The sequence below is a fragment of the Amblyomma mixtum genome, chromosome 6 (genome assembly GCF_055824585.1).
Source record: "Amblyomma mixtum isolate Tamu chromosome 6, ASM5582458v1, whole genome shotgun sequence".
Taxonomy (NCBI): domain Eukaryota; kingdom Metazoa; phylum Arthropoda; class Arachnida; order Ixodida; family Ixodidae; genus Amblyomma; species Amblyomma mixtum.
This window is the reverse complement of record NC_143017.1, coordinates 82,674,001-82,746,089: the sequence shown is the minus strand read 5'-3', so window position 1 is coordinate 82,746,089 and position 72,089 is coordinate 82,674,001.

The window sequence follows — 72,089 nt, the reverse complement described above, 5'->3', positions numbered from 1 at the left end:
TTCAGTGTGTGCGGAGGGTGGCCTCTTAATCTTAAGTGTCGTAATTTGAACGTGGATGAGGAATGTGCCTGCAAGTTGTTGAAGACAATTACTTTGCCTTTTTCTTACAAGTTAAGTAGGTAGCCTCTCATGATTTCAGATGTGTGGAAGGGTGCATGTAGGAAGCTTGCACTGCGAAGCGCCGGTTTCAGTACTAAAGTACTTTTCTTTTGCTGCGACAATTTCTAGCACCCCCTCACGCATGCATGTCTTTGTCGCTGGTACGCGGAGCAAATCAGCGTAAACTTACTAAAGCTAGCGTGCCTATTCTCTCCAGCATTTGTATGTACAGTAAAGCTGAGCACAATTTTCGGCAACGGGAGCGTCTGCGTCTCGCAGACGACGCGATATAGTTGAGTTCTGAGCAATCTACGAAGTATTCGCGGTTGTCTCGGGCTCTTATTAGTGACAGATGAGTGGCCGTCGGTTACTCCGAATTTCCGCATTAGCGTTTTATAAGTGGATTTCTGTTGACTTAAACATCTAAAGGGCAGCGGTAAGCTTAAAAGTTAGTATAAGAAACCTAAAGCAGTTCTGAACAGTGTGGAGAGTTAGGAACAGTCTCGGATAAGTACCGAAATGTTGGAAGCAGTGTATTATGGAGTACGTATGTATATAAGCCATGTTGCATCCGCCGGTACACGCAATATGCACTCTAACTTTGTAAATAGCAGCTCGTCAATATAAAGAAAACCACAATAGTATTTTATCTTGACGGCACCCACCACAGAAGCTGAAACATTAAGGCTAAACAAAATTTTTTCAATTAAACTGAGGACAGCACAGCTATGCATGGAAACGAATATGCTAGAGGTAGCATTGCGGCTGCAAGGAATAGTCGATTAGTAAACAAATCCACTTTAAAGATGTCTCAGCAGATATCAAGAGCGGTAAATTGACTTGTACACGGCACTTAACGTGGAGAACCGATAAAAGCGAACTGCCCATTAAAAGGGAACCCGAAGGATACAGGCAACGCAGTTTGCTTGAACGCTACCTGTCGCTTCTTAAGGCATTCGCTTTCTAAATGAGAGCTGGGGAAGAGAAAAGTTGTTTCTGCAGTTAGAGTGCATGGCGTGTTTCGGAAGCTATGGAATGGTCAGAGAAATGGCTGCGAATGTAGATCGTGTAGAAGCGGACGAAACTGCTGCAGCGAAAAAAAAAAAAAAAGAGGACGGGGACGTGGATTTTGAAGGGGTATTCCTTTCAAGTACTGAAAACGTCCCTGCAATTTAGATTTTTCTACTTGTACGCATGCCGACAGCATTTATAGCTCGCCACAAAACGACCGATTCTCTACGCTCCACAAAAAATAATCCGGAAAACCTATTATGTCGTACAACTTCAACAAAGCCAAATTTCGACTTGGTTTCCGACAAGGAAGGTCAACAATTTTCGCTCTCCTGATTTCGCAGTACGACGAAACCCCCCAAAAACCAAAGGATCTCAGATTAAGCGGTACAGCGCTGTCTTTCTCAGATAATCACAACTTCACGCTGTATTAATGCCGGGTCGGGAGCGCCTTTTAATGTTTTATTGGTTTGAACCATATTAACTTGCACTATTAACGGTGAAAGTATTTTCGGCTCGGTACCCAGTAATCAAAAAACTGATAAGCGATCAGAAGGCCGATCCGACGGACTTTCATTCGCCTTTGCATGATATGACAGATCACACACATATCGCAACATCCACCTTTATTGCAGGCTTAGTCTTCTCTGTACGTATTCATATTTGGCTCTCTTGCACGACTGGTCTTATATTCCATGTCTGATCTCCAGTAACTATCGACACTCGGTTCTGGGGGTGTCTCGCACAGAATTACTGCAACGTAAAAGCCGTATCAAGCGAGCGCGTTGTGCTCTGCTAGCTGCGCTCCTCTTCTCAACTCCTCACCCTTCACTTTTCACGGTAGCCAGCCGCCGGGTTGTTCCCGTGCCAACCATCCTCAGGTCCCGCATTCTCCCACCCGCGTCAGAACCCTCTCCGTACATCGTAGCCACCCCCTGGGCTCTTCCCGTTTCTCTCTCTCTCTCTCTCTCTCCCGTGGCAACTACTTTCCGGCCTCTTCCTCTTCTCCCCCTACACGAGACAGGAGGATTCTTCTCTCTTCACTTTTGTCTTTGCCAATCTTGGCCGGTGGTTCTCAGAGAACAGAGAGGCTTCAGAGAACAACGGACAGCGCACAGTTCTTTCCGACATGGCGTTCTAATGCTATCTCATTAAGATGTCACCGGCACTGTCATTTTGTTGCAAGTAACAAGAGCTTCACACGCACGAAACATTGCAAATCTGAAACAGATAGAGGGATAATTACTTGCTTGTCTTCCGCTTTCTTTTCCTCTTGTTCAGGGATAAATTTACGCCTAAGTAAAACAAGAACAGTATTCGCTCGCTGCTAAGGTATATTCATTTATCGAGCTGCCTTTATGCTTACGTTTTAAAGAGAAAATGAGGACATTTTTCTTCACATATGAGTAAATTCATTTGACACTGCTTTGTCTACACGGAACCTTCTGTTGCGGGCAGCGGACAGCGCAACTGGCGTTGCAGGTAATGGATGTGGCATTGTCTAGTTCCGCCGCAGCACTTCGTTTAATGAACGTGGTGTTAAGGAAGGTAAAAAAAAGTGCGCGCTGTCGTGAGAACGCAACAGTTTTCAAATTACTGAGATGCTTGTCAATGCTCGTTGTCTGCATGGAAGCAGCAAGGAGCTCCTGATAGTATCAAATAATGAATGGCGGAATGGAGACGGTACTCAGGAACGACTAATATATATACTACACGGGCGAATACACGAAACTAATTTTTTATAGAGAACACGTAGCGCCAGGGGCTTTCAATTAGCATTTTTATTCGTAGCTGCAATGCTTTTATGAACTGCTGCCACTAATATATATTATAGTGCATTGAACGAATTGAATATCCTCTTTCGCATGCCCACTTCACTCTTTGACATATCCAACACGACAGGCCGTGTTCTTCTACTTTCGGCACAGTATATAGAGCGCAGTTAGCGGACATTCAAAACATTCATTTCAAAGTAAGGTGTTTCTGTATCATCTATTAAAAAAAAAAAACCTTCAGTAAAAATGAATAAAGCGTTACTCCTGTACAGGCAGATTTATTTTGCTAATGCATACAACTTTTATGCGTTGTGTATCATGCGTACCCATGATACAGGCATTATGTCTGATATGTAGTCCTTATACCGTACATTATTACAAAGGCCTCAAGTCGTGCGAATAGTCTATACCTGTCGGATTTCTTCCTGCTTGGTCTTTTTTCGTCTGGTTACATCTCAAGGTAAATAAATATTGAATAGTAGCACGGCTTTCGATCGTACTATTCTCTTCACAATTCACACCTCAACCACATATCGCAGTTCATGTAATTTTTGCAAGATGGCCCAGAAATTGGTAAGCTATCTTCCACCAGGCGTCTGCACAGGACAACTGTGAATGTTTCTTTTTTTCGCTGGCAGAGACATTTGGGCTAGCTGCAAAGTTATATTTCGTTTACCTTGGTGTACTCGTTTGAAAAGCATGAAATAAATTAGTAGGTACAGGGAGCAAGTCAAATCGCCAACTTTACTCTCACTCTGGCCTGAGAACCGTTTGAAATTTCTCAATCCGAAACTCGGCGCATGCAAGCCAGACCCCCTCTGTTCACTTTCAACGGCCTTAAGCTCTTTTCGCTTTCCATAAACGCACGCAATAGAAGGAAGATTCTAGTTCTATTCCGGCTAAAAAGCTTTAAACAATAACTGAGATTACTAAAGCCGACATTTACTGTACATAACATTCCTCAAACGCGGAGCCCAGGAGCACGACCCGAGAAACATTGGGCGCTACAGAAGGAAACCAATCTGCCTCGCGGGCCACACGGCGTGGCGTCGCCGACATGCGCCCGTCTTCACGGTTCGCGCCTCTCTTCATTGGCGGCGCCACGGCGCGCGCCAACAGACGCGTCATTTGCAGTCGTTGCTCCCGCGGATCTGCGATCACCAGGAGCAGAGACCTCGGAACGACCGCCAAGCGCACCACCGCAGCCGCCTCCTCCTCTCAAGACAGGAGGACGAAGAAGGAAGGGGGGAGCCTGGTTCCGAGCGATGCTGTTCCTCGGCCGCCGCAGCTGCTCGCAGCATCAGCGACTCGGCGTTGTGTTTACCATGCAAGCAGCTCGCCTTCGTTCTGTGCTGACGTCGCCGCGCCGACGCAGAGTCGCGGTCCCCTCTCTCCCTACTCTGCGGAGTCGATGCTCTGTCCCCTCTCCCCTTCTACACCATCTCCATCCAGTTCCCCTGGCAGCGTCTAGCATGGTCTCGTCTATTATGATAAGCTACCGCGGCTCTTCTCATATTCCGAGCCTCGTCACGAGGTTGGTCGGGGGCTCATTTGGTTCCATACTCGAAGACTGCAATCAGCCAATGGCCTTGCCTTGGGACTCCGCCTCTTGCGCGCCGCTGCGTCGCGGCCCAGGCCGAGAGCAGCCGAGCGGCCCGTTTATAGACATCGTGACGCCAGCCGGCAGTGCGCGCCGCGCCGTCCCGACACGCCCATACGCAATTTCGGCAAAGGGCATACCAGACTTGATCATCAGCCCCTACGAAGGAGAAGGCAAAAATGCAGATGCCGACCGGCGAGCTGCTGCTGCCTGGCTGCCCTCGCCCGCCACCGGTCTTCTTCGCGGCCATAAAAACAATCGCCGCAATGAGAAGAGGTACTCCGTTCACTGTCAAGAGCGAGAGCAGTCCACTGAACGCTCTGCACTCGGTGCGCGAGCTGTGAGGAATGAAAAACTAAAATTCGGAAGAAGAGGGGACCGACGAGATGCAAAAATAAGCTGCCGCAGAGCTTTGCTAGCTGTACATGCGGACGGTCATTGGGGGGGCCGGGAAAGAAGAGCGCGCAGCCAGAAGCGGTGACCGTGCAACTGCCGGTAGTTGCATAATTCGTGTTTTATTATACGGTCTGCTTCGTGCGGCCACTGATAGTCTTCCCCGAGACGATTACGAGGTCAAACCGTGAATTTCCTCCAGCTTTCTCTCCGTGATAAGCTGTTGTTTGCGACGGTTGTTACGCGAACACCCGGCTGCTACTGTATGCGGCGAGCGTGAAGAACGCCGACGAGTTCGGTAAAAGTGCCAGTGGAAAAAATTACGAGGCTTGTCGGCTCGTACTGGCTTCTATGTGGGGCTTCGTCGTTACTTTCACGAACACTGCGGATTGATCGTTCAATTGACGCTGCTGTTTGTTTTTAGATAAGCTGGTTAGCGAGGGCGGTCATTCATTCTTGCGGCGTTCTCAGGGCGCTCACAGAAATCGCAGCTACTGTTAGAGGTAGTGGCATCCACCGTATTTCATTTTTGGATTCCTTCACCATTGGCACGTTTCTCGAGCAGTGACCGTACAGAGAGCACTGTAGTAAATTTAGGTCTGGTGGAATGATTGGCATTTATAAAGCAGATAATCCTCTTTAAAGGCATCGACCACTAAATTTTAAAACCCCAGTATTTTTCCCCGCAACAGAAAGCTTGCTGTATAAGTAGCTCGATATATACCGTAATGACTACTAAAAATGCTATAGAAGATTTTCACCGAGAATTTTTCGATCAGTGCTTGCGCCTCTTTTTATGTATCCCGGTGCTGCCAATCGTCATCTCTCCCACCAGAAAGTATCTGCATCTATTATATACAGTACAGTCTATTTCACTTTCCACACTCAGAGATTTTACGGCACAGTGACGCACGCCTCGTCAACGAAAGATTTTGTGAGCATCGTTTTAATGAGCAACGAACGTTTTTATGGGGTTGTCTCTTCATCCACGAAATCAGAAACACTCTGGCGCCATCTAGTGACAAAAGCTAAAAGCGCATCATCAAGAATACGCAAGCCAACCTTGCGGACTGGGTGGGAAAGGTCGCCCTCCGTTAGGGGGACATTAATCCCGCACCATTGACCTTTTAGATCAATAAAGTTTCTCCAAATGCGAAGGGAGCTTTGCTTTTTAGCCAAAGGCGTACTGGATAAAGCGTAAACTATACTCAAACCTGCGCAAAGCTACTGAAAGAAAAAAAAAAAACAGCACTATGTACTTAACCGCCGCGGTGGATCAGTGGTTATGGCGCTCGGCTGCTGACCCGAACGACGCGGGTTCGATCCCGGCCATGGCGATCGAATTTCGATGCAGGAGGAATTCTAGACGTCTGCATACCGTGCGTTGTCAGTGCACGATAAACAACCCCAAGTGGTCGAAATTTCCGGAGCCCTTCATTACGGCGTCCCGCATAGTCTGAGTCATTTTGGGACGTTAAACGTCCCTAAACCAAATATATACTAAAAACAAATCGGCAATACTTAACCGATATGTGCCCATGCAGTCGAGTACACCGATAATTACAGGGTTTCACCGAAATATGTTAACTTTGTTAAATATGTAGAAACAATACGCAAGTAATACTCTTGTTTGAGCGAGTTGGTTCATCGTTGAACGGGTCCGTACTTGCGCGAAGAAGACGAGACATAACAAACGAACACATTCCCTGTGCTCTGTACATGTCGTGTGTGTTCCATTGTTATGTCCCGTCTTCTTCGCGCAAGTACTCACCCGTTCACTGATACTCAAATGTGATGGTATCCATCCGGATGTCGATGCAGGCACAGTCACTCTCCCTGAGTCCCTACGGTTTAGAGAAAACAATGGTCATATAAATATATCGGCGTTGGAAGTTAGCAAACAGCGATTGAAACATTAGATGCTCAAAAGAAGAGAGGTGACATAAGGTTAAAAGTGTAAGCCCGAAAACATATGTGAAGAAAATGGCGTATTTTAAGGCCAATTTCTAATGCAGTTCAACAAAAATACAGAAAAAAGAGCCTAAAATGGTGGCAACTGCCACCACACCGTTTCAAAGGGGACGCTCCTATCATCCATACATACATCCGTTCATCCTTCTCGATTTTCAATGTCAAAATAAAATTATAAATGTTCGTTTTTTCGATCTTGCAGTGCTTAATTTCTACAACATGTGGCACGATTTTTCCACTTCTACCATACCGCTTCTACCGCTGAGACCCTAGAATGTTCTGCATACGCATCCTCTATAGAACCACGACATACAGCAACATATATGAAGGAAGGGAAAAAATGGTAGGGATTTAATGTAGTTAAACTGAGTAGATGTCCGAAAGCAGGTGTTCATTCTTCATTTTGAAGGGACACTTAAGCTCCGCCTTAGGGGTACGACGCGATTTCTTTATCGAGTGAATGCCCGTATATGCAGAAATGATGATTCTCTACTTAACATTCGTAGACAGCGGCGAGTCCTCATATACCACAACCAGCGCAGTGGCGCAGCGGTTAAGCGATGTACCACTGCACTGGCAGGTGGCTGTTTCAATCATAGCCACAGGTAGCGATTACGCTACCAACATTGCTCTTCCCGAGCAACCTCTCGCGGAGATGGCACGACGCTCCTCCGAACTTACCCGAGCTTATCCGAGCTTACACGAGCTACTTACTACCCGAGCTTACCCGAGTAACTCGAGTTGCTAAGCAACTGCACAAGATCGAAAGAACGTACGTACGTACGGTGAGAGGCTTCTTGGTCGGTGTTGGTGAGCGTATCAGTTCCGAAGAACCAGCGCAAAAGGACAACGGACAAGAATGAAGGAGGACGATTCTTGTCCGTTGTCCTTTTGCGCTGGTTCTTCTGACATCATGGCTAGCCAACCAGCACAAAAGCAGGCGTTGCTAGCGCATGAGTGCTTTCACACTCAAAAAGTTCGCGGTACATGGGGTAGTTCCGGCCGCCCAATGCCACTGCGCCTGAAGTTCCCCTCTCTGCAGTTTTAACTAATCAAACCAGCTTTAACGAAGTAAGCCGCAGCACAGTGTGAAAGAAAATTTCCTTCAGAGTATAAGTAACATGGTTGTTAATATGGAATCACTTGCAACATATTAGTGCACTAGGATCTACCTTTTGTTCCTCTGTTCTTTATTTTAGAAAATAAGCACGTTTCATTTTATATGTATTAGTATAATAAGGGCAAAGACCCCAAAAAAATTATTACATATAAGCTTGCCCACTTAAGCGCATTAATCAGCGGAAGCTGATCGGGATTATCGGCCGAGAGATCTGCACTTGCAGACCCATTTCGACGTTTCACAGATGCCTGACTGCCCGGTTATGGGGTCTCACAGGCCCGTTTTAGCGTCTTTTCGCCCACGTGTACACTCGGGCTTCCTCCGATTGAGGTCTTCGGCTTGATCGCGTTGCCGGCACACTTCGTGGACTCCAGGACCTGCTGCACAAAGAAATTAGTCTAGTTCCCAGTGCTGTCTTAACCCCATTCTAAACCCTCCGTTGTTTTTGAGGGAAGGAAAGCCGCACAACTGGCTAAGGGGGCCAGCGGGCACCTGAATCGCGCTTCGAGGTACATGGTGGTGGTGTCCACCTAACGCGTTACGCGTAACGCTTTTACACCGCTCCCACTGTAACCCCTAAATTGCTTCTACTAAATGGCTTGTACAAAGCTATTACAGCTTTCTCAGCAAAATTCGACAGCCTTTGTGTGAAAAGTGGCGCAACTGAAACCACTGAAGGCGGCGTGAGCCTTAAAACTACAACGTTCACACAGACACGTACACGCCTACACTCGAACAATTCTGCAACGGTACATTTCAACCTAAGGCGTAGCCTGCAAGGCGTACGCAGAGGTCGTCGAAAAATAAGTGATCTCCCTCTGCTCACGCATCTTTCACTCCTCACGTCCCACGTGAGGCATTAAAAGGCCACTCGGCGCTTCATCCTTGACGGCGTCCTTCTTTCGACCGTCTGCCTAAGTTTTATTTCTCTTCTTCCGACTACCCCCCCTCCCCCCCCCCTCCTCGCTGTCCCCGCAAAACCGTAATTACGGGGAGGAGACAAAAGGCGGCGAGCTTCCGATGTGTGGCGCCCCTGGATTAAAAGCGCAGCCGCGATCACCTCCCCCTGGCCGCAGCCGCGAAAGAACATCATCCGTAGCCGCGCTTGTTTCCGCGTGATCGGCGCACAGAGCGGGGCATTCCGGGACAGCCGATTAAAACCACGTTCCGGTGGCTGCGCAGAGCGGACGGCTCCTGCCGCCGCCGATGCTGTGTAGCTGCTGCTGCTCCTGCCCCTGCAGCATCGGCGGCCGCCAGTCAAGCGGCGCCATTAGAGTGAGAGAAAAACAATAAAGAAAACAGAAAAAGCAGGTGAGGAGGGGGGTCTCGCGGCACGTAACGAAGTAGCCGAAAAATCTACGCGTTTATCGCGGGCTACCGGCCGGCGTCAGAGGTCGGAGCCTGCTGCATGGTATACACACACCGCGCACGACGGCCAGCTAAGAGGTTCAGCTGGAGAAGAGAGGGAGAAGGGGATACTACTCTTGCCGCTCCACCTATCAATTTGGCCGCGTCTAATTATCCTGCGTGTTTGGCCACCCTCCCCTCCCTCCTGTATGTGCGCGGAGGTCCAGGGCTGCTGGGCAGCAGCAACTCTGCTAACCTCAACGGGACCCCCGATTTTTGGGAGGGGTCATGCCGGCGTCGTCCCGCCGGCGTCAGCCGGTCGGTCTCGGCGCCGTGGTAATCACAGCGGCTCCTCTTTGGCGCTCGCCTGCAGCCCATATATGCAGCACGTGTATAATCCCGTGTCGCGCGTCGACCACTGCTCGCAGTAAGTACGACGGACGCCTCTTTCACTCTCTCTCCCCTTCAGCGCTTCTTCGGCGTCTCTCCCCCTCTCTCCCACCTCACATCCTTCCCATTCGTGGCGCCACCGTGGCGCGTGTATAGTGACATACGGCGATGCCGGAGCAATAGGCCTCGCCGACGCGACATCCATTTGCATTTTAAGAGAGCGAGCTTTGTACCTTCGCAAGGGGTGCCGCGTTTCCTGCCCGGAGACGATTGGCTTTTTCGCGCGCGTGAGAAACAGTAGGCCCTCCTCGGACCTTCTTTCCTGGGGCAGTTTTTCACTCGTGACCCATTAACTGCCCAGTCGCTAGTTTATTTGCAACCTACCTATTTTGAATACGCCGGTTATCGATTTAACTTTTTTTTCCAATTATTGAGGAGATTTCCATTTCCGTTCACTTCCGTTTTACTTCTTCTCTCATCGACAATAACATTGCTCCGGTTTTTAAGGCGAAAGCCTTTAATGGTTCATGCTTGCGGTGTCCCTCCATGCTCGCAGTGTCCGTCCGCGTGCTGGAATCGTGCCAACTGTGGCCTCTCTTCCGCTAAGCGCCGCAACCTCCTCCCCTCCTTAGCAACCGGCGCGCCGGTGGGGGGCGCAGCTGTGCATAGCAAACGTGACGTCACACAGTAGCGGTAGAACGAGCGCGCGCGCTTCGGCACTGGCAGCTGCACCGCCGCTCCTTCGCCAGGCGTCTCGTTGCAATCGAGTGAGTGAGACGCATGGCTCCGAAGCGGCCCAGTGATTCCGCGCCAAGCGGTTCGGGGAAGCGGCAGTGGGTTGACCACAAGGCTTTCCCCAAGCACACTTTACAATTTTCAAAGTTTCTTCGGTAATTTTCTCTCTCGCACACACACGAACGTGTATAAGTGAGATAGGAAGTAACAAAATAAAAACAAACGCTGGTTTGCGAAGCTGTGATTCCAGTCTCAATGTAAACACGATGCAACCTACCTTCTTTTTACAGCATTAAGGGTCGTAGATGCCACAACTACGGATGCCAGCCTGCCCGCGAGACTGTCGCATTGCACGCCCACAAAGGGAATGAAGTTACACATCACTGACATCTTCATGCAAGCGTGTCCTTAGGTAAACAAACGCAAGAAAATAAAGACAGGGCGGCGAAGGCCAGCTAGGCGGTTTTCTTACACGGCACAGCGGTGGAAGAGCGCGGAAACTCCTGTCAGGAATTAGGCGTGCAACAAATTCTTGCGTCTGTCAAAGAGGCGGTTCTCGCTCTGTACACACGTCCACGCTTGAACAAGATGTCACAGCCGAGGTCTGCCTGACGTGCTGCGTGGGGGAAGGGAGAGCGACGTCTGTGCCCACGGGCGAGCTTCCGCCCTTTCGTTCCGCAGTGTTTGACAAGCAGCTGCTCTCTGGACACCGCTGTCCTCGTACAGACTTTTGGCGGAGTCTTTAATGGTTCGCTAAAATTGAGAGAGTATAGTCATCTATGTTTTCGGTGCGTGTTTTCTATTTTGTAATGACGCGTAAGGCATTATTAAACATGGATTACCACCTGGTATTCTCCTACGACCACTAAATAATTTATTATAAAATTTCTTGAAATGTTTCGGTTTCGGTTTCAACAGACTAATGAGGGCTGCGTTGTTACATTGTGGCCATAGTTCACGTGAGGCACGAAAAAACTGCAGCATTATCGTTGCTTCCCCATTCGTTGTCATTCCGGCTCTTGAGGAAGGCTGTCTTCAGTACTGTAGTGAATTAAAACGCTAAAGCAGCGATTATATCGGTGTTTGTTTATGGATCGCGTGGCATAAAACCACTGTTTGACGTCACAGACATCAAACGGAAAAAGCATTACAGAAAAATGCGATTGAGAATTATTTAGGGGCTGTAGGTTGAATACCACCTGATGATTCATGCGTAGTAGTGTCGTCCACACCAGTGAAGAGAAGAAAACATACTACCAAAATTAGGCGTCTATATTCCTAAAAGAAAAGAAATAAGGACGGTCGATTTGCGTAGTTGGGCCGAAAGCGAATTAGGTGCGCTGGCACTTCGGTTTTCACTTCGGTTCGGGTGCTCGAATAGAGATAATGGGTTAATGCTCATTCCCTGTGTATGCGGAGTTGCTCATTGTCTACATACATAGATGCCTGGAAGTCCTCATACCGCTCCTGGCGCAGTGGTGCAGCGTTTAAGTGATGGGCCACTGCCCCTCGGATGGCAGGTGCTGTCATTGGTGGGTCTTGTAAGATCCAGGTTGCTCTTCCCTGAGCAACCTCTCGCGAGCAATCATTAAGTGAACTGCCACCTGCCATGGTGCGTGTGCGTGTGTGCGTGTGCGTGTGCGCGTGTGCGTGTGCGTGTGCGTGCGTGCGTGCGCAACACGGTGGACAGGTGGACAGCCTGCCCCAAAACACACACACACAACGGCCAAACGCGGGAAGTGTCCAGTATAGGTTCTAATGCACTAAAAACAGAAGAGCACAGCAGTTCGCCGATAACCTTGTGTTTAGCGTTTGAAATGCGCTTTTTAACAAGAAAATGATATCAAATGCGCAATTACATGGCCTATGGGAAGTAAAGTTTTTCTTGAGCTGGGAGATTATTAGCGGGCGCCTAGTTAGTTATTCACGCTGCGAACCCTGGACCTTAGAATCGGTTTCTAATGCCTGAGGTTAGAGCACATTTTTAATTATATGGGCCTTTTATTCACCATTAAATTTCATAAAATCTTATGCAGGTGACTTCATGGACATGCTAAAAAAATTGAAGGGTACAACTTAAGCTCCTCCTTGGGTTGGTTGGTTGGTTTATGGGGTTTAACGTCCCAAAGCGACTAAGGCTATGAGAGACGCCGTAGTGGAGGGCTCCGGAAATTTCGACCACCTGGGGTTCTTTAACGTGCACTGACATCGCACAGTACACGGGCCTCGAATTTCTCCTCCAAAGAAATTCAGCCGCCGCGGCCGGGATCGAACCCGCGTCTTTCGGGCCAGCAGCCGAGCACCATAGCCTCCTTGGGCATATGACGCGATAGCGTAATGGGTTAATTGGAATATATGCAGGTCATTGTCTACTTTAACTTCATAGATCGCTGGCATAGATCGCTGGGAGTCCTCACATACTCCTCCTGGCGCAGTGGTGCAGCGGTTAAGCGATGCGCCACTGCCCTGCGATGGCAGGTGCTCCCAGCGGTGGGCCTTGTGCGGCCCAGGTCCCTCTTCCCGAGCTACCAGTCATTACTTTGATTGCTTCCTGCAACGGTGGGCAGTTTGCTCACAATCCGATGGGCAGGTTGTGACTATGACGCAAGGCTGCGTGACCTAGGTGGCCCACCTGCCTCTTCGGTTCTCTCTGGGCAACACCTTCCAGAGTCAGGTTCGTGATTTTTCGCTCACAACACCGACAACGCCGACGCCCGATTTTATGGGGCCCTTTAACGTCATCTCGTTAATAATGAAATGAGGTGTTTTCATTAATGTGTATGTGGTTCATCGGTTAACGCATTGAACAGGCGGCCTCCTAGACATCTGCATGAAGTGGCCGTGCCTGTGTGGGTGGAGGGAAGGGGGGGGGGGGGGGGGGGGTTATCGCGAGAAAGAGTGCATGGCTGACGTATTTTGACCTATAAAGCCAGGCCTGTCTCGCTTGTTTTGCGAAGGATACCATCACGCAACATTTTTTTTTACATACCATGCTCTGTCCTTACCCACTGTATCCCAGAAATGCACCGCGGTGCACCTTTTACGCCGTTGGAACATGGAATAAAGCCCTTTCTAGGGCACTCTGGTGCTCTTAGTTCCTTTCTTCTCTAGCACTTAAGCTTACCACTTCTTTATACGATTTGTCATCAAGTCTAGCTTTTTTGTACATCACTTTTAATTTCGAGGCAACTGTGGAATATTGCATATACTGATTTCAACATAATGGTGGGAATGGTTTATTCTTCCGAACAAATGGTAGGAAACTACAAACGTCAAGAGGGTGGGTCGACGGATATATTTATTTTTGTGGTGCAATCTTGCGATATGTGAAGAATTGCGTTAATAAATTACTTCCGGTTGAAAAATACCTTTGGTCCTAAATTCTCAGTATGCTACAAAATCTTGCGCGCCGCCCCACTTCGTCTGTTTCCTGCTTTGTGCTTGTTTGGCCCCGGAGCAGTTCAGTACGTTCCCACCGTTCACTGCGACAGTTACGGAGCTCATGGCCGCTTGTCATAAAACAATCACTCCCTTGCGAAAAACCTAATTTCCTCTGAATTCAAAGTGAAATGTCTTGATGTCAAGTGAGCACAAATATAGTCCCTGCCCAATCCATTAATTCAATTAGATTCTATTTCCTTTGAATTTCCTGTTAATATTCAGAAAATGAATTGGGCTAAGAAAAAATAAATCCAGAACCAAAAAAAAAAAAAAACGCGTCACCTTCTGACCTGACACTTCACTCTCAAGGTCGCAGCGCTTGTTTTTTCTTTTTGTTTATTGGCCGCTTGATTAACAGGACACAACATACACAGACACTTTAAACACGTCAACTTAATTCCGGCTGGCACACCGTTCAATGCTCAATGAAATTTTCTCTTCTCGGCGTAAATTTAACATGGCGCAACGTAGCGAAATTATAGCATTCCACAAATTATCTATACGCAGGAGCATAAATATATCGAATAGCACGCCTGTATCATCACTTCGTAGTGCAGAAATCTGATCCCATGTGGTGCTATGGCTGGTTCTTTCACGAGGATTCGCTGTAAAATGTCCCAGTGAAAGATGGGTTCCCAGCACTTTATGAAGACATTTTCTGCGGTTTCCAGATTTTTTCCACAGTGAACAGTTTGCTGTCCACGGAGCAAACAAAACCATTCTGTTCAAGCCATATTTTAATTACGAAGGTTTTAGATACGCTGTCTAAAGAAAAATATTTTCACCGCGTCAGTTGGAAAATACCGCCGTTTCTCGGTCCCTTTGTAGTGTTTCTACAAAGTTCTGAATTTTCAGCCGCACCCAGATGTTTGCCACTAAAACATGTACTGCGGCGTCCTTTGGCCTTCCTAGGGGTGCCACCGACATTCTTAACCTTGATGCGCAGCGTAATGACCGTTTAGAGCTGGTAATTAAGCCATAACTTTCATGGCACCGGCTCCTGGTCCGGCTTTCCGAGCGGAATTACCTCACAGTGGGTTGTAGCGTCAAAATTTATGGCATAATGCCTTAAGCAGCTTTATAATCATTCAACAGGACGAAAACTCAGGCACAACATTTCACACTATACACTTCGAAAATATAAACACACTGGCGAACTACAGCTAGGATAAAAGGAACGCAATGCAGGAAACAATGTATAAGAGAAGAGACACGAAATTCTGCCATGCGGACGCTGGTATGCTTTCATTTTTTTTATCCATTATGCTCGCCATTTTTCGTCACTTGTTTCTTGTTGAGTTTCGTTACATTTGTGCTGCTTGCCCTTAGAATGTGCGCGAAGACAGGACGCATACTCTCCTCATCTCATGCGCTATGTGGTGCGACATAGAACCACCTAGTGAATTAATGCGTAAGTTCTAGAACGCCCATTATCGCAAAGAGTGTCCAATGTTGTCATTGTCATTGGCGTGTGAAGCGTCGGTTGGCAGGAGCCGAAGGGGAGACAAGAAAATTCTCCATTTTCGTGGGAGAGAATGGAGGGAGACGGAAAGGGGCAGAGAGAACAGCAAGAGAGGGTGGGAGTAGTGATGCAAAACTATCGATAGTACTATCGACACTATAGATAGTTGATTCACTATGGAACTATCGATGGTAAAAAAGACTGTCGATAGTGCTCTATCCATAGTACTATCGATAGTTAGTACTTTCGATAGCAGTATCGATGGTACTATTGATAGTACTTTCGATAGTTCTATTGATAGTACAACCGATAGCCGTATCTATACTACTAGTTATATATAGTTCTATCGATTCTATAAAATCAACCACGCGTACCCACTGCACCCTAAACTTGGTTTGTGGTATGGAGGTGATGGTATGAGTATCTGACAGGACTCGCCGGTTTTCGCGGCCTACGCGTCACCGAGCTCTGCAGACGTTCCCTACGTAAAGTTGCTGGATAAAATGTTACCGTGCGAATGTCCTAGTTGCAAAGCATGTGTGCGAAAAGCATTTCTGCAGGGGTTACGTCAGCAAGACGACGTCTGCTGTGCAAAATGGTGTCGTGTAAGCCAGCACAACTTGTGCTGTTTCTTCTTTCATCGGATGCAGTTCCAGGCATTTTTCCGAAATATCCCTGTGCATGTTGAAGAACCACAGCTGGTCGAAATTTACCTGGAGACCTCCACTACGGCATTCATAGCTTGAGTCTCCTAGGAACATTAATTCTCATGAGACCGTGAAACGAATAAGGTATCGCAAATGTTTTGGTTATACCGCTGGCCAACAAATGCAGGATATCAATATTGTTACTATCGACCGTGTTAATAGCGATCGTGTTACTAGCGATAGTACCGCTCTCGATAGCAGGACTATCGATAGCAACATTATCGATAGTAATACTGTCGATTCTGCTATCGATAGTAACACTATCGATAGTATTACTATCGATAGTAATACTATCGATAGTAGAATCGATAGTTTTACTATCGATAGTAACACTATCGATAGTATTACTATCGATAGTAATAATATCGATAGTAGAATCGATAGTTTTACTATCGATAGTCTACTATCAATAGTCTATCGATATTAGCACTATCGATAGTCTTTTTAAACTACCCATAGTTTCAAAAAAACTGTCGATACTATCGATAGTCAATTTTCCGATAGTTTTGCAACACTAGGTGGGAGGCCACGGGTGGTAAGCGTGAAATCGTTTGCCACTTCTAGGGGAGGGAAGAGGTGGCGTGGCGCGTCGCACGGCGACTATTCGACTGTATCACCCCACCTGCTCGCGCGGTGTGCACATGCAAGCGCGAGCGACTGCTCCGTACTGGGAGAGCAATAATGCTAACGCATACTCGGCCGCATTAATCGCATTGATCGTCTATGAATTTTTTTCGTTGCGGCTCACATTGCCTCAGTGACTTCAGACGTATAGTTGTTTCGCTTTACAGAAAAAAACCTACGGAATTATTTTTAAGTTTTCGTTGTTACTTTCCCGTGAATCAGTTATGAAGAATGAACATGTGTAATTCACTATTGGAGAGGCTAAACAGTATATTCAAACCGTAATTCTTCGACTCAGAAAAAAAGAACAAAAAATTGACAAAGACACTTAAATGGGCTCTGAAACACCTTCCGAGGAGAGCACAGCAGCTCGCTCAATGACTGCACTGTGTTGTCAGAAAAACCTGAGCGAAATAATACAATTCTACGCGGAGCAGACGACTCTTAATCACGCGCTGAAGTTGGCCAGCCCTTCCCGTCGTCTTTTTCATGCTCGCACCCTCCTCCGTCACTCGCACCTGCGTATAGACAAGCGTCAGGCCGTGACGTCACGGAGATGCGGCGGCGCTGGAGTCAGCAGTGACTTTCGTTGTGTAGGCAAAAGCCGGTACCGCGTGCCTTGGGTATGCCACGCTTGAGCGTTTTTGAACGCATTTTGCAATATTCCGGCTAGTTGTGGTGCGGGTGGTTGAACCGCAATGCTGAAGACAGGCAGCGGCACAAGTTTGCACAAGTTTATCGCATTTAGATATGGGGCAAAGCGATGAGCAGCTGCCGTGGAGCGGGAAAAGTTTGGCGACGGATCGGCTGCGCGGCTAGTATTGCATTTCTGCATATCGAAATATGATAGTTTGCGTCCCTTAATCCGTATGTTTGCTCTTCAGTCGCGCGGCGAACAGTGCAAGAATCAACGTCTGCAGCTTGTTCGCGTTCTGTCGGGATCTCATTATGAGAAGTCTGGACGCGACATTCCATGTGGGTGTGACTGTAAATTGAACGCAGGGGACCGTGTTCAGGTGGCAATCACCCGGAATACGTCCCGGGCATCTCTTCGCGCTAAAAAAAAAAGAAAAAAAGAACAGCTGCTCCTAGTCGCCTTCAGCATTCATCGGGACACTAAGCGCGACATTTCAAGCAGCACTGTAGTCCGTTAGTAGGAATATACGACGCGTAGTTTTTTCTCTATTTTCGCTTCCACAAGCTTCAAAGTGTAATACGTTTTTTTCACCACCTAGCCTTGAAAACAATTAAACGTCGCTAAGGTATCGGCAAAATCATGCAGTGTTATTTCCCATATTACCTGAATTTTACAATTGCTGGTCAATCAGAACCTGGCGAAAACAGCAAATACCGGACCAAAAGCCAGTTATCAAACAGAATAAGGCCTGCAAGCAGAATGACTTAAAATATTTATCTCTGCAGAGCAAACGTAACTTTGTTGTAGCTCGAGGTAAACTTCTATCCATTCGCCTGTGCACCTCTGTTAAAGCCAAGCGAATGAAAAAGCATTTTTTCAGACATTACCAGTGAAGATCGCATTTTCACGACTCATTCAAAGTAACTGCATGGCTTCATTGTCCAGTAGTGGTGCATCGCGTCGTCCTTCTTGCACTTAGCGATCGGGTATGCTGTATCATCAGACGTTAGTATCATCCCAAATGTTGCGACTGCAGACCTGGATACCTCGTGCTTTCTCGGTTTCATTTAATAAGTCAACCTAGTCGACCGCCGTAGCCGCGCCGTTGCTGCCAAATATAGGAGCGCAGAAGGAAGCCTGTGTAGCACTTCGCCATATAATTCCGTCTGGCCAACAGATTGAAAAAGTGCTGAGCTGCTCTCCGGTCACCAACAGAAATGTTTCTAACCGCAAGCGACGCTCACGCTATGAAATATGCGCGTACGCGAGTTGGTTTCGAAGGCAGCATCGCTTGGCGCGGGGTAGGCATGCTACGTTTTTGCCTACACCCCGCGTCGCTGCCGACCGCAGCGCCACCTTCGTTTACAAACATGACGCTTGTCTATACAAAGTGAGAGGTGGTTATTGGTTAGATTCTTTCAGACGTCAGGCAGCTACAATGGTCGCGACCAATAAGCCGCTTAGCTCCGACGGGTCAGGAAGCTCCGCCCCCTGAGGTCGGGCTGGCGGAGGAGCGCCGACCTTCCAGCGCGCAAAAAGTGACCAGGTGAGAGGGAAAGGCGCGAAGACGCCGAAGTTCAAATTATGACTAAAGATAACTCAGCTTCTATAAAGCGGAATAAAAAAATTCTTGCTGGACAATATTCGGGAAGCGGCGTGCTTTAACATCCTAGGAATACTGCAACTTTTGTGCAGCTCCTTTCAGAGCCCCTTTAAGACTGCGTACGTGTGGGAACGCGAAAGCATTAATGTCCCCAGCTGCACTGTTCATGCGCATTGCTTGTGTATGCATTAAAGTTCTTTTCTACGAGTTTATGTGTATGACACATCCCGTAACGCTGTACGACCAACGGTTGAGTCACAATTTTGCTACGAAAGTCTGGGAAATCATACAACTGATGGTGCATATTTTGTCGGTTCGGATCCCTATCGCTCTCTAGCCTCCAACTTGACTTGCACACGTAAGCTATATGCAATGAGAAATCGTATGACCCCACCCGGAACGCTGTACGACAAACTGTTGCGTCATAACTTTGACACGAATATCGCCACATTAGTGGCGCCACATGAGGCCGGCCAGTGGCTAGTATATACAGACGAACGACAAGTATCCCCTTGTTTTAAGCGGCTGTGCTCGCTTGCTATGTGGGTCATACAGCCGCTTGCTGACGTCACCCTATTTTTCGTGCCATCACTGGAATTTCCTGTACCATCTGTCTGCGAGTACTTACGTACAAGCCGACGGCTTTTCTTTTAATGGTACTAACAACGATTTCGCATTGAAAGTACGCGGCAGCTCAATTAATCGTGGCAGGTTGTTCATGAAGAGCAATCTGGATCGCAACCCAAGCCCTACCATTGGCTCCACCAGCCCTAGAACGGCAATGGCGGACCGCTTGACTACTGTACTACTGCTCTAGGAGTGGTAGGAAGACCCCCCTGGATCTATGAATGTAGAGAATGACCAGTTGCGCATGCATGGACGTTAGCCCATTATCGCTCTTCGAGTAACTGCCAACCGTGAACACAAGATATCAAAACCGGAACCGTAGTGAAAACCGAACTGCTAGGTACCTAATTCGAATTGGGCCTAACTACGCTAATAAACCATCATTTTTGTTGTTTCTAAACTGCCAGCGCTAGAGTTTGGCAATTTAGGGCATGGGGTGGCAGGCTTCTGCGATGGTGTAATGATATAGACGCTTTAAAGCACGAGAGAATGGCCGCGTCCATATCTAGTCATTTCCGCCAAAGCCGGCCTTCGGACCTTCCGGTTCCGGTAGCTGCCGGCACACTGGCGCCCTGCTGCAAGACGACGCTTCCGCTTTCGTTGTGGGTAGTGAGCTCACGGACGGCACAAAAACTTCGTGCATAGTATGTGTTGGTGGTGAAAAAAGTACGCCGCGTGACCGCCGTGGGTCTAATCGAGCCAAACCATAAATAAATGCATAAAAAGATGGCTGTGGCTTAGCTAAGGTTAAGCCGACTGGGATTCGAACCCGCGGCGCCGTGAACAGATCAGCTTCGCTGGCCACTGCACGAGAGCAGTAAGCAGTGCAGTGCTCTATCTATGGTCGGCGCCGAACACGCCTCGTGTTAAACTGTAACACACTCTCGCGCCGTGCATTGCACATCGTCGTCTTCATCAACTAATGCTACTATGGATCTAATAAGGTTGCCAGACGTGCCGACGGCCCAGCAAAGCAAAACCAAGAGCCTGCAGCGCCTGAGAAACCCACAGAGCTGCAATGAAATTTCGCATTTGAGAGAATCGTAATCATTCTTAGAATTTTTATTTTGTATTCAATTTGGCATCTGATGATTTTTTTTAACCACATCATTTCTTGTCAAACCAAGCCGATTAAAAACTCAGATTATCTAAGAGCTTCTTTACCAGGACACAGTATTTTTGCCCAAAGAAGGAAGTAGTACGCAATTAAAGCGTTCATAGCATATAACTGTGCAGTTATAAAACTGAACGTTGATACAGGTGTGATCACCCACAATTTTCACAGATGTTATTTTATATTCTATTAATGCCGCGGTATCCAAAGAAAGGCTATGCACATCGTTTAAAGGCCAGTTCAGGCACTGAGCGGCAATCGCCGCTGTACCCTAGAGAAAACAAGGCTGAAAACTTTGTCGATATGACTTCAGGTCTAGCAGACGTAGTCAGCAGTAATCAAATGGAATGGGCAAAATTATATAATGGGAATTCTCACCGCTGACCCGTGATATGTGTAGTTCTAAAAGCGTCGATTCTTCGGCGAATTGGGCCAGTCTGGTCTAAAGTGATCAAGGTTACCGACAGGCACACATTGACCTGCCTTCTCTTCACGATGACTTCAATATGAACCTGTTACACTAACAGCCGCAAAAATATTTTTTTTTTGATGCACTGCGACAATAGCGCGGTGACAGTACAACGGCGCAATGTATCACTGATGTGAAGATCATCAGCTCGTTGTCGCATTCCCGCCTCTACTTCCAGTGCAGAAATCTGCTGGCAAGGATTTTTTGACAGTTGTATTTTTGTTTTGGTTCAGCATCTCATAGACGTTCTGTACTCACAGAAGCAAGCACGGACTGTAAGGAGCGTCGTGAATTTTACCCCCGGTCGACCATAGGAACATTAGCTCTACTGCCCTATACAATGCTTCAGAAGTGCACTTTGTCGATGTATCAAAGTCGCGGTGTCAAAACCTCACTTGACAGTCGCACACGAACTGCAGAGAAACGGTTCGCACTGCACGCCAGTGCTGTTAACGGCAGCTCCGAAGGCCATAAATGAAGGCCGTCCTAGTGGCGCGGCCTGTTGAGCACACTGCGAACTGCTCTCTCCAAACGGTCTGTAATGCGGCATCCAGCGAAGCTCATCTATTCGCGGCACCGCGGGCTGGATTCCCGCTCCCGGCAAATACCCTTTATTTATTTTTTTATTTCACATCCTAACCAAGTGTGACACGAGGCGCTGTCACGGCGAATTTTCGCCGCAAGGAGTTCCTTATACCATCACATAATAAAGGGTTACGAGCCATGCCTCTGGTACTGGCAAGCAAGCCTGGCCGGCACATCTCCTATTACACGCAGTCAGTTGCACGATTCTCTTCGTAGCCGCTCCTCATTCGGCGCTTCAGTTCGTTTACTCACCGCAAAGTGGCGCCATTAATGGACCACGGCTCCTTACTTCAGAGTGCGAGCTGAAGACATGGCTGGCGAATGATTCTAAACAAAAAAATATATATATGGTATGGTGCCGGTATTGAAGCTCACGGGAAAGAGCCCTAGACGGTCACAGTAAATCCATAGCCCTCCCTCATAACCCATATGCAGCAGATTCAGAACGCACGATCGCAACAGCCTCGAGTGCAGAAGGTTCACTTTATACAGATACCGAAGTTGAAAGACGGAGAGTAGAATTTGCCTTAAATCTGGTGGTCACAACCACTTCTTAAAACGTGAATTACACATCCCACCTCTTTTCTGGAACAACTGAAGCCACCTCAGGAGGGCCCGCGTCTTTACACCCGTGCTTTCGAGGCGTTTCGCACGCTTACGGTGTCAGATGCAATGCATGTATGCCGACATCTCTTTATACACGCTTAGCCTCGAAATATGACTCCACTAACACGGAGGGAGTGCGAAACCTCATCCTCGAGACTACTTTTAGTATTCACGACCTACCTGGCGCCGCTTTGCCCTTTCCTCTCATCTACCGCTTCCGCTCACACGCCGATTTGCATATTACGTGCATTACGGCGGCAGACAACGATGGCTTCGCCCGGGCGGAGCCGCGGCTGGAGAATGCTTAACGGGAGACGGCGCCAGCTCTAACTACAGGGACCGTGGCTGTTTGCTACAACCCCCTTCACCTTGTGGCGGGAAGCAGGTGAAGTGGGCGGGGCCATGTTGCGGCTGGCGGCGCCGAATACTAACAGTACGGGCCCCCGGGCAGGTGCTCCGCGTAGTGCCAGTGCTTTATGTCGGGGACGGGGCGTGTGTATAGTTACCTGCAAAACATTGGCCGGAGCGATGGCAGGCTGCTGGCGGATGGAGAGAGATGGGCGTAAAGAGAGGAGGATCACAATGAGGGAGCCGAATGAAGATGAGGAAACAACTGCGAAGAAAGTGAAAAAGACTAAACTGCTCGACGAAGCCATGTATATACCTGCGTACCAAAATTCCAGCAGGAACATCAGCGTTTCTGCGATGTTTGGTAACGTCATAGCGTTATAAAAAAACAACGCTTCTACAGGCTTAATGATTAGTGCGTTCCGTGAAGGTCTTCTGCGGTATAGAATTGCTATTAATTGTCTTCGTGGGTGGTCCCACTGCAGAGAGTGGCCGTGTCGGCCTTTACAATAACCGATGTCGATAACTATGCTTTTTGGGGGACTATACCCCAATTAGCGGCTGTCAGTATCTGTCGGATATGAGGAACTTCTGCTACCTTGAATTGAGTTTAGAATTTTTGCCTGCAAGGAGTAGCCGGCGCCACAGTAAGACATACAAACCTCCTTATTTGTAAAGAAAATCCTAAATTGTCAATTGATACAGCCATTTAACGCCCCTTTGTTCTGTACAATTTTGTACGCAGTCATAGCGTTCGGGACCGGCCAATTAGTCGCTTGAACGATCAATCTGTTTGTCAGCTTTGCTGTCAGCAAATGTTTTATCGCACGCAGCGATTTGTGGCAATGAAAAGTTCTCCGAACTCAGAAGCTATACAGCTTGATTTATGTCATTAATCTATGGAAAACTGTTTCTTTTTTTTTTTATGGTGCACAGAAAGCGGAATACGTTCGCCTATCTTAAATCTAAATTCCACCATTGCGAAACTTGAGCGAGCCTCCAGACTGATCTAGAAGACGGTGTTACCTGCCTACAATCCTAATTAAGAAAAGTGTTCTTTTCCTGCAGTCGATCGCTCCGACGAATCCAAGCTTAAAATGGCAGAGAGCAGTCCACGTCGCCTATTGCAGCCGTAACAGCTGTAATTAGCCAATCAGGTGTCCTCTTGCGTCACTGCCCTCAATTGAGCTCCAACAACCTTCATGCTGCGGTCATTCTGATTGCTATCACTCGTATCGGGCTGGAGTAGTACGTTTTTCTTACACTCGTTGGGTGATATACGTAATGACTTAATCGAAGCGGCAGTTAATTTATTTCGCCTCGACGCCTCAAAGCAGGCCAAATACTATGCGGAGGTCAATGGTGTACACTTGAGTGTCATTTGTAAACAACGCATAACTCTTCACGGATATGTGTGGCTGATGCCTGCGATGCTACCTGTTCATCCATCGAGCGATCAGAAAGCTTCGAAGCCGCGCACAATTGGACTCAATGGACCACTCGAAAAGGCGGTATTTATTGGCTCTCGAACCGATTCATGAGAGCTATAGCCAACCTGTTCCCTGCAGGAGTCAACATTTCGCCTGTAGAAGTCAACATAATAGAGCCAAGACGCCACATTACTAACGAAAGTCAACTCGGCGGAGAACGCGCTTAAAACAATGAAATTCAATTGCATTTTCTCTACATGGCTGGTCATAAAACTCTTAAGGGTTTTAGAACAGGGCGCATGTGGTTTTTAGGTATTATAGATGCAGAAGATCAGTCAGTTATCACATGGACTGATACCGTTTCACTCAAGACAGATACGCGTAAGTGTGAACCGCAATTTGACATACCCCTAGCGCGGCGCATAACTCTCGATTCAGCATCAGCAACATTTGAAAACGTGGGGCGAAACACAGGATTTGCCTGCGCGAAATTCGATGATTCGTCATACTTTCAGTCTTCTTTCTCGCGTTCTATGTACGAGGGGGGACCCAAAAGAAACCGAACTGAGAGCGCGCTACCATTCGTAGACGTAGTAGAGAGTTCTACCGCTAGATGGGGTTAGCAGAGACCTTCACGAAACAGCTGTTCAGACGACATAAATTTGTAGGCAAACATTTGAGCGTAGTGTTGTGTTTCGCTTGCAGTTACTTTGTTCCGCCTGCGAAATCTTTATGGCAAATTTAAAAGAACAGAGAGTGTGTTTGAAGTTTTGTTTCCTGCTTGAAAAATCGGCAACGGAAGCTTACCAAATGTTGCAACACGCTTTTAAAGAGGGTGCTACGAGCCGCACACAAGTTTCCGAGTGGTTTGGGCGCTTCAAACATTGTGAGATGAGTGTCGAAGACCATGCTCGTTCTGGGCATCCTTTAACGTCTCGAAACGATGAAAACGTTGAAAAAATCCGCCAAAAAGGAACAAAGATGGTCGTTTCACGATCGACCAAATTTCAGAAGAGACAGGGGTGAGTTGGAGCTCCTGTCAGCGAATTTTGACTGAGCAGTTGCAAATGAGACGTGTTTTCGCTTAATTTCTTCCTCGCATTCTCACACAGCATCAAAAGAACATTCGACTAAATTTGAGTAGGGATTAAAAAAAAGAGATTGAAAGTGATCCAAACTTCTTCACCAAAGTCATTACAGGTGATGAGAGTTGGTGTTAGGGGTATGATCCAGAAACTAAGCAAGCGTTAAGCCAGTGGAAGTCTCCCAACTCCCCGAGACCAAAAAAAAGCAAGGCAGTTGAAGTCGAATGTGAAGACAATGATCATTGTCTTTTGTGATGTTCGTGGAATTTTGCACCAGGAATTTGTTCCCCCTGGCCAGGCTGTTGACAAGCACTTTTATTTGGAAGTTTTAAGACGTCTGCGAGAGGATGTGCGGAGGAAACGCAAGGAGCGTTGGCGATCAGGTGACTGGTTCCTTCATCACGACAACGCCCCCGCACACACGGCCTTACGAGTGACCCACTATTTGGCCTATCGGGGATGGACTGTCGTTCCCCACCCTCCATATTCACCAGACCTAGCCCCGTGAGACTTTTTCTCTTTCCGAGAATGAAGAAAAGTATAAAAGGGAACCGTTTTGGTGATGTGGTGGCCGTACAAACAGCTTCGCAGAGGGCACCGGACGATATCAAAGTTGAAGAGTTCCAGAGATGCTTCAAATAGTGGGAAAAAAGACTTGATAAGTGCATCGCATTTCATGGAGAGTACTTTGAAGCTGACTGAAGGAATTTTGTGCAGGAGTTAATAAATAAAGTTCTTATACGAAAAATCCGGTTTCTTTTGGGTCCCCCCTCGTATATGACTCTCTCTGCAGTTATAATAAAGATATCGCAGTTCGAAGTTAACTGCCTAAATGGTGCCTTCGCTCAGAAGAGGACACAATCTTATAATTTACTCAGTGGATTTTCCGAGCATGTTAATGGCATGTACGAAATGCACCAAGCGAAACGAGTTATACCTTCGAGCTCAAAATACCATTTTAGGTTGACAGATAATAATCGTTTCTTTTCCGATTTCCACGAAAAGTTGGTTGCAGCATGCTGCCAAACCACACAAAGTTGTACGAAGTGCCATCATCAAAGCAGAGAAGCGAACCATCAGGTATCAGGTACCTCCGTGTCCAAATGAAGGCATCAAAAAAGTGCCGCATCGCTTGTTAGGTTTGCTCGAAACTCTTGGTTCTTCGCGAGCACTGCACCAAATTACAAGGTCCTCCATTCTAACGGAACCAGTTGTTGTCGTAGTCGCGCGATCACCACAGCGGCTTCTCACGCATTTCTGGAAACCATCTAACGCACCAGAGGGTGAAGACAAATTGGAACGATTGGACGAGATCTAGAGACAACCTATCCGTCCGCAATGACAGATGGCCAACCACGCGTCGTCTTCTGGCGGCTCTTTATAATACCCCACGCGTCGCCCGCCTGCCAGCGTTTTGGCGGACCGAAACATCTCGAACTTGGCCGCGCTGCTATGAACCGTGCCCCGGTGGTTGTCAGTACACAATATTTTATCGAACGACTCTGAATGCGTGACTGCGATAGAGGCGATGCTCCGCGGGTAAGCGCGCAAGAAGGCGGGGGACGGGTTTCCTTTGAAAGGAAAACGATAATTGCAGGTCGTTCGGTTTAATGTCTACCTTCGGATGGGACGTAAAAGGCTTCTTACGGCAGGTATTGCAGCGAGAAGAAAGAAAGAAAAAGAAAACAGAGAGAGAATGAGAGAGGGAGAGAGACGTGCAAAGTGATGTATCGTCGGTCGGTCTCGAGGAGCAGCAGCAGCGGAGACGCTGGCGCCGATTCTCCCCGGTGGGAAAATCTGGAAGGAGAGGTTGAGGGGGCGTTCCCCGGTGCTCCCGGCATAGCGCACGACGCACGCTCTTCCCTCCTCCTCCGCCTCCTCCATGGACCGACTACTTCTCCGGCAGCTATAGCTGAGAGTCGTGACTGCGGCCGAATCTCATCGAGCCGTTCTTCAGCGCTATCGCCTATACCCCCTGCGAACGACGTCGGCGAGTGTCCGAACGCGCACTTCGTGACTCCTCTCGTGGTAGCCAACGAATCTCGCTAAGCGATCGCGCCGCTCGGTGCCAGTGCTCTACCGATGCTGCCAGTCACGCCTCCGTCTTCCTACACACTCTCCCCCAATCTCCTCTCACACCCCGTGCTTTTCCTCCTTAGCCTGCGTGCGTTTTTCTTCACTAACATCTACAAGGCGCCGCCCCTCTATACGAACATGATGGTGGCACCAGCAGAAAAGACACGGCAGCTCTTGCAAACGACACCTGTCCGCATGTTTTCGATGCACGGCTATTCTCTGTGCATTTGTTTATGCACCCCGTATGAGGGTCAATTTAGAGCCCTTCTTCTCGAGAGCTGTACGGTAGTATGGTAGTCGCCCGCATTTATTCTCGAAACGAGCGCCTCGCTAGCGCCTTTCGATCCCCTGACGGCAGGCTCAAAGGCTGCCTAAACAACTCGCCGCTTGAGAGGATCGCCCAGCTCGATCAACGACCATCCAGCGTTTCGTTCTGCTTGGGACCGAATGAGCAACTGATACATTTGGGTATACATCTTGAGCGCGTAATTGCGCTCAGGGAGGGAGAGAGCTGATTATTGCCCGAACACGAAGGTGCGATAACATTGCGCGCTGTAAGTCTTGATATGATCTAGAATTTATACGCTGTACTTGTTTTGGACAAGCAAGGAGATCGGTCTTTTGTGCACTAGTCAAAGAGTAGCACATGCATGTCGTGTCTTGTTGGCTTGTTATAAACTACCGCGAAGCCGCTCTTGAATTTTTCAAAAATGCTCTTTTCCGAATAGACTCGTGTGGCACTCAGATCCCGGCGTTCCAGTCTTCAAAAGAATGCTTTGTCACCGGAAGTCGTGTGTCTAGAAAAGAGCGCGACAGTGATTACTTTTTTTTAATCGGTGCGAAGTTTTACAACTGAAATTTGCACTTGCACTTTATCTTTGCCCAATCCACAGCTCGCTTAAGAAATAAACGTTGCTGACGTAATAATCCATCATATATGCCACGCGTCACGCGGCAATAGGAGTGTTAATAAATAACGAATTATTTTCAAGTTCCAAAGCGCACAGAGTGGCGTCGGAGGGCTGATAATTCGATTAAACAACCTGAATCTTTTTATTGTGCGCAGTTGTGTCTTGCACTTCCTCTCGTTGAATACACACATTGCTTACTGCACATAGCATAGCGAGAGAGCGCATACTCTCTAAAATAGGCGGGAAGATAAGAAAAAGTCTGTAATATTCGCAGTAACTTAATACTGCACTCACTTGACTTCACAAAGAACGAAGGAAAGATTGGAGGGGTAAAAAATGTAGGCAAGTACAGCTTATCTTGGACTGATCAAGAGTGCTGATATTTACATTCTGAAAGAATATAAATATATTTTATACCTTGGTAAATGTGTTAAAAACATTATTCCATTAATGTTTGGTAGTAGTTTTATGGTTATGTATCTAACGAGCGCGCGTTATCTTTCTTTGAAATTTGCTGTGGTGAAGAAAAAAGATTAAAACAAAGTTCACTGTGAAAATAGGAATAAGGGTATCAATAGTTTCAATAGTTTCAATACTGTATGTTGGAGCAAAGAGTTAGAATACAAGATAAAGGGCTCCCTCCTACAGCTACAATTAAATTCTCTCCACAGTATGCCTAACATAAGTGCAAACCAAAAAGTACCCACACATATCAGCCCCCTACACCATATTTCATGCACATTTTCAGAGAAGTAAAGAAGTTACCACTCCAGCCACAATGGTGACCATTTCTCTGAGCAGTCAAAGAGCGTTCCTAGTACAATACTAAGTTAAGGCAAATACAGTTTACTCAAGTCTGGTCTAGCCTTGTGGTCTGCCTATTTCATCCGCAGTTATTACGACCTTCTCACTTCATTATACTTTATAAGCCGGTGATATCATGCCGAAAATATTACGAGTCTTTTGTGGCCCGGAGCCACCTAACAGAATTCCTTCCGATATGCTGTTTCAGTAACCGACAATATGCTTCGCACAGCCACGAAGGCTGTCTGGTTAATTTTAGTCATAGTTAACGAAACAGTCATAAGGAAACGGTTCGTCCTTTCACCGCTAAACGGAGACACACCTGAACAAAGTTAACTGCCGTATTTGCTGCCATGATGAAGGCACTTTTTCACAAAAAAAAATTTGTGAAAGTCGGGGGGGGGGGGGGGGGGGGGGGGGCGTGTTCTGCGCCGACTAGTATGCAGAAAAAAAAATGATGTGCAAAAACGCGACAAAAGAAGTCTGGTGGAATAAGTAATTCATCCGTACTTATTCCACTTATTCTCGTATTGGCCCATGAGACGGTCCAGAAAGAGCCCAACTAGATTTCACTCCAACAAAGCTCCCAACGTTCAGAGCGAAACCCATACGCAATAAGTTACTTCTATACTATATGTGGCATTTCAAGAAGAGAAACCATTTGTGGCCAAGGTTGGTTTCTTATGTATCTAATTTTTGCCCGACATTTTTATTTCCTATGGCCCTTAAAAATTTTTATTGAAAAGTAAGTGAACTGCTATTGATGACTGGCTAATAAAATACGTGAAATAACATTATTTCTCCATTGATGAAACACTGAGAATCATTGAGATCTCTTGAGTATTGGCAACTGAAATGCTGTTTAAATAATTTTATTGACTACTGTTGTGTTGAAATTTTGTTGTTTCATTATTTATATTCTGTTCGGAGTTTTTGAGAACTGCCACTGCCCATTAAATTTCAAAACATTCTTCCGCATGCGTTCACATTACGCCCGAAGGCTACGATTCGTGGTGTACCTCTGTTTCAACTTCAAGAAATGCAGGCAGCAGTGCTCCCACCTTAATACTGCAAGCTCGTGTCACACACACACACAAATGCAAACACACACAGCCCTCATTACAAAGCATGGAATCGATTGCACAGAGGACTGCAAAATTATGCAATGACTGAAAATCCAGTGATGCTGGTTTAACTTAGCTTCATCCTTATATAGTCCTCTAAAGGTGTCTCGATGGATGCAGGTGATGAATCATCAAAGTTATCTAAATTATTATTGTGGCTATTTGTTTGGTTTGTGTGCCACAATTAATCAGGTTTCCATGCGATGTTCCATTAGCTGAATACCTTGGTTCCTTCAAGTTAGAACGAAAAGAAAGCCAATAGTAAGATCAGCTTTTACTTGACCACACATACGAACTTCCACGAAACTTAGACCGGAGGGCGCACTGTAGCATCGGCACTTTTCTTTCCTCTGAAAGCGAGAGTTTGCGCGGCTTACTAGAGTATTTACAGGGGCTGCGTTCTCTCTGAGCGTAAAGTGCATGGCAAGGCTTACGTAGACTTGGCGCATACAAATTAGGCCTACTTTACTTAAGTTACGCTTAGCTACCTCGCCAGCATCACAACTGCATCTCATGTGCTCAAAATATACTTCGTTGTGAAGAACCCAAAGAAAATTTCATTGGGATTTGTTGAATAAATTTCATGCTCGGTAACTTCTGTCAACAAAACCTCAACAGATTATAAATGCAAACGCATTCCTCATTTTTGTTAGAGATATACGTCCCATAGGGTTCGACAGGTCGTACTTTATAGTATTGCTTGTTTTTTCGACGTTCAGAAAAGCACGCCTGTTTAGAATCCCCTTTCATCATCGGCACACCGCGATAAAAACAAATAATGCGTTCATTACGCAAAAGGAAAAAAAATTGTACCTTTTCACTGCCAAAGCATTGGGTCAGTTCATTACACTTTTAAATACGATGCTGAATGAGATGAATTCAACAGCACAACATACATCGGAGGGTGGACCATCTTTAGAACGAGAATTCAATTGATACCAGAGCCATCCAGTTTTCCACTGTTTGATCAGACCAGCTGAACACGCAATGGAATAGCCCACAAAAAAAAAAGAGGTCGAACGTGCCGCCCAAATGACTACCGAAAGGGCTGACTCCAAGCAGCTTTTATATTCACTTTCCATCATACTCCTTGCTTACAATCCCGGCCGTGAATCCGCAAGAACCGACGTAACGAGAACGCGCCGCATGCACACAGCGAAGGAGTAATTTTGGGTTCGCATTCCTCAGTTGTCCATGGCAGCTTCGTTCCCTCGTTACATGTCTCCATTCCATCCATACGCGCACGCTCTCGTTGAGACACGGTGGACAAGACACTCACGCACACGTAATGCAGGCAAGGCGCCGAGAGCATCGGTGTCCACATCGACGCGCCCTTCGCCGCAAGCAGCCGCCTCCGAAGCATTTCCGGCGACTACGCCAGCTTCCGTCGATGTGGAGCACGCAGACCCTTTGCGACGAACACATGCACAACGAGATACTTATTGTACACGGCGAGAGCCTGATGATCGCTACGGCGTAGCGATTACCGCGTCGCGCACCAGGTGGCATTATAGGCAAACATAAAAGCTTTGCCTGGGGCCCAGCGGCGTCCCCCTATACAAGACGGGTGCGTGTGTGTCTCCACCGGGCTCGTACATACAATTACGTCACATTAATCGGGGCCCCTCGGAAGAAGAAAAGGTCGTAAGGCGTTGTCGCCTGCGCTTAGAAACGCGTCTTTCCGTCCGGTAGCCGCGGCACTCCGGAAAAAGGCAGAGGACTCTCTCCTTTATTTTATTTTTTTTTCTCCGTGCATGCAGTATCCACACACGGCAGGGCAGCGGGTGTCATTACTATGCTTAGGAGTCCGCATCGTCCCCGCCTATAAATAGGCCCTGCGCGAACGACAGGCACAATCCCTCGCGCTACGCGCCGGTTGCCCCTATAGATGCCATTACAAAGATGTACAAGCTCTAATGTTTATTTTATTACTGATGCTCCAGCGGCTGCGGTAGGGGAAAGAGGGAAACAGCGGGTCCTTGTTCCGAGATGACCGCGCCGACGCCGCCGATGCCTCCGGTGCCGAGGACGTATTGTTTGACTGGGTTCACGCCGAGGTCGGCTGCTTCGCTGCCACTGCTCTGAAACCATCAGGTTCCGAACAAATATGCGGGCCTTTCTTATCTTCCTCTCTTCTCAAAGTTACGATGTGATGATGCCTCGAAGACTCGGGCACGGAAAAATATAAGGAGCGCAAGCCAGAGGGATCGGCCCCCTTCGTGCTATGGATACCGAGAGGCCCCGCGTTATGGTGGATAAACTTTGTTTTCTTTTACGACGGCTGCGCAAGACGCTTCTGTGCACAGGGGCGAGAGGAAAGGAGGGGAGGAAGCGGGGGGGGGGGGGGGTATGCACAGCGCACACTAGGCAGTGCGTGTGTGCAAGCGCGTAAGGCGGTCCTTACAAGTGGGTGCTTTGCGAACGTTTTCTACAGGAACGACGACGTCGGCGAATACGTTATTGTTTCCAACACGCGCGCAGGCGCGCTGCCGGCCATCGTAAAAAAACTTTATGCACGCCGCATCGTTTGAAGAAAAACCGAGACTCGCGTGCCGCCCCCGTTGGCGCAAGCTTGTGTGTATGTATACTGCGACCGCGCACGCGTACAGGACAGGGCGCGCGCCCCCAGCAAAGCCTTGCTGCGCTGTAGTCTTTTGTTGCACGTGGAAGAAAACGGTCTCGCGGGACCATTTACCGCCGCCGTCCGGAGATCATCTCCGAGAGTATACACCGCGACGACCGTTTCGCTGCGCGGCCTCAGACGCTGACTCTTAGAGACTTGGAGTTTGTTGTCCTTATAAGAGAGGTACGTCGCTTCGCGGTTTGCGCATGCCTTATAAATAGGATGCGCTGCGAGTGTTCTGGAATCATCGACGATCTGGTGTGCTTTGTGGCCAGAAACGGAGCCTTTCCTCAAACGCAATCGGTGCTACCGGATCATTTTTTTTTATTATATTATACCTTGAGGGCGTTTCAATGTGCATAGCGATAGAAACGAGAGCAAGCCCCACAAGTGTGCGTGGTGCCATTGTGTGTGCATACGGCCGTGCGGGCGGCCGCCTCTTGTGCGGTGACGTTTCGAGAAACAAAGGATCGCTTTTCCTCGATGCGGCATATGTCTGTGTAGGGCCACGACGTTTCTCTTTGTTTGACCTTTGCTTCCTTCGAAATGGACTTTATATTTCCTGTATATGGTCAGGCTTTACTGAAATTACTTTGCACTGTCTTCTTCCTCTTCGTTGTTTTCTATCTTTCTCTCTTTTTTTCTCGCAGGATTGTCGATTTTTGGGGTTTGTTCGAGATGAGCTGCTACCGTCATTCAGATTAAAAAAAAAATTTTGGCGGTTTAGCATCGCTAAGAACGAAATATTGCGCGAAAGTTCAGTTTTATGCAGGTGTACACCCAGCCACGTACCTGAAAGCGCGATTGAGGGGCCACTAACCCAGGGAGCCAGATATGCGGGTCTTCAACTTTTTCATCGTCAGTGCCAATTTACCCAATGAACGCCGGCAGTCACCTATCTTACCTGTACTCACCTATGGGGCAGAAACATGGGGCTAAAGAACAGGGTTCAGCTTAAGTTGAGGACAACACAGCGAGCTATGAAAAGAAAAATGATAGGTGTAACGATAAGTAACTGGAAACTGGAAGAGTGGGTGTAGTTAACAAAAGCGAATTAATCACATCCTAGTCGAAATCAAGAGGATGAAATGGGCTTGGGCAGGGCATGTAATGCGAAGGCAAGATAACCGGTGGTCCTTAAGCCTAACGGAGTGGATTCCAAGAGGAGGCAAACGTAGCAGGGGGCGGCAGAAAGTTAGGTGTGCGGATGAGATTCAGAAGTTTGCGTGGACATGGTGGCAGCAGCTGGAAAAAGAGAGGGTTAATAGGAGAGACATGGGAGAGGCCTTTGCCCTGAAATGGACGTAGTCCGGCTGATGATGATGATGATGTGGCAATCCGGTTTGGCAAAAGTCATAAAAATCTATCAGTGCCTTTTTGCCAGCACAAACAGTATTTTGCCAATAATTAACGAGCAAATGCCGCAGGTGCAGCTGCGCTTCTATAAAGAATTGTTGTCCTTAATAAAATCTAATGCCAGTTAAATGGGATGGCCGAGAGACAAACGCAAGGGAAAGTTTACTTCTAAGAACTATAGGCTGACTTGTTATCATTGGGTTGCCGCTCTGGACTGAGCTAGAGGGCAGGGCGTCACGTGCTGATGGCAGTGATAGAAGCACCAGTAAATCGTCCCTGGTCACATCGTCACTAGCCCGTGCTTGGTTTCGCTTCAATGTCGTGCATCAGTTGATAAACCTGCTAAGCCAACTAATTGCTCTAAGTAGGGGATAAATGCGATAAACAGTGCTTAAATGGCAGGCGGTGAAAAGGTGGTGCTATTTGTTATGCAAGCTGCGCAAGCTACGGAGCAATACCTAAAATAATAGTACAACTGATCTGCTTATCCAACACTACCACCGTCTCAAGACACCCCTGCATTGCATAGTTAGTTAATTTTCAGCTTTTACCGAGCGTTACTGGTACAAAGCAGACAGCCAGCTGTGCGTTGCATGCCAGGGATACTTACGGACATTTTTCGGTTAAAGCAGGTTTTTTTTAAATCAATTTCTGAGCAATTTTATTGTTTTTTTTTATTAAACCGAAAACTGCAACCTCTATTTTTACCACAAACTACTAAGCAAAAAACTGAACTGTACAAAACAGCTACTCCTTTTACCAAAATTATTCGAGGAGGTGGTTTGGCTTCTCAGGCGCATTGTAGACACCTTGCGGCACTCCTCGACCTAAAAGGTCAAGAATAGTGAGTACAAATGTTCTTCTTACCCTACACACATTTAGATCTTAACGGCTGCCATAAGTGCCCTGCTACGCAGATAAAAAGCAAAACCGATTGATCGGTTACTTTCAGCAAGGACGGTATGCGCTTTCATTGCGTACTGGAGGACGAAGTCCTTGGACACTGTTGTATGGCAGCTAAAGGGGCGTGACAGTGAGCTTTATTTCGAAATATACGTGCAGGGCGAGGCAGCGTCCCTCACAAATGCACTGTTCTCACGCGCTTACAGGACTATAGACTTAACCCTTGTTTATAAATATCGGGAGCGTGTTTACAAACAAATTGGAGGACGCTTAAGCTTCACCTTTAAGAGTGGAACGCGATAGCGTGTTGCAGGTGGTGGTGATGTAAATGAACGCGGTTTTCACTTTTTAAATTGTTTCCATCAGTTAACTAATCAATTACACTCTTAATTTTCTTAATTGCCATCATCAAGCATTGCATTTTCATTCTGAGCATTTTGACACCTTCGAACCTCCTTTTTCCATTTTTTTTTTCATTTTTTGGTATCGTTTATTAATCAATCCATCAGTTAGGATGATTTCGTTTACTCGTCATCGCCTATCACACAATAATCAATCAGCAATCACTAGAGCAACAAATTACCATGATACCAGTTTTTTACGCAGCCCCCGATTATCTCTGACACGCGGTGCCGACTACTACTATGCTGAAGGCTTTTCGACAGAACGAGCTGTGTACGCTGTCGCGTAAAAAACTGGCGAATTCACAGAGAGGTTTATTACACCTATAATGCCGTGAAAGAAATGTAGAGGAAAAAAGTGCGATCGCATGATGGCAACTAACACCACCCCGTTTCAAAGCGGATGCTCCTGTTTTCCATCCATCCATCCATCCATCCATCCATCCATCCATCCATCCATCCATCCATCCATCCATCCATCCATCCATCCATCCATCCATCCATCCATCCATCCATCCATCCATCCATCCATCCATCCATCCATCCATCCATCCATCCATCCATCCATCCATCCATCCATCCATCCATCCATCCATCCATCCATCCATCCATCCATCCATCCATCCATCCATCCATCCATCCATCCATCCATCCATCCATCCATCCATCCATCCATCCATCCATCCATCCATCCATCCATCCATCCATCCATCCATCCATCCATCCATCCATCCATCCATCCATCCATCCATCCATCCATCCATCCATCCATCCATCCATCCATCCATCCATCCATCCATCCATCCATCCATCCATCCATCCATCCATCCATCCATCCATCCATCCATCCATCCATCCATCCATCCATCCATCCATCCATCCATCCATCCATCCATCCATCCATCCATCCATCCATCCATCCATCCATCCATCCATCCATCCATCCATCCATCCATCCATCCATCCATCCATCCATCCATCCATCCATCCATCCATCCATCCATCCATCCATCCATCCATCCATCCATCCATCCATCCATCCATCCATCCATCCATCCATCCATCCATCCATCCATCCATCCATCCATCCATCCATCCATCCATCCATCCATCCATCCATCCATCCATCCATCCATCCATCCATCCATCCATCCATCCATCCATCCATCCATCCATCCATCCATCCATCCATCCATCCATCCATCCATCCATCCGTCCGTCCGTCCGTCCGTCCGTCCGTCCGTCCGTCCGTCCGTCCGTCCGTCCGTCCGTCCGTCCGTCCGTCCGTCCGTCCGTCCGTCCGTCCGTCCGTCCGTCCGTCCGTCCGTCCGTCCGTCCGTCCGTCCGTCCGTCCGTCCGTCCGTCCGTCCGTCCGTCCGTCCGTCCGTCCGTCCGTCCGTCCGTCCGTCCGTCCGTCCGTCCGTCCGTCCGTCCGTCCGTCCGTCCGTCAAGGCGGGGACACATGTCAGGCGAGCGCTCCGAATCCGGTCCGGCTCGCCGCGTCCGGCGGCGCCGCTCCGGCCAGCCGGCGACCGCCGGACGCGTCAAACCGCGTAGATATGTCCGGTGCACCGCGTCCGGCGAATGTCCGGCACGCCGCTCCGGCGGGCAGCGGCAGCCAATGCGAGCGCGCAGAGCGCCAACGTCACGATGACGTCGAGTTTGCGACGTCACAGGTGAGCACGACAGAGGTACCGTGGTGAGCGGTGTGACGGTTAGTTTGACAGCGCTGTTTTCACCGAACACCATGTCTTCGTTCAAACAGTCCCGGATTTGGGAGAACAAACAAGGGGTGCCGAGTGTAGCACCTTTTTTGAGCGCTGGCCAGTACCGAAGAGCCCGCGGCTGCGGCGTCGATACGAAACCACTAGGCCTAGCGACGACTAGGGCAGTCGGGGACTAGTGCGCAGTTCGTCGCCCGGCGTTGCCGAAAGCTCCACTCTAGCACAGGCATGCTGTCGTTGCTCGAATCTAGGAAGCATCCTTTCTGGTAGCATGGCTGTTCTGTATTTTCTTGTGCGAACGTGAAGTAAGACGAGCCTGCCGGTCGACCAGCCTGGATCGCGTCTGCTGGCGTCATAAAAACGAGCTAATGAGTGTTCTTGACGTAAATAATAAACCCTAGGATAGGGAAATGAGAAAATTATATCATTTTTCTGGTTCATTGGCCAATACCGAGTTGCTGGTAAAAGTAACAACTGTGGTACGAGCGAATTAGTTGCGAGAACCGCCTCGCAGCTGCCGCTAGCTGGCCCGACGCTGGGGTCCGGCTCGACTGGCGCCCGCTAGCCGCTGCTGAAGGCGCCACGGAAACTGACCATACTATTATTTTATTGTGTGATGATGCTGTTGACAGCAAAGCGGAGTGAAGAATAGGCCTTGAACTATAGCGCAGGCGACTTCCGAAGCGCCGGCCCCTGCCGCTTCGATGCGGAGCAGGCTATAGGCCTAGCGACGACCACGGCAGACAGGCAGCAGCAGAGCTCGTCGTCCGGAGCGCCCGCGAGCGGTGTCGTTGCCGAAAGCTCGCAACATAAGCAGGCATGCTTTGTCGCCGCTCGAGTATAGCATGCAGTCTTTCTGATAACAAGGCGATGCCGTCTTTTCTCGCAATATTTGTACACCAAGCCAAGCAGCGCTCAGGCACCGCTGCGCGGCGGCGAAGTGCGACGCCGGTTGTGGGCGGAGCTTGGGTTGAGCGGCGCAGCGATGCTCACCGCTCCCTGTGTGTCCCTGCTTGCTGTGGTGCGGCAGTTCGGAAGCGGCGACCGGAGCGGCGCGCCGGACGCGTTGCCGGACATGTGTTCCCTGCTTCAGTCAGTCAGTCAGTCAGTCAGTCAGTCAGTCAGTCAGTCAGTCAGTCAGTCAGTCAGTCAGTCAGTCCGTCCGTCCGTCCGTCCGTCCGTCCATGTGTGTGTCCCTGTGTCTTTCTTCGTGGTTCGTCCTTTGATTGCGCATCCTTTACCTTCACAACATCCATCCATCCATCCGTCCGTCCGTCCGTCCGTCCATCCATCCATCCATCCATCCATCCATCCATCCATCCATCCATCCATCCATCCATCCCTCCATCCGTCCGTCCGTCCACTCACTCACTCACCTACTCCCTCACTTACTCTCTCTCTCTCACTCACTCACTCTCTCTCTCTCACTCTCACTCACTCTCTCACTCACTCTCTCTCTCACTCACTCACTCACTTACTCACTCACTCTCTCACTCACTCACTCACTCTCTCTCTCACTTACTCTCTCTCTCACTCACTCACTCACCGAACCATTCTTCCATCCATCCACCCACCCAGTCACCCGCCATCTGTCCGTCCTGTCCGTCTGTCCGTAACTGCATTCCGTAACTGCATTCCATGTACAGCTGTTTAGGCTTCCTGGTTTGATTGACTATATTTGCGAGCAAATGTAGCCCACATACCAAAACGATGAAGTGTGCAAGAAGCGCGATCGCACAAAAATATCCAGCCGATTAAACGCCTAGAATTTGTAGCACACATGTCTGGCATCGATCAACAAACATTTATCGTGACGTTTCAGTATTTCGATGGGTAAACCCTGAGCAATATCATGCGATGTTTGTGGATTTGTGCAAAACGAAATAAATAATTAAAAATGTATGAAATAAATATCCGCGATAGGGACTCGATGCTGCGGCGGCTCATACGGATCGGCGCAGCTACCGCACGAGAGCGCTAGGCAATAGGCAGCCGAACACGCCTATAGTAGGATACAACTTATAAAAACAGCAGTTGCTAACACTGGGCCGCGGTCCGCGGCGTCTTGTATTACTCCGCTGGCCAATCGCAACTGTAAACAAAATCAATTTTTTAACGCTTGACTATATCAAACAATTCACGTATCAAAACTGTAGAGTTCGTAACTTTTTTCTTGTGCTAAGCTTCTTGTTTACGTAACAAGAAACGTTTCAGCCACAGACTACTTTTTCATCGTGGAGGAATTCTGCGCGCGGAGGCTGAATGGGGGCGGAGCTTCACTGCAGACTTAAGTTGTATCCGACTATAGTGTCAAACTGCAACACACTCTCGCGCTGTGCATTGCACATCGTCGTCTTCATCGACTAATACTGTTATTAAACTAATATCCGCTCTTCAAGTTACGTGGCGTAGTGACAGAGTGATGTGTTGTCATGGACAATGTTGTGGCAGAAACAAGGCACTTGAGCAATACGCGGTGCCTTTGACAACATTGCTGCAAAAATGCGGCACAGGAGCATGGGTCGCCAGCGATCGTTGGGTAAATTGGCATGGACAATGAAAAAGTTGAAGACATGCCTAACTGCTCCATGGGTCGTTGGACACCTCAAGCGCTTTCAGGCACGTGACGGTGGTGTCCACCTGCAAAAAAACTGTCTTTTCGCACATTTCTTGTTTAGCAATGCTAAACAGCCAAAGTTAGATACATAGAGAGAGAGAGAGGGAAAGGCAGGGATGTTAAAAACAGCCAAAATTTAAAAAAAAAAAGAAATCAGATTCGAAATGACGTTCCATAACTTCTTTTATTCTTCCTAAAAGCTCTCGGCAGCTGTTAACGAAGGCCGTATTCGTAGGAGCACTGCGAATTTAGGAAATAGTTTTGTAAAGTTTTGCTTACATCTGTTTCCATGGGCCTCGCTCATGTCATGTGCCCGCACCCGACAGTAACACCGGCATGCAAAAATTTTGGTGTTTTAAGATAACATCGGCCTTGAAATTACCATCGATACACGTAAATTTTGTTCTAAGTTGTGCACTGCAAAACAAAGGAAGCTGATTTGAAAAATTTTGTTTGCAGACATTCCTTTCGGCCGCACCCTCAGCTGATACCCGCGGCGGGTGGCAGCAGCGCCACACCTTAGTGACGTCTCAGATTCGTGTTGGTTTATATCCAGAGGTCTAAAGTTGACACTTTGTACCCATAAGCTCTGGTGCGCTGCATGCACAATTATCCCTGCGTATAGAACATGACATCGTTTAGGGAGATACTGCGCATCGGAGCATGCACACTCCGAAAATACAATGAGAGCAAGGAACTTGCTTCTTGCTCACGTTGTGTTGCTCGTTAGGCTTCACCAGCCTTTAAGATATGAAGAAGGTGAGACAAAATCTCATCCTCATTGCCTCCACAAATTAGGGCTGGTGCTGTACAACAACGCCACAGCATGGCTTAGAAGCAAACACTTTGAAGAGATTACCTTTACCAAACAATGTACCGTCCTTGCCAAAAGTAACAGGGCAACTGTGGTAGCCGTAAGTTGTTCATCACGTTCTCTATGTGGCTTAAAGAATATATTTCACTTTACCCAAAGTAAAGCGTGGTATAAAGTTTTAACTTTGCGAGGTAACTTCTTTGTCAATCAAGTACCTCTGCGCGTGGTGACTGCTGGTCGGGCATCAGGTCAAGTCGCAGACGAGCAAGTAATTGCTGTGCTGAAGACATTCGTGAATACCAGCTTGCACATGCCAGCTGCACAGAATGCACTGCAGATTATGGATTTGTTCAATCCAGTGCTTACAGCTCTCTAATAGCTGGCACAACGCATCCTGCAGCCTGATCGTTTCAAGATGAAGTCGCGATGTCTTACGTTGTCATCCACGTTACCAGCCGCAACGACAAGCAGCCTCTCTTCCCAGTGGAACGTCTCCGCTGCTTGATTGCCTTGTGTTAGTGGTGGAGGACGGTCGAGGGTTTCTACTCTGGTCGCAGAGCTCGGCAGCCCTCAAGGTGTGCAGGCTGCGGCTGCGGATGCTTGTGACTTTCAGTGCGCCTGTCATTGCTTGTCGCGCTTGCTCCGTACCGCATTGCTCTACTTCCTCTTATCCTTTTAAGCCCCCACATCCTTCTCCCCCAGTGCAGGGTAACCAACCGGAACATTCTTCTGGTTAACCTCCCTGCCTTTCCTCTACCACTTTTCTCTCTCTCTAAGTACCTCTATTTCCAGGGCCCAAGAAGGAAACGGATGTGTATTTCTTTTTACGGAAAGCTAAAGTCTCTATTAGAACTGAAACTTTCGGATTAAGAAAAAAAGATACCCAAATTAGGCCTGTACACTAAGGAAGCATGGAACTAGAAGGAAACAGATAAAAACGCAATGTGCTTTCTTCTTTTTTTATATACTCGAGGAGAAAAGAAGGAAACTTATGTGTTTGTTCTTTTACAACGTAAAGTGAAATTATTCGACTCAGAGTATAAAACACTGCGCATCAAAGAGGAGAAGACAGGCAAAAGAACATACAAAACACATAGAGAGAGGGAGCATGCAGCAATACGTTATACCTGCTTTCTGTTTACTCAAGCACGAAGGAAGGCACGGTCTTGTATTTTCTTCAATAATGTCAGATCAGAGTCAGTTCAAAGCTACCTTCCTACTGCCAGATGAAAAGGCAGCATAAACGATCATTTAACACTGAAGTCCTTTTTGCCGGAAGAGAGGAAGTCTAAACAATGTTGGTTTAATGCGTACTTTCTTTTTGTCAGAGCAAAGGAAAACCTATTGGAAGTTTGTTCTGGAAACGGAAACGAAAAAGAAAGGAAGTAGAAAAGCAAAATTAATTGTTACATGAGGGTACACCCGGCCGCGAAATCCCATGTACCAGGGCAAGAATGTCAACTAAAATAGCGTTCCAGCCAGCCGAAATGTTCATTAAGGCGTGGGTACAGTAAAACCCGAAGGTTCTCTCAGCTCATGCTAGTGTGCTATGCGGGAGCCAGCGACCCCATTTTGCCAAACGCACGGAATGTTTTGTTAGAAGGGCTCACAGGATTTCAATGCATATATTTTCTCGCACCTTTTTTTATTATAAAAAACCGAAACCGCAGAAAGAGGCGGGACAGAGGCAGATGATGGCAACCCATTGCGGTACTTCAACCAAGTGGTCAGATCCGTCAATCTTGAAACCATCTGGTCCTATCTGTGTCCCGTCTCCTTTTGCGGTTGGTGTTCTTTATAATTCAAAGACACTGTAGCGCAGCAAAAGACGAGGACACAAGAAACGAGAGACGAACACCACGAGCGCTAACTTCCAACAAACTTTATTCTCCTGAAGCATCACACTTTTATACACCAGAAAACAGTAATCACACGTGCGAACAGTATCAATTTCTTAGAAAAACGAGCTCTTTATCTGAGAGGAGAATGGAAGGTGTGCTTACACACGAGCATCCTGACCTATTTATCTTTTCGGCTTCAATGATTTCGCGCGTTAACCTTTCTCTACTTTTTCCTATTACCAGACTTTTATCAAAGTAAGGCTTACAGGTTTTTGACTTGCATGCGAGAATGTGGTCAACCAGCGATCCGCCTTGCCCGTTTCTGACGTTGCGAGCGTGTTCCATTAGGCGCTCGTTCAGACATCTCCCCGTCTGGCCGATATAGTGTTTCCCGCATGACAAGGGAATTTGATATACAACACCTTCATCGCACGTGACGTAGGGCTTCTGGTGCCTAGTTGCGCAACCGCGCGCTTTGTTGGTGTTGGTCTTTCCCAGTTTGCACAACGTTGCAAGTTTTTTAGGCGCCGAGAACACGACGGTCGCATTCGCTCGTTGACCAATTCTTTTTAAATTGTGGGAAATCTTGTGTAGATAAGGTACTACAACAAGGTTTTTTCGTTCACGAGGAACCGGGTTTAGGTTACATTGATTTTCTGGTTTCATTCTTTTAACAAGTTTTTCGGCAACAGAAACTTGAACATGAGAGGGGTACCCGGCATTAGTCAGCCTCTTGGACTGCTCTTGAAAACTATCGGTCATCATGTGCGGACAAGATTTCTGGAGAGCATTTTGAAAACATAAATTGACAATACCTCTTTTTACCAGTTTAAACCGCTTTTACCAGTTTAAACCGCTTTTTAAACCGCTTGTTTTAACATGCGAATTGCCCATCGATAACTCCATTAGATTTTTAGATATTAACTTCATCTTTCACGCTCATCACATATGCTGGGCCTACCAGCCGCGTAGTAACAAGCCGATACTGCCATATCACTCCGCTCATTCAAAACTGGTAAAAAGAGGTATTGTCAATTTATGTTTTCAAAATGCTCTCCAGAAATCTTGTCCGCACATGATGACCGATAGTTTTCAAGAGCAGTCCAAGAGGCTGACTAATGCCGGGTACCCCTCTCATGTTCAAGTTTCTGTTGCCGAAAAACTTGTTAAAAGAATGAAACCAGAAAATCAATGTAACCTAAACCCGGTTCCTCGTGAACGAAAAAACCTTGTTGTAGTACCTTATCTACACAAGATTTCCCACAATTTAAATAGAATTGGTCAACGAGCGAATGCGACCGTCGTGTTCTCGGCGCCTAAAAAACTTGCAACGTTGTGCAAACTGGGAAAGACCAACACCAACAAAGCGCGCGGTTGCGCAACTAGGCACCAGAAGCCCTACGTCACGTGCGATGAAGGTGTTGTATATCAAATTCCCTTGTCATGCGGGAAACACTATATCGGCCAGACGGGGAGATGTCTGAACGAGCGCCTAATGGAACACGCTCGCAACGTCAGAAACGGGCAAGGCGGATCGCTGGTTGACCACATTCTCGCATGCAAGTCAAAAACCTGTAAGCCTTACTTTGATAAAAGTCTGGTAATAGGAAAAAGTAGAGAAAGGTTAACGCGCGAAATCATTGAAGCCGAAAAGATAAATAGGTCAGGATGCTCGTGTGTAAGCACACCTTCCATTCTCCTCTCAGATAAAGAGCTCGTTTTTCTAAGAAATTGATACTGTTCGCACGTGTGATTACTGTTTTCTGGTGTATAAAAGTGTGATGCTTCAGGAGAATAAAGTTTGTTGGAAGTTAGCGCTCGTGGTGTTCGTCTCTCGTTTCTTGTGTCCTCGTCTTTTGCTGCGCTACAGTGTCTTTGAAGTATGTACCAACAAGCCCAAAAAGCCACGCTTCTTTATAATATCGGCCCAAATGGCGTGCAACTATGCCCTCCCAAGCTCTTTTTACTGCCGGCACAAATTCAGGCTCCATGTTTACAACATCTTGCGACGCAAGCCGCGCACAGGCTTAAAGAAGGAAAGAGCAACACGTACAACTTTTTTGAAAAATACTCAAATGGTTTATGCGTAAGGCGTAGCAAGGCTTTCAGTACCCTTGAAAAACGTAAGGTTCGGAAAGGTGAGGACGAAAGCATCTTTCGCTTGTGAGAAATTCAGTACTCTACTGTGAAAAAATGTGCCAATCAGCGTGGCCAAGAAGTGAATCCGCTGGGCTGTATAATTATGACAAAGGCTGTACGTTCGGTACGTACATTTGGGGATAGCGCACATCTTCAAGTGCGCAATAACACACCCCAGAAGGTTCCATTACAGTGTTCAAATTCACAGCGTTAGGACAGTCAAACAAGGTTCGGCTTACGTTTCACTCCTCCTGTAGAACTAAGCTACGCAACAAGTGTTTCGTTGCTCTGATTATATCTGAGTGTCCGAATTTCACTCCATTTCCTGTTTTTTTTTATAAATATCACATATCGTATTTCTGTAAAAATAAATAAAACAAACAATTCAAATTCGATCCCCTGAAGAAACTCGGATATTGTAGGTACACCGCGATGTTTTTCCTCTAAAACTGAAGGGCAGTTTATATATGTGAGAACATGTCTGCTCAATTGGAGCTATACATGCTTTCCTAACGCTTCTAGTTACCTTGTTTTTTCGTGTTCTGGGCGAACATTCCCGCAAGCTTCGTCAGTGTTTCTTTTTCGTTTATTTTGGCGTAAGTTCCTCCTTGCCATTTTGCACTTTAGTCTTTTTGACTTTACTTGACGCCAGGTATGTCATTTGCATCTTCTTCAGAGGCTGCCAAGCGAAGCCATAAAAGCGTTTTCTGTCGGTGGTAGTAAAATCTCTTCTTTCGTTTTTTTTTTATATACCCACTCAAAAAGAGTATAGGTACGTGTTTATATGGGTGGAAGCGTGTTACCGAAATCTCCGGCAGATTTTATCCACTTCCTCCAACCGCACCCCACCTACCTTCGGCCGCCCTGTCGCTGTCACGATGGAAGGCTCCCGGAACGGCGACCTTGGTACGGAGAGAGATCAGAGGCCGAGATCGGAGGAGCGGTGGAGGGAGGGAGGGGATGGGTGTCCACTTCGCGCCACGCTTCTTTTTATAGACGGACCCCTGGACCCCCACCTGCTGCGGTGATATACGGTCGGTCACTTCCTGTAGAACCAGAGCGTCACTCTCGGGCTTACGCGACCACTAGCATATACAGTGCACACACGCATCACGAGTATATCACCGCACCCCATGCTACGCGTACACACGGATTCGGCGACCGTCCGAGAGCGTACGTGCGCGCGGTATAAGCCGCGCGGGACCACAGGCTTTCCGGAGTATACAGCGCACTTTCGCGCGATAGTTACTGCGAACCACGTACGCTGGCTGCTTCGACCGAGCGGCGTGGGCTGATTTACGAACCGGGCAAACCCTCGCTGAACGCGTTCGCCTATTTCGACCACCGAAGCGTGCACTGGAGACCTATTGGAGTTTGCGAGTCTCTCGGCTGGACTGGCCCGTTCGTTTCACTGCTCTTAGCTGTTTTTCTTTCGCTTATATGTTACTTCGCCTTCTCCTTCTTTCCGCTTCTCCGCCTTTTACATTTCCGTTCACCGGTTTCCATGCCTCTTGTTTGTTCTTTCAGCCTGCCTACCCTACAGCCTATTACAACGATCCTTCCCTGTCTTCTCTCCTTTTCTTTATTTTACGTTACGCATTACGAATTCCCGTGGCCAAAGACGCCGGTCGCCACCCCGTTCACACAACGGCCGCGGAGAGACCTGTCTGATCTCTCCACGGAATCGCTTTTGCTTTCTGGGAAACCGTTCAGTGACATACGGAGCCGCGTTGCTCGTAGCCCGTGCATATATATAACTCTTTCGCCCCGAACCGGTCCGAAAATTAAAGGCCGCGCGAGCAAACCGCAAGTCACACCGATCAGAGCCTTCCCTCTCGGGAGCGCGCGCGCGCCGGATAAGACAAAACGGACGCGGCAGTGGCGCCGCCTGCCGCAGTTGTACTCCTCCCGAAAGACGGCGCCGCGGCTTACACGCCCCCTTTTGGCAGCGTTCCGCCGCGATGGCGCTGACTCGGCGAGGAATTTGACTTGGTACTGAACCGGCCTTGTTCCCTCGTATTTCATCCGGTGGACCATTCCACCATGTCAGCCCTCTCCGGTGTTTGACTTTGCTTTGGAAAGGGTAGGGGGGAGGGGGAGGGGTTCAGCGATCTTCTCAGTCTACCTTTTTGTTTTCCCTGCACCGGTGGAAAATGTTTTCCTATTGTTTCATCTCACTTCTTTTTTACTTTTAAGAAGAAAGCAAATGGAGGTTGGTCAAGCGGCGTTAAGAAACGCAGTACGGTGCAACGGATTGCCTGCTGGGCGTCTGCTTTGAGACCACGCTGGCGCCTATGCACTATGCAGTCTTGGCCGTGGAAATTGCTCCGTCTCCCCGGCTCACTCAAGCGCGCACTTTGGCGCCCCGGGTGAGAATAAGAGCCGTGATGACAGGCGTAATCCTTCCGCGCTCGCTGGAGAAGTTACAATGGGTTGCCTGCGTATATGCGGTGTGAAATGAGTGAAGGCTCGCGCTCGCGTAACAAGTCACGAATGGCGTGTCACACCGCCATCACCTGGTTGAGCGCCTGAGGAAATGACGCATGCGCTCGACGCCGAGACGTGTAATCTGGGATTTTTAGTAGTCTCGACAGAATTGCCTATATTGCGAGGCGGCGGAGACGACAATTACATTTCGTAATGGCGGTCGACACGTATGGTGGGGGCATTCGGACAGCTCGGGCTGCCTGAGGAGGCGTTGAGGAGAGGCATGAAGTTTTGAACAATACACTTGCTAACTGCTCCTGTGCCGAGCTGTTGGGATGAGCAGTGCTTCTGCATGTCGCTGACCGACTGCAGTCGTTGCAGACTGAAAGCACCTTTCGTATGCCGAGGGCTTTCTGTTGTGAGATAGCTCGAAGCACCGTGCGACTGAAATCATTTTACTTTATAATATATTTTCTGAGCACTGAACCCAGGAATGAGATTACTTAGTTGTTTGTGAAGAAAGTTGTATGGCAAAATGAAAAGAGGACTACATCGACATAACTCCGACCTTTTAGACACTGTACTGCAAAAAGTTTTGTCTGGTGCCCGTCCTCGAGTCAATCACTCTGGCCAATCATCTTACGACTGTGTTGAGAAGAAGTGTGCTTGAAAAAATGTGCTCGCCACTGTGTCCATAGCAACACGGTAAGCAGGCGTCATAGCTTTCATTGAAGAAGGTTCTCAATCCTACCATCGAAAACTGGTTCAAGCAATCACCACTAGCCAGTAGCCTTTTATACCTGTAAAGTACACAAGGCGCCAATAATAGCAGCTCTTTTCCGCGGAACCAACCCATTTCACACATCCGCCGGCTTCATATGGCTGCGTGCTGTCTTTGCCCAGGCCAAGTTGTGTTGACGGCTAATTTTCTACATAGTAATAAGTGTCGCAAGCTGTACATGACGACATCACACAAGCGGCATTTCGTTCTTCCTGCTTGAATGTCATCATCGCTGTATAAGGAAGTGCAAGACTAGTATTTAGTATGAAGCTGCGCATATAATGCACATCGCCTCTGTGTGCGCCTTGCGTACTGGACGCGTTGGGCAACTTACCCGCAAAGGAAAAAGAACTGGTTGCTCTTAAGAACGACTCGCTGGCAGCACAGGTGGCAACGATATGGATAGCTGTGAATGTTTTCGCTTTATGGCCGTTGTCACGGGGTGTGCATGAACTGCGCACACAGCATGTCTATGCAGTTTTCACGGCGCGGTAAGTTTAAGTAGTGTGCGCTGTGGTGAAATGGGTGATCCTTAGTTGCAAGCAGCTCGGGCAGCTTCGCAAAGCAGCGCCCGCCTCCACGGAAGATGTGCCTGATCTGTCTGTAACCTAAATAGGGTGTGCATGTAGTGCAAATCTTGACATAAGGCCCATGATGATAGTTTTTTTTTTATGTCGTGTGTGTTATCTAGATTCTATCGCGATGCTTTTAACGCTATAGCGATAAAGGCCCCATTACCCAGAAAATCCGGCATCGGCGTTGGCGTTGCCGGTGTTGTGAGCCAAAAATCACGAGCATAACTCTGGCAGGTGGTGCCCAGAGAGCAACCTAGGAGGCAGAGAGGCCGCCTAGGTCATGTGACCATGCAGTGTGTCCAGAATCTCCTCACCGTGGCAGGTGGCAGTCAATGATTGGTCGCTTGAGAAGAGCAATCTGGGCCGCACAAGGCCCACCACTATGACCACCTGCCATCGCAGGACAGTGGCGCGTCGCTTGAGCGCTGCATCACTGCGCCAGGAGGGTTATGATAACTCGCCGGTATTTGCGAACGTAAAGTAGAGGATCACCTTCTGTCTATGGGAATTAACTCATTACGCTATCGCACCATATCCTTAAGGCGGAGCTTAGCTGTCGTGAAGTCACGAGGCAAGTGGTAGACGCAAATCATCAATCAAAGAATTTTTTACAACTTCGTCCCCATCGGCACCTGACGCTGTGGGGTGGTAGGAGAGTCAGTGGCACCACAGGGCAAGTGACTGTAAACGTATAACCATCCCCTACACGTTGAGACTTCTTGCAACCACATGTATCTGTCATTTCACGGACTCGGCCAAAAATACGTGGATCTTCATGCTTTATTTTTGGTTATAGTAACGGAAAAGTATCTACACTGTTCCGCTACGACAAAAGTAGTAGTATCATTCTGCAAAATTGCTGCGTCGGCGAGTGAAAGCAAGAAAGTGAATTCTTTTAATGCGTATGAAAGCAGAGGAGTGAAGCCTCGGCCCTCCTCACCCCTCGTCCCACCTCGTATCTCCTCCCTTCAAAAGCCTGCACGCAACAGAAGCCCACGCGAGCAGCCCACCATCCGCCCACCTCCACCATCACGACCATTCCGATGTCGACGCGTGAGAGGAGAGTAAAACGTTTACTCTTGAAATGAGCCACCCTCTACCCACGTCCTCACCCCACGTGTACCAAGCACCTTCATCTACCGTCCGGAATTTCATAAATAAAGAACACCGCCCGCCCACCACGTCCCTCTTAAAGTCTCACCCAGTAGCACACGCAGTAGGACGAAGCTTACCTCCAGAAGTCTTCACCCACCAGAGAGATAGAGATGAGAGGGCCCCACCATCCACACCCACTACTAGTCTAGAGATCATTCCGGCGTCGCCGTGTGGCAGCAGTGAAGTCTAACCGTCCAGAAACAACGCACTCCACACCTCTCCTCCTCATCTCTCTTCCACATCTAGAAGTCTGCACCTACCAGAAGCCCATGACAGGAGCCCACCACTCACCCACACACATGCCACCACTTTCACCCACCTCCTTTTTCCAGAAACTCCCACGCACTAGAGAAGAGGCACCCACGCACCAGACATCACAAGAGGCCACCACGCACCAGACATTTACATCCACTCTCCACCCAATTCCACCTTCCAGACGGCATCCATTCATTTTCACCCTACAGAGGCCCTCACTCACCAGAAGCGTACACCGCTCCAGAATGAAAATATGACGGCGAAGTCAAGTTCAAAAGACGCAATAGAAAGGCTACAACATACAGCGAATTGCAAATGCGCCCTACAGTCGCAGCTGCGCCGCGTCATTTTGTATGACAGCCCGCCAACTTTTTAGTTGCTATGAGCCAACTACTTCTAGCTGAAATTCTGCCTCTCTTCAGCGCTGTGCGACTCTGTACCAGCTTCGCTACATAGCTTAATATCTGGTCCTATTCTGAGGCAGGCAGAAAGGAGTGAGAAAATAAACAGTGAAAAAAGCAAGGGGAAGAGCTGCGTCATGCGGACTGCCAAACACCCAATTTGATAAATGGGCACTGCTAGCCAAAGGCATTGGATTTTTGCGCTCATTTATTGTCTGGGTCACGGCGCTCTGTACTTTACCCGCCGATGTCCCTCCATATATTATGGAATAAATTCGACAGACTACGTTTCTCAATTAGGCTTCCACGAGCAATGCCTGCTAATCCCTCATCCTGAACATTTTTCTATCTGGTGCAAAAAGATAAAAAAGTAACTGTCATTTAAACAGTGGCCGTCAGCTCGCGCTGCCATTTTTGTAATCCTTCCATCATGTGATCACGACACTTGAGCGAGCAACATGGCGACTACTGGAGAGCGCTTTCTATGATGTCTGGGCAGCGTTTCCTGAACTCAACGAGCGCTTTTTGGAAACTGCTTCAAATTTGTTATCAGATACACGCAGATGTCAAAACATGAGCTCTTTGGACTGTTGCGAGCACGTGCACAGAGCTCTCGCTACCGTTTCCATGTTACTTGTGCCAGGCGCACACAACGGTGCAGAAGCAGTGCGCACGCAATACAATGCCTCCAGGGGCGCGCTCTTGCAGCGCGAGCTGTTTAGGCAACCACTCCGGCCAGCGCGTGTTCGTCGTCGTCAGAAAGCGCCCGCGCAGCCGAGCGTTCTGTGAGGAGACGGGGGCAGGGCGGCGCATGTCTTGCGCCTGGATCTAACTTTACGAAAACAGAGCGAAGGATCCTGATAAGGCATGTTTGTAGACATTTCACGTCCGTGCCTCGGAGCGTGACCGAGTGGAGAGGGACAAGGGAAGGTGAGGAGTGGGAGCAGGGTTGCAAAAGGCGCGCATCCCGCACGGGCAGCAGCCCCACGAGGGCGCGTTCACGTAACCAACCCGTCCATGTCGCGTATGCCTTGCGGTAAGCGTGACAAACCAGAAGCACTCTGTCACACACTCATTCGTGGCCAATGGAACAAATTCAAATCAAAAGTTGAAACAGCTAGCCCTCATTATCGACATTACCACGGGTGCCATAGCTATTGAAGTACTGGTTTGGTTTGGTTTATAGGGTTTAACGTCCCAAAGCGACTAAGGCTATGAGAGACGCCGTAGTGGAGGGCTCCGGAAATTTCGACCACCTGGGGCTCTTTAACGTGCACTGACATCGCACAGTACACGGGCCTCTAGAATTTCTCCTCCAAAGAAATTCAGCAGCCGCGGCCGGGATCGAACCCGCGTCTTTCGGGTCAGCAGCCGAGCACCATAACCACTGAGCCACCGCGGCGGCCGCTATTGAAGTACTCATTCGCACCATGTGCACCTAGAGGGAGCACGGTGGAAGTGGTAGTTTTGAAGTACCAGTTGGCGACAACCCAAGGAATAGGCATTTTGATCTCTATGCGTATCCCCATCTGGACCACGCCATTACCAGGAATTTGAGAGAAGCCTGTTGTCCACTTGCCAACACGTGGTGTATAACTTTGAAAATTCAAAAATTGCGCGTTGACATCATCTGTGACGGAAGAAGGAAAGGAAATGACCGAGTGGCTGCAGAACAGAGCGAGATAAGCTACAAGGCTTAGCGGCATTGGCTGGGCGCTGTTCCGAATTCATGGTGGTAGTTTATGTGGGCATTCCAGAAGCACTGGCAATCCTTGAATGCAAAACCCAATGCTTGGACTATCGGTCAACTGACCGGCTCAGCATCCGGAGACCGAGTACAATGAGGTCCTTGAATGGGTAACTCCGCACAAATGTTGATGATAATGATGTCATCAGGCTTAATGGCACATACTCACGGCGGAGGATTGGCCAGGGTGCATAGCGGATACAAATAATTCGTTTTCAATAAAAGCTTTCCTTCTCCTCCTCACCGCGGGATCCACAGCAGCCTTCTTCTTCCACCCTTGCCTCGCTACAACCTGCACTCACACAACCGGTCCATACACCTCCCCACCCTCCACGCTCGCCCTAGAAATACACGGGATCGCCGATGCCATCACACACTTTGCCACCCTACCCCCCGCCCCCCAATACGTTGTCTATACAGACTCGCAGGCAGCTCTGCGTGCCTTCCATGAAAAAGCCCTCCCTTTCCTACCCGATCGGCCTTAGATGCCGCCCTCTTAGCATTAAGCCCATGACCGGTGACCCTTCGGTGGATTCCTGGTCACATGGGCATCCCCGGCAATGAGCTGGCTCACCAGCTTGCCTGCGAAACTATACACCGGGCGCCGGGGATCCCATGGACGAGCCCACCGACGGAGCAGGCGGTCAGGCCTTACAGACACACTGTCGACGAATACTACACGCAGCAAAAATTGGACTTAGCTGATTTACCACCACCATAACCATCCTTATCGATCCGTGAAGCTCGCATTCTTCGCCGAATACAGTTTAATCTCCTACGTACACCAGCCAAACTTTATCTGTACCAGCACACTTCCACACCTCAGTGCCCAAACTGTCCACACACATATGCAGACAGAACACTGCCTTACACAGTGCTACGTAGCCTTCCAGTCCCCCGCCTATCCTTTCCCGCCACCCCCACCGTGGCCCATCTGGCTTGCCTCCCGGGACCTGAACCTGCAACGTGCCCTCGTCACCTTGGCCCAGGACCTATTGAACGCCTAACATAAAGGCTGTTAATAAAAAGTGTCACACCCCCACCACCACCTCTACATGTACATACCTGATGGAAGGGACTATAAGACTTTCTAAAAAGCTATACCTGGGCGCAGAAATGCCTCGCCTGTCTATCACCGAAAATAGGCGTAAACTTGAAATGTATTACAGGATAGGCAATTAGCACATTCTAGGATGGCTCATAGATGGAGGTAGCCGTACTCAGGTATTATCCAGGTTCTTTGGCCCCTGTGTACGCCCATCTTCATACGCTTCTATTCTTCAAGCTGGGCAGTGCGCATGAAGTCCCTGACTGCTTCCGCAGCTTGTGAAACCTCCACGAGCAGACTTTTTTCTTAGCTGGAAATGTCAGTGCCCTGCACAGCCGCCGCGTTCAGCCACTTCTGTTTTTCGTGAACCACTCAGCAATGTTTGCGGCTTGCGCTTTTCGATGCGCCATATGTTTGCCTACTCTTCATCAGCCTTAGTAATGCTTTTGGCCAGTTTGGGGCCTAGTCACCTTCATGTGCGGCTGCATAAATCTCCCGTTGGGCGTATGAAACTTCCTTGGCACCATTGTGTTAAAACGAGCATAGCGGATGCATATTCGATCATCCGCCAAAACTCTTTTTTAAGCTCCACACATCGAGAACGGTGATCTAGTCCAGATAGTATGTATTCATCTGTCGAGAAACCAGAGACTGCACACCCCGCTGAACCATTACTAACGCCGCGCTCGACATTTACACACGTCGACCTTAGCCGTCATGAAGTGTCTTCATGCCAAGGGGACCTTTGTTTTCATTGTCATTGAATTCCCGCTTGTGCCGGTAACCAGATGTTGTGCGGCCTTGCTATTTTATACCTCAGAGAGCTCTTAATTAACACACTGAGATTACAGCCTGCACTATAAAATTTTTACTTGTAATGGGGGACTTTTCTTTGCACCGATGCAACTCTTCACGTCAGCCTGTGTAAAAGATCCAGTATGGGTCTGCGCCCAGAACCACCGCGTTAAACGAAGTGGGTTCAGAGAACATGCGCTTCGGCGCTCAGGGTATATGATGCGTACGATTAACCTCCTGACAGGTAACTCTTTATTTACTGATGTGCACATCTCCCGAAGGTTTCATGTCAAGGAAGAGTGATGACATGGTGGCGGCCTGACAATGCTTGACGGGATGGCAGAATTCAGTCCCGATAGGGTGGTTGTTCTTGAACGCGACAAAGGTACAAAACAAAAATATATGGTGATGGCTGAGTGGTCTCAGGCATCGGGCATACAGCTGGTCTGCTTGCTTGCGCACTGATTACAGTCCCACTCAGTACCATAAGTATGGTAAAATTTTCTTTCTGCTTGCTTCCATTCTGTTGGAAAATCTTAAAATGTTTTAGGCAGGCACCGCTTCGCGTTCTTCTTCAGGTTGACGTCATGCTATTTTTGAAGTTCGGACGTTTTTGGAAAAGGGCCGTTGAATCTATCCGCGAGGGACCGAAGCCTTGTGCGTGTAACCTCACTATGGCCCTTTTTTCTATCAAGGGAGGGGGAAGCCACCGCAGGTCTTTTACAAGCATTTCACCCCAGAAGAGCCGAGCAACTAAACCGGGGGAACATCTACTCATTAGAAAACCGGTGAGTAAACGGCAGCACCAGACATCGAACCGTGAACCTCCCATGCGCTCCCCCCCCCCCCCCCCCCCCTTACGCACACATGAATGGCAGCTGACACTCCTAACCATAACAAAACTCCTATTCCGTCATCCTATTTCTTTTTACAGAAAATGGACTACTCTCAGTACGGTAATAAAAAAGATGAGAACAGTACGTGTGCGTTTTTTCTCTTGTTTTGGCAGCTGCTCGTTCAAGCAAACTAATGAGTTCATTAAACCACATCGCGTTGAGCCTGCTTCCATAAATTCCGCCCACAACCTGCTGTTTTTTTCTGTTCTTCATTTCAGTTGGCAAAGTAATAAGAACCCAACCATGCACACAGAAATGTGTGTTCCCCATGCAAGGTTCAACTTCCAGTGTTACGCAGACTGGCTTTCATTTCTTAATTTTTATAAAACTTGAACTCTGGGCAACGCCGAAGCCTCCTTAGTCTTTCTTACTTCTTCTCGCTCCCCTGTGCATGTCACGCACCTTTGAGCCAGTCGCCCCCAGAGGGCGCCTGAAGCGCACATGAGCAGGGCCCATGGTCACGTGTTGCTAGCACGCTTCTCGAGGATTCACGCTCTCGTGACGTCAGTGACCCCGTCCCACGCCCTTTGGGAAACTGCTTTTCGCGGCATAAGCTCGGCGGCGGCGGGGGCAGAGGCAAGCAAAGAAGAGAGAAAGAAGAGGAAGGGATGCGTAATCGATTGCTTCGGCCCGCAGCGCGAGAGGCGATTCGTGATCCGGTAATGTTCCGAGGATGGTTCGGGCTGCTCCCGGCTCTCTCCGGAGCGCCGGAGGGGTGGGCTCCCTCATGATACTACCGCTGCCGGACTGCCGCCCGTGCACCCTGGTAATCACGGGTCGCGGGATAGTTCACTCCTGGCCTTAGGGGGCGAATCTTCGGCTGCCCCTGTCATCGCGCCAGAACAACGTGACTGGGTGTTCTTGTTTCTGTTCTTAGTGATGGCCCCCTTGCTCGTAGTGATCTGGTACGGATCCCATGATACTGGAGAGACCGTCCGACGGAGCTAGTGGATTGTTGACATTACACAGACCTTAGTTCTTAGTGCTGGCTTCTTGCTCGTAGTAGTCTGGCGCGGTTCTCGTGATACTATAGAGACCAAGTGAGTTCTTGGCATTATACAGACCATAGTTTACTTTGGATTCGTGCGGCTTCCAATACACGCGCCGATTCACTCGGCGACTGCTCCTACAGGTGTCTATGGTTTTCACTTTGCTTGTGGTGTGCACCGTGGCTCGCCGTTCGCAGCGCAGAATGCTGACGAATCTCGAAGACCTAGAAATAATTTGTAATCCAAGCTGTCCCAAGTGACAGAGCGAGGCAAGGTTTTAATTACACGGTGTAAGATGTACCGTTGGAGGGGTGAATATGCATCCCTTCATAATCAGAATTTTATTAGTCATTTAGCTACTGGCCACAGCTTGATATGCAAAAAGAGGTTCCATAGTCGACAAATGAAAAGGAACCTCCTGTACAGAACAATCACGAGATCATTAAGACAATGCGCTGCATTTTATGAATGAATGATGATGCTTAATTTAATCATAATGCATACAGTTGGACACAATGAACACAACCTCTGATAAATTAAAAGAAAATAATGGTTAACTAATAGTTTTGAAGCGTCGTTTTAGTGTCTGTTTAATATTAAGTAGTGTACCTGAGTTTTGAAGCTTAATTTTTGGAGGTAATGTAATGAATATCCTCGCAATTTTCACGAAATCGACGCCAAGCTATGGCGCCGCCAGGTGCTCCAGTTTAAAGGACTACAAGCACCTAATTTTATCGCGTGTCTTCTTCTTAAAATGATACTTTAGACATTTGAGTACATGGATCACCGTATATTATTCGCCTATGGCCGCTAAATAATTTTTAATTGAATTTCTTCTCCCATGCTGTTTCGGTTTCCGTTTCATCAACAGAACGACGGCTGTGAGATGCACTTGAAGTTTTCACCACGTCAAGCACGAGAAAACTGCAGTATTAACGCTGATAAGTAGTTTCGAATCATTACAACACTTAAACAAGCTTGCTTCAAGAGCATGAACAACAACAAATGATGTATCAGCACTTGCCGTTTTTGGGGCTTCACGAGAGCTAAACTTCAACTACCCGTCGCCGCCATCGTTCGGTTGATGAAACCACAACCAAAACAGCGTTAAGAAAAAACAAACAATTACAAATTATTCAGCAGCGGTAGGCGAATACCCCGGGGTGCTCCATGGAAATCAATGCATAACGCATCGTTTAAAAAAAGAAAACATGCAGGCAAAAGTGTGATATCTAGAGTCCTTTAAGATAACCAAACTTGGTAAAAACACGGAGTGCTCTATAGCCCCAGTGAAACCAAGTGAGGGTTCCTGAGGGCAACACAGCCTAGCCTGGAGTATCTTTTGCGTTCCCCAAAATTAATTAATGAATAAAGAATAAATCATAATTTCTTAAATTATTGACTTTAGGAATAATATAATTCGGAAGCTGTAGATCGTCTTGAAAAACGCGCGGTTAACTGCTTCCAGAAGACAGTGTTCGGAGAGACGACCTCATTGTTATCGTTTCTATCTGGGCACACAATTATTTTATATCCTAACATCTGTAGTGCGACATGGAGAATACAATATATGAGCGCAGAAATCACTGTGTGTGTGCGTGCGTGCGTGGCGTGCGTGCGCGTGTGCGTGAGCGTGTGTGCGTGTGCGTGCGTGTGCGCGCGTGTGTGCGTGCGTGCGTGTGGGCGTGTGTGCATGCGTGTGTGTGTGTGCGTGCGTTCGTGCGTGCTTGCATGCGTGCGTGTGTGCTTGCGCGTTTGTGTGTGCGTATGTGGGTGTGTGCGCGCGTGCGCGTGTGCACGTGGGTGCGTGTAAGAGCGTGGTTCAGTGATGTTACAGCTAACAAAAGAACTACTTTTTGGATAACAAGCGTATAAACAAAAGTTGGTGCCTCAGATTTACACTAGTTGTTTCTCCTCACAGCGGTGAACGAAATTACACAAGAACTGACAACATTCTACGCCGAAAAATATTTTCACTCTTTATTTATATATTGTATTAGAACCAGCATACACGTTAAGGTTTCTGCCTGTGTGGGCGTTGTTCATAACGCTACGTCGAAAAGAAGCTTACAGAGTTGCACTCGCTAGTCATCTTCTATAATGTGTTGGCGAGGGACATCAGCTCCATTGCAACTTATACCACCTCAAGTTGCTCCCTTTCGCTGGAAAACACCACCGTGGTCCTTGAGAAAGGCTGCATGATCAGCTGGGCCACGAGTCAACCGTATGCATGTCGGTATAGCGCACCGCTCTCCGGGTGAAAGGTCCAGTTTCTTTATGGAATTTCTGCTGCAGACATCTTTGCAGTAGCCCCAAACCTGCTTTCACATGGGCGTTTGTTCCTCGACTTTTTTTTCTTATTCTATTCTAGCTTTTCGCGCCTCGTCTTTACCGTCATGTCAGTTGGTATTTTCAAGATGGTGCAGCGAAATACTGCATCAGTTACTGTACCAGGCAAAGTTTACAGAAATTGTTGCGCAAGAACACTGCATATTATTGTCCGGAGTACGAGTGCCGGCCGACTATGAGGACGTCAAAGAATGGTTGTTGATAAAAGGAAAAACAGAAACGTCATAAAAGGACTAGAATGTCCTCTTTGAGATGTATGCACCAGAAAATTTGTTTCTGCCAAGCTTGCAGTGGAAATAGACGCATTGATCTCAAGGCACATGTCAGCCCTTGATGAAGGTACGAAACGAAATTAGTATGAAGTACATCTATAATAAAACAGAAAGACAGCTCTATGTCCATTAAAAATTGAACACGCTTAAGCTACTCTCCATCTTCTCAGCCGGAGTAAACGTTGCTTGTTTTCCAACGTGAGGAGCATCTGAGCCGCCCCCGACGCGCACGCGAAAGATTGTTCGCGATGACGTGGCGGCCCCCTGCACGTGCTCAACGCTAGCTCTTTGGTCTTCGGGCGGGGCGCGCTTACATGTGACCACCGGGCGATCTTCCTCGCGGTCTGATAACTGCCCGGTGCAAGTGCTCCACTCCTCCCCCGTCGTGCAAGTTTTGTTGTCATCCGGCTGGGGCGCGCGGTCGTAAGACGAACCCGAACGCTTCGAAAAAAAAAAATAATAGTGGTTTTGGAGGAAAGGAAGTGGGGCACTAGCTCTCTCACTTCTCGGTGGACACTTCAGCAGCGCCTTGACGGAAGGGAGGAAGGTGAGAGTGAAAGAAGAAAGAGAGAAATAGGTGCTATAGTGAAGGGCTCCTTAATAATTTTCTTATTAGAGACTCAATCTTTTCTTTTTCCACCGCTTTCAAATCTAGATACGACGTTGCGTTGAAAGAGCGCAGGGTCTGCCCATGTGCACATCCACAGACAGACTGATGGCTCTAGGGGTACACAACATATGGCTAGAATTGGCGGAGGCGCTGCGAACCTCGCAAATTGAGAGACTTAGCACCACGTGGAAGGGAAGAGCCATTCTGACCAAAGTTGGAATAAAACCGGATAGGGGTCTCACGCAAAAGTTAGAGGTAAATAGGGAAGTCAGACAAATTCTGATAATCCCCCCCCCCCCCCCCCCCCCACCATGCCAAAAATCAAACACAGGAGGCAACAACGAGCCGAGGCATTAGAAATTAGATTCGGCAAAATTTCGGAACATGAGGTGGCCTATGTAGACGCGGCGGGAGGTGGTGGCGGTTTTACCGTGGCTACGGACGTCAGCGGCCGAGGCAATCCCGTGACAGCTGCCACTTTGCGCGGGCTGAGCATAGAAGTTGCCGAGGAAAGTGCGATCGCGTTAGCTTGCGTTGGAACGGAAGCGAATTTTGTCATTATCAATAGCAAAACTGCCATGAAAAATTTTAGCAAGGGAAGGATCTCGCCCTTAGTGGGCAGAAACCTATTCCAGACAAACTTAGATGGGAAAATTCGAATAATTGGGACTCCGGCGCACGAAGCCGTCCCCGGCAACGAGGCGGCCCACGAGCTGGCTCGAGATCTCTACCGCCGAGCCGCTACAGGGCCCCTCGATGACTGAGGGAGCGGAGAGCGCATGCTAAAATAGGGGGAGATCACGCAGCATTATAGATTGGAGCGTCGACTGGTTCCCCCGCCAAACCCGAAATTAGACAACAGAGAAGCAGTCGCGTGAAGGCGACTGCAAACTCATACGTATCCGCACCCGGTTACGGCGAACCACATGTTCCCCGAGGCCAGGAGTGATAAATGTAATCTTTGTGGCGCGAGTGTGACCTTCGACCACATAATATGGGAATGATTGTACTCTCCCTACTCTCCCGGGGGACGCACAATATAGAGAGTAGAGAAAACCTGGCAGGCCTCTGCTGCGCAGCTCGGACCCTGAGTTCTACCTGCTCATCCAACTGGCTGAAGAGACTGCTGGGACCCAAGGCCTCCCAGCCTGCATCTGAAGCGGCGGCACCCGCCCCCTGACCTGCGTGTCGGGGGGTGGGTAGATTACCTTATCCGTTGGAGATTAAGGTTTATTCCAACCACCCTTAATAATTTCGACCACGTGGGGATCTTTAATGTGCACTGGCATCGCACAGAACACGGGAACCTTTGGCGTTTCGCCTCCATCGAAATGCGGCTGCCGCGGCCGGATTGAAACCCGGGTACTGCGGTTCCGTATCCGAGCGCTCTATCCTTTCGAAATGCCTCTCTGAGGGGCGCTTTGTGTCTGTTGTGACTGCGTGCAGCATAAGTTGTTACAAGGAAAGGCGCAGCAACAGTCTAGCCGTGGGTAACACCTGGGCCGTACCGAGAAGGAAGAGATTGCGAAAAGCATGAAAGGAGCAGAGATTTTAAAACTCTGACGTTTATGCTTGCTCTTGCGAGTTTTTGCAGCAAAGCGAAAGCATAGTCAATTGTTAGTGCGATAGCACCATATTAGCTCGCTAGCGAAAAAGGCGACCGTGTCGGGATGAAGCCCAGTATATAGGCAGCAGAGGGTAGCGGGAGAGTTGTGGAGAGAAGGAGCGGAGTGCGCAGTAGAGTTTAGCGCGCGCGCTAATTGGCGGAGGCGGAGCGGATCACGTGATGTGACGGCGCGCGCTAGGACTAGAAGAGGAGAATGACACACTCAGCGCACCAGCTGCTGTAGTCCTTTCGAACGGGCGAGGGAGATGCGAAACACTTCCTCTTTGGTCTGCTGTAAATCGGTTGCGCTTCGGCTTGCACCACTCAAGAGCGGAGCAGCAGATGCTTCTCAGAAGAGGCCCTCCAGCCGATGGCGCTGCACGATTTTCATCACACCGCTCTTAACCCCATTGAGCCCTGGTTATTGCTTATCCATCTGCCACTACCTGCGATTTCCCGCTAGCAGGCCCAAGGAGATGGATAGAGGGGCTTCTTTGAGGGGCAGCTGCCGCTTCTTACTTCAGTAAAGACGCCCGCGTGCTGCGTGATGTCAATGCACGTTAAAGATCCCCAGATGGTCAAAATTACTCTGGATCTCTTGCTACGACACGTCTTTTGTTGCGGAAGCAACACTAAGCAAGGTGTGATCGATTTTGCGGAACCCCGGAGAGCCCGAACTGCGCATGCGCGAGGAGCGAGTGACGTCGGAGAAGTGCGGAGCCGCCGCCGACTCCTCCGCTGCGCGGTTGACTCAGAGGTGCCGTCGCCGCTGCGCCAGCAGTGCATTCTCCAGGAAGAGTGACGTCACACGGTGCACAGCTGCGGCGCTGGGGCCACCGCCGACTCCTCCGCTACGCGGCTGACTCAGAGGTGCCACCGCCGCTTCGATTGCTGCGCCATTGCTTCCGCAATTCTACTCGGGATGGCCATTGGTGAAACCACAGCCAATTTTTTTCTCTGTTTCTTATTGCGCTTTCACGTATCTACCTTACCTCATGGCGCGGTTGAGATGTACACAGAGAAGTAAGGTAGTTACTGATACGTTCATTTCTTCAAAGCCAATTTCACGAGGAAGTGATAGTGGCCCTGTTAGAGCCAGTCAACAATCCCGAGCACATTTCTTCTTTCGTAGAGCCACGTAAGCACACACACACGGGTTGCTGCGGCTTGCGGGGTTGCTGCTTCTTTTCTTTCGATAAATTTGCATTTTTAACTCCTTTCTGTCCGCACGCGGTAATCAGTGGCCGAGCTCAACGAGAAACGTGTCTTAGCGCCACCCAGTGCAGCATTCAGCAACGTCCCTATCGCTGCTTCCTCAACGGTACCCACGAACGCTACAGTGTATGTTAAGGATGGTGACATGCACAACAGTGGCGTCCTTGCTGCAAAGAGTTCCTCGTTGAAATAAATGATGATGAAAGAATGCAACGACCCATAAACATAGAACAAACCTACTGTCAAGCCGTTTTCAACCAGCAGCATAAACATTTCGGAGTTGATTTTAATCTGTGCTCCTTCATGTCTGCTCTGAATTCCATCTTTCACCCTACTGTACACGTGTCCACCCGCATTGATGCGGCTACCGTGCTTTTTCTTGTAACTAACTTTTTTTTCTCTTTCTCATAACTACTTATACTCCCCTCTAGACAGAAATGCTTCTTGCGTTGTAACCCTCGTGGCACAGACTTCTGGCTAGTGGCTATGGCGTCCGTCTTCTGAGCGCGAATTCTTGTGTTCGATCCCGGCGACTGTCGACGCATTTTAGTGGAGGCTAAAGGCAAAAATGTCATACTTCTGAGGTTTAGGGTTGCACTGAAGGACGCGGGCTGTCATAATTCATCCGAGGCCTACAGAGCTTCATAGCGCAGTGTTGCTTTGACACATAAAACTCTGTTAACCATTAATCATTCTTACAGTGCCGCGATTCTTGTGTTTTCTTTTTAACTATGTTCACCACCGCCATTGTACGGTCTTATCGTCCTTTTGTTCAACCCCTGCCGTGAGCTGTCTGATGTGCGGCAGTTTGGACGCTGCTAGACTGGGCCCCGAAGATTCGTGATCGCGTGTAAGCCGCCTTGCGCCGTTCAGGCGTTTTCACTGAACTGTAGGTCCGCTTTATCTGAAACGTTCTTTGTTGTGCTGAAATAGAGCGTGACCAACACATACGCCACATCTGATTCCGACAACCACTGAGCACACGTGGTGCTACCGGAGCTTCTGAGTAATTTTCTATTTTTTGATGGCGCAAGTTTGCTGGCTGAAGTCTGCACTTAAGTACGATACCAGCCTGCCAGTCTGCAGTGTCACCAGTCTCCCTGCCTTTCATTGCTACTGCACGATATTTCATTCCTATTAAAGGCCGCACTCGTAGCAAATAATTTTTTGATGCTCTTGAATATGATGATGATGATTAAAGGTAAACTGCGGAAGCTTCTGCGCATGGTGGGCGATTAAGTGATTTTTTCAGTGCGATTACACTTTGATGGCTCGAGCATGATGAAATGTGATGATGATGATGAACATTTATAGCGGAAGAGCAGCTTTTGGCATACATAGAGTGTCATGGCGCAAGGTATTTTTGATTACACAACGTGGGCTCAACGGCCCGTTTCCCAAGCTCTCCACATCAGATAAGTCGACCACCAGACCAAGGGAAAGTTTGTGCCCATTGTATTGCCGAGACTACCCGCTTCACTGGTGATCGACACCAACCTCTCCCTCATGCAAGGCGGATGCTCGAACCAGAAGGCCACCGATGATGTCTTTTGGAACTTCTTCAGCCCTACAATGTTGTGAACGGCAATGCGATTAAATTTGTACCTGCAGCAGTGTACTTAAATTTTTGTTTCCTCTGAAATCCGGTTTTGAGCCTCCTTCTGGCTATGTTGGTGCTTGGTCGGGAGCAAAATACACATTTACTGCTAAGAAAATTAGATTTTAAAATGCAGCTTTTTTTTTCCCCACCAGTCATGACCGAACCGAAAATGATTCCGCGATCAATTGTTTTGAAGTGAATGGCGAAAATGCGTACTGTAATGATCGGAGGCCCGGCCAGCGGAGAACGGCGAGACAGTCAGGCGCCATCAGGTATGCGGCCAAAAGCGCTGCTGTTTTTCGGAGAAGATGCAAGGAAAAGGGTGCCTGGGGCGGCTTCTGGCGACGGCGTCGGCGGACAAAGGCTATAATCCCCTTCGCCGGCGATGCTGACTGCAGCTCTGGTGCCGAACTGCGCTCCTGGGGACTGGCAGCGGAAACAGGCGAGCCAGTCCGGCGTCATCAGGCTACTGCTACGGAAAGCGCTGCTGTTCGGGGGAGACAAAAGAGACACTGCGTGGGGCAGCTTCTGGCGACGGCGTCGGCGTACACAAAGGCGTCTAATCCCTTCGCCGGGAAGGCTGAGCGCGGTGCTTCTCCCGGACTGCCCGTGGACCGTTGTGAGCGGTCAGCGCTCGCGTCCCCATCGATCAGGATCGTCACTCAGCAGCAAACGACCTTTGGGCCTGGGAAAACAGTTCGCGACTCAGAGACGCCAAGTTCCTCCTTGCCCGTGTGTGTGTGTGTCTGTGCGGTGTGCGGTGCCACGTGGGGAAGGCGGAGCCTAAGAAGACGCTGGCGGCCCATTGGACGCTCAACCAGAGATCAGATTCCCTAGCTGGGTGCCTGGGGAATCTGAACTGCATTTAAGCAGCCATCTGTGGGGTGCCAGATCAGATCTTCCCCCATTTTCTGACTTTGGTCTACTTGCTACCGTACAAAATGTAAAATAAACGTTCCAGCTTTGCTATTCCTCCCGAAGGCTTCCCTCCGTAGTCTGCCTGCTTCGCCCTAATGCGGTGAAGACCCTGATCTCGACCACCCCGGCCACATCAACTGGTGGCAGCGGTGGGATGGTCTGCGCGGCGTCCTGGCTTCGGTATGGGTAAGTGCACGGTCTTGTCTCTTTTTGAGTTTTGCCAGGTTGTACATCTTTGGAATTTGTAAACCTAGGTAATGGAATGTGGCTCCAGAGATTGCCTGGGAATCTTCTCTGACCACTAGTAGAGACTAGCCGTCGCTTGGGGAGCAGACATGGACTGGAAAAAGCTGCGCAAACCGGACCTGGTTTTGATATGCGGGAAATTGGGCATTGATTGTGGGTCGATCCGTAGGAAACCGCTCTTAATTGAGGCAATTGAGGCAAGCGGTGCAGACGCGGAGGAGATAGTCGGATGTTGGGAGTACATTCGGGAGGAATTAGAGAAGGCACGGGAACAAAAGAAGCGAGATGATGAAGAAAAAAGGAAGCGTGAAGAGCAAATGGATATCGAGAAAAAACGGCTCGATCAAAAGCGGGAAAGGGAGCTGCGGGAGATCACACGTCAACTTAACCTCGTAAGAATGAAAACAATTCGATCTAGGTTAAGTGTTTTCCGAACAGGCAATGAAATCAGGACTTTTCTTCAAAATTTTGAAGGAATATGTACGGAGGAGCAGCTGGACCTAGGTTACTGGTCAGCTATGCTGCTGGCTTTCCTCCCGTGTGATGTCGCCAACGTACTGGCGCGCCTGTCGGACGAGGATGCGGGAAGTTATGGAAAAGCTAAAAGTGCGCTTTTCATGTACTTTGGAATTCCCGCAGAGGTCGATCTCAAAAGCGAAATTGACGGTGGTCAGGTGTACCACGAGAGTGTCGGAGACCGACTTAGGAGCACCGCTCAGTCGCCGAAAGACACGAGGGCTGTTAAGAAGTGCCGGGATAGGGCAGATTTGGCTCTAGAAAAAGAGGCTACTTCAGCAGCAGTGACCGATGATTTCGGTCATGAAACTAGCAAACAGTGCAGATCCGCAAGCCGCGAGGGCTCGGGGGATAGAGTAAGCACTAAGGCTAGGAGTGAGAAAAAGTGCCGATCCGCAAGCCGTGAGGGCTCGGGGGATAATCAGGACACTAAGGCTAGCGAAAAGTGCATATCCGCAAGCCGAGAGGGCTCGGGGGATAATGTGGGCACTAAGTGTAGCAGTAAGGAAAGGTGCAGCGCGGCGGTTTTGAGCCTGGAGGAGCGTGCACTTTCCGGGAAGAAGGCGGCCGTCTCTAACCCTGAGGCAGATGCTCTGGTGATAAGTGAGGTTGATTGCTGCGATCGAGAGGGTAGCACACAGGACAAAAACGCTACGTTAGGCGAACAGCGTGGTTCAGGTCCAGTTGCAGGCCAGAGCGTTAGTGTCGTAGGCTCTAACAGCAAACCTCAGGAGAGCAAGCTATGCCCAGGAGAGAGTAAAGTGCCGATGAGACAGTCAGATACTACCACATGCAGTGACCCGCCGAAAGCACGAGCCCATTGTTTAAAATCAAGTGGGAAATGCGGCTCGGTGCTGCATCAGAGAAAAGATGCGGAGGGTGAGGACACCGCAGGAAAGGGAGGCGCGCAGGGCCGATCTGCTAAGGCAGTTTTCAGAGGGCGGCCGCGCGCAGGGAGAACCAAGCGAGAGCGTGCTCTCCTGAGAACAGACACAGTACGGGCCGAAAACACTGGAAAGCTAAAGGCCAGCCAACAGTGCAATCGGCCGAGACGGTCACCGCGGCACGCCAGATGCGACAGACACCGCACAAAGCGAAGGCCACCTGACCCGTTGTGGCGACGCTGCGGTAGCGGGACGAGCGAAGCTTGTAGCAGGCCACAGAGAAGCAAGCATAGCTACCACCCGAAAGAGCGCAGCAGAACGCGTTTCAGTCTGAGGCCATTCTTGAATCGAGGGGGGAATGCTCATAGGCATTGCTTTCTTAGATCGTCCCCCTCCCGCATTCTTTTCAAATCCTGCTCAGGTGTAGGAGACGCGCGGCCGGGGTGCGGAACAAATCAATGTCGCGTGGCGTCTGGAGCCCGAAGAGGTGAACGCGCATTTAAGCCCTACGGCTTTTGTCGGGTCTCGGCGGCCCCAGCTACTGTTAGTCTGCGACCGCGCCGAGCGCGGCTGAAGAATAGGACCCCTCGTGTCGCGACGGGGGTGGTTAGCAGATTCTGAGAAAAAGTCTCTGCTGTTTGCTTTTTCTATTTTTTTTGCTGCTGCCGAAAAAAGTTTTGAGCACATGTAGTTTTCGGATGCTCGTTGTTAACTTTGCAGCAGTGGTCTGGCATTTCTTTTAATGCTAATTGTTTGACAATGCACACGTAGTGCTTATGTATAGCAGCGTCCGCTATCACGCGGAAATTCTGGAAAGCCGGGCCATTGTAGGACACTGGCATAAGCACCCGGAGTCTCTTTGTCTAAGGATTAGACATGTTAACGAGAGTTGGGCTCCGATATTGAGGGAAGCTTTGCCAGGTTGAGCAAAGGTGACGGCACTATGCGGTCATGCAAATGAGAAGAAGTAAGCACATTCGTAATTCTAGTGGTAATTACGAGTGGAACTCCATTACAAAGAGGGCGAGAAAACTGAAACGCGAGGGCCTCAGCACGTGTTTTCTCCGTGGCCCCATTGGAAGTGCTTAAAGTTCCCGAGAAAAAAAAAAAAAGTTTGGATTGTTTTCTCCGCATTTGCATCTCTGAAGCGTCACCGTTTTGTTCTCTTTGTCGTCTAGTTGGAGCGGTTTTCTTTGTTCAAAATTCGGAAGCGAGTGTCTTCCGTACAAAAGAAAACACAAAATTGGCTCAACTAGGTCCGGTAGGCCAGCTTCCCAGGCATGCGCTTTCGAGCGAGGGCTGGGGGGGTATCAAAATTTACAGCCTTTGTCTAACCTTATCCGAAAACCTGGCAGTTCTCTGAGGCTGGCCGTGTGCTGCCCTGCTGGAAGTATGGGCTTAGCGTAGGCCTGATCACTAATGCTCCGTTTCGAGGACCACTGCAAGATGTGCAGGGCTTCCTGGCCGACCTGTCGAGCAGAAGGACTGGACGCTGACGTACATTCGTGGTGCACCGGTCAGCTGCAACCACGTCGTGACGTCTTCTTGGCGGCGGACGGACTGTAATGATCGGAGGCCCGGCCAGCGGAGAACGGCGAGACAGTCAGGCGCCATCAGGTATGCGGCCAAAAGCGCTGCTGTTTTTCGGAGAAGATGCAAGGAAAAGGGTGCCTGGGGCGGCTTCTGGCGACGGCGTCGGCGGACAAAGGCTATAATCCCCTTCGCCGGCGATGCTGACTGCAGCTCTGGTGCCGAACTGCGCTCCTGGGGACTGGCAGCGGAAACAGGCGAGCCAGTCCGGCGTCATCAGGCTACTGCTACGGAAAGCGCTGCTGTTCGGGGGAGACAAAAGAGACACTGCGTGGGGCAGCTTCTGGCGACGGCGTCGGCGTACACAAAGGCGTCTAATCCCTTCGCCGGGAAGGCTGAGCGCGGTGCTTCTCCCGGACTGCCCGTGGACCGTTGTGAGCGGTCAGCGCTCGCGTCCCCATCGATCAGGATCGTCACTCAGCAGCAAACGACCTTTGGGCCTGGGAAAACAGTTCGCGACTCAGAGACGCCAAGTTCCTCCTTGCCCGTGTGTGTGTGTGTCTGTGCGGTGTGCGGTGCCACGTGGGGAAGGCGGAGCCTAAGAAGACGCTGGCGGCCCATTGGACGCTCAACCAGAGATCAGATTCCCTAGCTGGGTGCCTGGGGAATCTGAACTGCATTTAAGCAGCCATCTGTGGGGTGCCAGATCAGATCTTCCCCCATTTTCTGACTTTGGTCTACTTGCTACCGTACAAAATGTAAAATAAACGTTCCAGCTTTGCTATTCCTCCCGAAGGCTTCCCTCCGTAGTCTGCCTGCTTCGCCCTAATGCGGTGAAGACCCTGATCTCGACCACCCCGGCCACATCAGTACCCTTAGGAATCTGCACTCACTAAGCTGTGTTTATGCAGTTTGCTTGTGATAACGGCCATTGGTGGCGACACCTGTAATCTTTTTTCTTTTGTCTTTTTTAGCCAACGTTCCTAATGAAATCAGCCCCTTTGTCATAAGATGGCTATTATCAGTTATTATTTTGCATAGAAATAAAATAAATCCTGAATGAAAAAAAAAACATGATTGTTCCGAAGCTGCACCATACGCAACGAGAAACACCACAGCGTGGGGATTCGAATTAATTTCGACTGCTTAGAGTTTTTCAACCTGCACTGGCATCACACAACCAAGAGACATTTTTGCACTTGGCCTCCATCGAAAAGTGGCCAATGAAGCAGAGATTTGATTCTGTTACCTTGGACTCACCAGGCAAGCCCCGTAGCTGTTCATCAACTGCGGAAGTTACGATGACGTTGAGCAAATTACTTGACATAGAAGCTATTCTACAGAGAAAATTTAGACGATCCGCTACACTCTAACACTTCTGGAAGAGCTTCTCGGCATAAGCTGTATAACTAACTGCCTGTGACCGGTGATGGGCAGTGGAACTCAGTTACCCGCAAGCCCAAGGCATCTTTGCCGGGCGGTGAACGCGCGCCGAATCGGAGCGCATTTTCCCTTCGCGCCACGAAAAAAAGGCGCGCGCGCGCACGCACGGAGCGGCGGCACCTGCGCGCATACCGTCTCGCGACCAGCAGCAGCACCTGAGATAGCTTCTTCGTCCGTGACCCGGCCCAGGGAGGAAGTTGACCTTCTCGTCCCCGGGAAAGCGAAACTCTGCACGGCCAGGCCCAGGCGAGCAGGCAAGCTGCAGCCGCCGCTTCGAACGGTAGCCGAGCTGCCGTCACGATCTGTTGCCGCCCACTGGATTGCCTTTAATTCCTGCTTCCCGGCGCGTCCACTTGCAAGGAGGCTCGTAAGGCTGCGGCTTCTGCGGCCGCCTCGGCTACTGCTCTGCTTCTGCTGCTGTTGGTGGTGGTGATGTTGCCCATGTTCCCCGGCTGTCTCTGCCAGCCACCACCCGGGCTTCTGCAGTGTGCGCTGGTTGCAGACATTGCCGGGGCTTGGAGCTCTCACCGATCGCCGTGCATTCCCTCCCCCTCTCCCTCTCTCTCTCCTCCCCTTGCGTCTCCCCCTCAATCCCGAGGTCTCTCTCAGCAGCCGCCCTTTGTGGCTTTGTTGTTTCGGCGTTCACTGCTTGCCGCCCCTGGCCACCACAAGTTCGATCGTCCTCGGGATTGCGTGTGGTTAACGACCCGTAGAGAACGCCCGAAGGTCCCCGTGCTGAAGATGTGTACACATGTGAAGTAATAAATAGGGCTGCATCATCGAAACAACGCGCTCCTTCCTCTTAGATCGAACTTGCCGCGCGCAAGTGGCAATCAGTGTGTGGCACGATCCTTTTCATCAGCGTCGCTTCTCTCGGAGTCTCTCGGGTTGCGCGTACTTGCGCTGCATGCTTGAGTGTGTTCGCGGCGTCAGCCTGGAAGCAGGGAAGAGAGAGAAGGGCTGGGGAGAGAGCGGAGCGACAAGAATGCCTCTGCGGTGGTCCTGGCCCGGAATGGATGCTGATACTCTGGCTAAGGGGAGGGAGAAAGGCATGGGAAGAAGTTACGTTTTGCGAACTGGCATTTATGGACAATAACGTCGATTATTATGGTCTTTGCTGCGCCGTTCTCAGACGGGAAATGCTCACTGATGCAAACTTTCACTGCTTAAGAAAGCGAGTACGTGAATAGTAAGTGTCCGACTCAGTGTGCGTAGTCCTTTCAATTGTTCACGGTGAAAGGGGAGCAAGTTCGTTTTGATGTCTGTACGTGTACGGCTATTGCAACGCTTTCAGGCGCGAAGTCGGCCGTAAGTGGAAGTTACAAAATGAAGTGTTATGCACGCGCGAGTGAGCTCTGGAGCTCATATGGTTAGCTGTACGGTTGGTATGGCGAGTAAGACTCCAAACCTGAAGTCGGCCTCAAAACATGTAGTGTTGTTGTATGTCGACGGAAGAAATCATTCATTTGGCATACATACCATGTACGCATGACAGACATAAAAAATACAGTGTCGTGACGCAAAGAAAATACTTTCTTTTTTGTTTTTTTAAAAGCTGTTCACTATTCCATCAGGAATTTTTAGATTCTTTCCGACTTGAGGCTGTAGATTTACATACTTTATAAATATTAATATTGCCCGAATCTACACTAGAATAGGTGAGAAAAATAAAGTAGGGCTGTTAAGACAGTTCAACGACGTGCAGTTCATGTTGTTACAACCCAGCGTTATTTTAAATCCTCAACGACTGGGAGCAGACGCTAAGAAGAGTCTGAATTATTAACTGCATTTAGTGAGATCCACTGGCGTACGCAGAAAACGGCTCCACGCTTCACAGGATGCTACATTACATCTAAAAAAGCGCCTGTTTATATCGCTCATATTTGCGTCAAAACGTCTAGGAACTTCAAAATGTCAGCAGTTTTGAAAATGTAATGCAACCATACAACTAAAAGCGCGACGAAAACATGCTTTAGTAATGGAGAGAACGGCGCTCATATTACATTTTACCAAAAATTCTAACATGTTACTAACAACTGCTACATACAACTGTTTCTCCCTAGGCCAACCAACCTCTCTGCCTTGCAGTCAAATAGTTCTCTCTCCTCTTTTAAAGAAATACCTGCTCCTTTCACGAAAGTGTTTCGTGCTTTAAGTTCCGCTGAAACTAAGTGCTTCGAACAGAATGCCACTGCACCGGCGCCTGTTACAGAATGCCGAAACTCGTGCACACATCCGTGTTTTCAAACTAGCGCTCTGTCACTTGGCAGGCCACACGCTGTCTTCTGTAAGGCCCCTGCAAAGGACGCGCTTTGACAGGGGCTGGTGGAAAATGTGGGACTAAGTGCTCTAACGAGTAACGAGTTCCGTCCCAGTAAGAAAAATATATATAAATATCGCCGTTAGAATGCGGAACTGTTATGACATACGCGGAGGGCTTGCCAATAAGGCTGTCAGAATTGATCTCGAAGACACAGGCACATTATGGCTGTCTGTCGAAGAAAGTGATATAGGGGTCTCCATTAGCAGAGTAATATAATCTTGCAGTGAAAAACAGAAATGACTTTTCTTTCCAAAAATATTCAAATAAAAAAAGGCGCACAGCACAAGCACACGCTTTACAACGCAATCAACGGCTCCCTGAAATATATTTGCTTTGCCATCAGTAGTATGTAAATTTCTATGACTTCTGTGACTGAGAGCAGCTTTACGGCAAACCTAACCGACATGCGATATGTGTCCAGACAAAGTTTGCAAGGAATTTTTGTTGACCTCTATCCGTAACACAAGTACGCATAGCAAGCTTTTTCCGCTAAACTTCATCAGCAATTTTCCATCTTCCCGGGCTATGAACTATACACTCAAGGTCTGCATATCGTCCACGATTGTTGTTTTATTCAGAATGAAGCGGCGTTAGAACCGTAATCACACTGCTTTCATTTTCTGAGCAACCAGCAGCCTGCGTTCACAAAGTGAACGAGGAACTTAGATGTTATCCTTTTATTACCTTGTATTCCTCGCCGATAACTGGCACATTCTGCTCTAAAGAAAGCCAGAATACCCCTGTTTTGTTGAGTCTATTAAACAACACGTGCTGCACCTCTTGGTGTTGCTATTTATTTATTTATTATTTATTTATTTTACCCTCAGGGAAAAGCATTACAGAGGGGAGTGGGTAATACATAACACTGCAAAAAATACAAACAACAGCAGAGAGCAATAAATTGTCAAAACAGAGAAGTTAGAATAAGTGATAAACACAATATATCATTCAACAGAAGCGGTAACAGCAGTCCGAAACAATACAGGGTCAGGAATT